The sequence below is a fragment of the Nicotiana tabacum genome, chromosome 4 (genome assembly GCF_000715075.1).
Source record: "Nicotiana tabacum cultivar K326 chromosome 4, ASM71507v2, whole genome shotgun sequence".
NCBI classification, from domain to species: Eukaryota; Viridiplantae; Streptophyta; class Magnoliopsida; order Solanales; family Solanaceae; genus Nicotiana; species Nicotiana tabacum.
The window spans coordinates 50,630,083-50,702,171 of record NC_134083.1 but is presented as its reverse complement, the minus strand read 5'-3'; the positions used below and the strand labels follow the sequence as shown (position 1 = coordinate 50,702,171).

Sequence of the window (72,089 nt, the reverse complement as noted above, 5' to 3'; positions counted from 1 at the left end):
ATAAGTTATAGTACTAGTATAGTACATATACTAATCATTGCGAGCAAATTTTGTGGTATTTAGAAGATAAATACTTCAAGATATGCACCACTTGATAAATAATAATTCACTGCTTCCAAAGTGAAATCTTCTTTGTTGTGCTAAAATAAAGGGAAATTTGACTTATTTGCTAAATAAGTAAGCATCCATATGATGACACAACGGTTAGCATTTTGACAATTTCTCTCCGTTTCAATTTCTTTTAAGAATTAAATCGAACGTGTCGTTCACCCAACCGCTTAAACTAAAAATAACTGATAAAGATATAATATATGCATAATTTATGTATTATATATGCATAATTTATGTATTATATGTGCATAATTATATTAATCAATGTATAATCTATGTATATGACTAGAAAAATTAAACAGTGAATAAGACCGGCTATTGTATAAAGATTTTTTATGATTCCTTTTTTAGCTACAACAACAACATACAAAGTATTATGTGATTTGTTTTTTTTTAGCTAATTTACTTTATTTCAACTTGCAGGGGATAAACAGGATGTCTGACTTTAAGAAACATAATTAAGCCGTTTACTGTGTTACTAACTAGTTGTAGAACCAGAAAATTATACTGATTGTAAAATTCGAGAGATATACATACTCGTGTTGTAAAATTTTGCTGGGCAAACAGTGAAATGGATCGGAAGGAAATCTTGTGCGTGATAGTATTTGGGAGGCATTTGCATTTCGCTCTCTCTTGTCTCCTTCTTTTCCACCAGAAGCCAAATGACAACACACAAAGCAGAAGCTTGTTTCTTGCAAGCAAAATCTAACCGAAACTGAACCCTGTATATGATCAATTGGCTCAAAATTAGTAATTAAGCAAAGACTAGATATATAAGATAAATTATGAAGAAGAAACAAATAGTGACATTTAAGATTGTGTACCTTGTTGCCAAGACAGCCGAAGATACCACAGCCTACAGAGGAGACACTTGTGTGTCTGATATAGGGAAGTAGGGGAATCCTTGCCCATATGGTAATAAAAATTCCTACCATTTGTTTGCTGATTATGCATTCAAAATCATGTGGTGAATTATTAGTTGCTGAAGTAGTGAAGGAACCCTCTCTTTTTAGTGGGTAAACCTTTTGATTTTCTCCCGCCTCTGCCTTCTGATGACTAATAGCAGTCTTGTTGAGAGCTGCTCTAATTAGAGAATTCCATTGCATGGATATGCTTGTATTCTCTGTCACCATAATATTTCCAGCGTTCAGAGGTACGATTTCTTGAAACCTGACAAAAGTTTATTAATATACATTTGTAAAGTACAACTTTTGGCGTTTAATTTCAGATGTAATAGAAAAAAGAGTTACAATATATATTTTTTGTCACCTTAAAGTAACTCTGAACTTTACTCGCTACAATAATAAAATCACTAAGCATTACCCGAGAACATAGATGTCAGCCAACTCGTTTCGAGTGTCGAGCAAGTCTTCAAAGTTTAAGTCGGAAGGTGGTGTAATGCCTCCAACATTCCATGAGCTAACAAATAATCTTTTCGAAAGGAAAACAAAAGGGACAGGAAGCTGTATAAGATAAAATGGAAGTGTATAGAAGAATTTGTAAATGTTATAGATAAAAATAAAAGAGAAATGTATACGTGAAATTTTGAATTTCAACTGAAGATTCAGCATCAGCTGGTGAATCTTGATCGTTGACTCTGTCCTCTAGGATCTTGTTAGCTGCTAAAGTAAGCCACATGACCTCGGAGGAGTGGGCAGAGACAGAAGAAACAAAGTGCAGAAATTATATCATAACTATGTGCAAGTGTGGGGGAGAGACAGAGAGAGATGGTGGGCAATAAGTAAAAGGAGAAATTAGTGTATATATATAGGGGGGGGGGGGGGAAAAAGGCAGAGTTGATTTGTGGGATTCTATAACTAGTAAATGATCTGTTCCTGAATGTAAAAAGGTGAAAACAAGTACTAGTAGAACAATAGGCTGGAAATATTGCTAATGGTAGGTGGTCTATTCTGGAAATGCTTATATAAAGGGAAAGAAGTAGTTAAACACAGCAATAAAAGAAACATATTCAATCTGTAAAATTGGAAGGACAGCCGCAAGGGGAGAGTGATGTGAGAGATGATGCAAGTTGGATTATTCAGTTTTTATAGTATAGTTTTGTCACTAATTAATCATTTTAATTACATACCGAAAGCAGAAGGGAAGGTTAATATAATAGTGGGTGGTGGGGGATGAGAAAGAGGCTACATTGATTGGAAAGGTTGTCACTTTTCCCTAATAAATATTGTTTTTTACCCAAAAAACAGATAGAGTTGAATTTGTATATAGTTCTAAGCATATGTGATATAACTTGACACAAATCGTAAAAATAAATAGAAATATAGAATATTGACCGTAAAAAGTAAAAAAATAAGCAAAGTTGAAAGGAGTATGATTTAGGGGTTGAGCAAGATAAGTCAATCTATGAAGCTAAAAGAGGATAATTCTTCAGAATGAGAGTATATGATATCTGAATTATAGTGTATACAAAACTTGATGCTTTACAGAAATAATAACCAATCCCTTTATAGTGGAGGGATCCTACTTTAGATACAATTAAAAATACATAATGGGAGACCCATGATAAATCACTACTAGAAATTCGGCAAAAACCGACCAAGGTCGACCGACCAACTTTGGCCGGTTTTCTTTGGCGCAAAAATGCGGGAAACTATTTTTGAGTCCCGCGAAATTTATGTTTCAAGAAACCGACCAACTTTCGTCGGATTTTCAATTAAAATAAATAAAAATTAATATTAAAAAAACCGACCAAACTTGGTCGGTTAATTCGGCGGGTCATTTAAAAAAAACCGACCAACTTTGGTCGGTAATTTTACTTTTTAATAAAACCGGCCAACTTTGGTCGGTTATTTTCGTGCGAAAATATAATTAAAAAGTATAAATCAAATAAAAGACAGTCTTAAAACAAAATGTACCAATGGTCTAGTGGTAGAATAGTATCCTGCCACAGTACATACCCCGGTTCGATTCCGAGATGGTGAATTTTTTTATTACATAATTAAAATACCGACCAACTTTGGTCGGTTTTTTTTTGCAATATTTTTTTTAATTGAATTTAATTGACCGACCAAAGTTGGTTGGTAATTTTCGACCAACTTTGGTCGGTAATTTTCGATCAACTTTGGTCGGTATTCCTTTCCGACCATAAAAATACCGTCCACACGTAAATGGTCGCATTTTGGTCGGTTTTTGGCCATTACCGACCAACGTTGGTCGGTTTTTTTGGTCAGTTTTTACCGGATTTCTAGTAGTGAATCAGTTTTTCCATAATTTATGCCAAGATTCTCTCTCCTAGTGCGGTTGCAACGACTCTTGTCTATGAGCTCGATATTGCCTCGAGCTCGATATCGACTCGAGCTCTCAATCTTAACTCGAGCTCGATTCTGATTCGGAGCCTTGTATTGATTCGGGGACAGTGTTGGTCGGTATCTGTCTCGTAAGTTCGGTAACTTCATCATAGTTCGATTTGGATTCAAGCTCGATAATGATATCGAGCTCGACATTGATCGGTCCCTAGGGCTCGAAGCTTGATGACCTGACTTCGGACCTCAACCTGATCTTTGATCCAATGCATTACCATTTCGACCAGTTCGTACGAAGGACTAACCGATTTTTACTGTATACAATTGTTCGGTGTAGTTTAAGATATTAATTTGCTATCTCAGCTCCGGATCCACAGTTGCTAAATCCATGCCTTTTAGCTCGAATCATATGGCTATAAAATGTAATTATAATAAATAGGGTTAAAATACATTTGATCTGCTAAGTACTGGCTGTCTCATGACCAAAGATATTCTTATTAAAGATGGTAACATTTAGAATGAGCGATTTTGGACCACTGCCAAGAGTGATCGATTTGGAGAAGAGTAAAGAAATGCTTGTTAAGCATTTTTATAGTATATATGTTTTTGTTGAAGAATACTAAGCGGTTAACTAACACACAATCACATCATAAGAAATAAGTATCACTTTACAAGGTTACACTATTAGAAATTCGGTAAAAACTGACCAAAAAAACCGACCAACGTTAGTCGGTAATGGCCAAAAATCGATCAAAACGCGACCATTTACGTATGGACAATATTTTTATGGTCGGAAAGGAATACCGACCAAAGTTGGTCGGAAATTACCGACCAACTTTGGTCGGTCAATTAAATTCAAAAAAAAATTACAAAAAAAACCGACCAAAGTTGGTCGGTATTTTAATTATATAATAAAAAAGATTCACCATCTGGGAATCGAACCGGGATCTGTACTGTGGCAGGATACTATTTTACCACTAGACCATTGATACATTTTGTTTTAAGACTGTCTTTTATTTGATTTATACTCTTTAATTGTATTTTCGCACGAAAATAACCGACCAAAGTTGGTCGGTTTTATTAAAAAGTAAAATTACCGACCAAAGTTGGTCGGTTTTTTTAAATGACCCGCCGAATTAACCGACCAATTTTGGTCGATTTTTTAATATTAATTTTTATTTATTTTAATTGAAAATCCGACCAAAGTTGGTCGGTTTCTTGAAACACAAATTTTGCGGGACTCAAAAATAGTTTTCCGCATTTTTGCGCCAAGAAAACCAATCAAAGTTGGTCGGTTTTGTAAAAAAATAAAATTAAAAAAAAATATTTTGAAAAACCGATCAATTTTGATCGGTTTCGATCGACCTTGGTCGGTTTTTGCTAAATTTCTAGTAGTGTTAACGCTAAATTTCTTTTCTAATTTTGGGTCGCACCGCGAATTTTATAAAGTGGGTCGCAATTCGAATTCACTTGAATTCAAGACACAAACCATGCACGTTACATGTTTAGGTGCCAACATTTTTGCATTAAAAAATGTTACTTTCCCTATTTAATTTGTCTGGGTTGGATCAGGCGTGTATATATAAATATAATAAACCAAATACTATATTCCATTGTTTATTAACAAGCTCCTTCCTTGCTTGGGTTATTTGTCGACTCCACATTGGTCCGTAACAAATCAATTCACCTTTGATTCCATCCTTTCCAAAAAAGGAATTGGAAGACAGCAAAAGCACACTGCATGCAAAAAAAATTGATGTCAAGAGTAAGATTTATGTTTCTAGTAAAAGTTTTATTAGTAGTATATTAAAAATCCGTACACCACGAACAATATTATATACAATTCCAGTGTCTATACTTCAAGTTGGGTCAGCCACTCATCCATGGCTTTTGTAATTGGATGGACGGAGAAAAATATTACTATGTGCCAAATCCAAAAGTGTATTAAAGAAATACTATATTTAAAGCATATTTTAGTCAACTAATTTTTATTAACACAGATCAACATGAGAGTTTTTTTTTTGCGTGGGTTAGGCTTTGGAGTACCAAACAACAACAACAACAATAACAACAAACCCAGTATGTTCCCAACGGGTGAGGTCTGGGGAGGATAGTATGTACGCAGATCTTACCTCTACCTAATACAGGTAGAGAGGATATTTTCAATAGACTCTCGGCTGAGGAAGGGTAAGAAGAAGAGGAAAGCAAGGAAGGAAGAAAGAAGGAAGAGAAAAGAAAAAGGGAGAGATAAAGGATAAGTAGTACCAAATAATAGCAACAGGAAATACAATACCTGAGGCGAACAAAACCACATAACGTAATAAAAACCTAAGAATATGAAGGGACATGCGTGTTATTAAGACTATCAGTGAACAACTAAAAATTACCCACTAACCTTCTACCTTAATTCACGACCTCCACACCCTCCTATCAAGGGCCATATCCTCAGTGAGCTGAAGCAGTGCCATGTCTTGTCTAATCATCTCTCCCCAGTACTTCTTAGGCTTACCTCGACCTCTTCTCAAACTCTCCATGACCAACCTCTCACACCTCCTAACAGGAGCATCAATGCTTCTTCTCTTAACATGTCCGAACCATCTCAGTCTCGACTCCCGCATCTTGTCCTCCACGGAGGCTACTCCCACTTTGTCCCGAATAGATTCATTCTTAATCTTATCTCTCCCGGTACACCCACACATCCATCTCAACATTCTAACTTTCATTTTCTGCAGATTGGAGTTCTTGACTGGCCAACACTCAGTCCCATACAGTATAGCCGATCGAACCACCACTCTATTGGAGTACCAATCAGCTTCTTCAAATTATCAACACCAATAATATTGACTTAGTGTCAAAAAGAACACTAGTACTAATAAATTTCTTTTCTCAGCGTAAGAATGCTCAATACTTATTGGTCAACAATATTAGTTGTTAATTGGCAATTTGGCATCACTAGCCAATCATGATTAGGAACTACACTTTTGGAGGATAATATTTTTTATATTATCTAGCTCCTTCTTTTTTTTTTCCCTGGGTCTCTCTTTATTTTATTATTTTCTAAATTGACAAAAATATTACTCCCTTGATTTTAAATCGATTTTCTTCTTCTCTTCATTTTGACATTTTCATTGACAGATCCTATTTTGAAATCTTATCCTCTTTTTATGTGCTTTTTCAATGTAATCTACAACAAATATGGAGAAATATAAATCTAATTTGGTCACTGATCATGGGATATAGAAATGCAGCACCAGAAGGAAAATATAGGATTAATTATTAGCATATATTTCTTAAATTTTGTGACCGAATGATAGTACTACCAATGATAAAATAGATTAGAACCCCAGAAAGGACCTACTCGATATAAATTTAAGTACGGAGTAATAAGATATAGTATGAGTTACACCAAAGGATACCTTTTGGACTAATCAACAAAAGACGCTTGGAAAACGTTTATTTACGTAGGCCGAAGCTACGTGTTCGAATAAAATTAGATCAGTACTGTCAAAATGTTTTATTTATTTATCACGTTGTTTTCAACTCAACTTTTGGAATTAATTAGCTTAATGAACCCATATCTCCTGGCATATTTTTGCTATCTCTTCGCAACTGGATGGACTAAATATTTGTCCCTCCTACTTTCTTGTTGTATAGCCAAATATTTGCTTCCTAAATTAAAACAAAACTATTAAGGGCAAATACTCTTTAAGGAATCAAATAACTCATATCTGCCCTAGAATATTTAAAATAAGATAAGACTAAAGAAGACACTTTGGTCGATCAAAAAACCGACCAAAAAACCGACCAAAGTTGGTCGGTTTTTTAAAATATTTTTTTTAAATTTTTTTTTACGAAACCGACCAACTTTGGTCGGTTTTCTTTGGCGCAAAAATGCGGGAAACTATTTTTGAGTCCCGCAAAATTTATGTTTCAAGAAACCCACCAAATTTGGTCGGTTTTTTAATTAAAATAAATAAAAATTAATATTAAAAAACCGACCAAAATTGGTCGGTTAATTCGGCGGGTCATTTAAAAAAACTGAGCAACTTTGGTCGGTAATTTTACTTTTTAATAAAACCGACCAACTTTGGTCGGTTATTTTTGTGTGAAAATACAATTAAAGAGTATAAATCAAATAAAAGACAATCTTAAAACAAAATGTACCAATGGTCTAGTGGTAGAATAGTATCCTGCCACAGTACAGACCCCGGTTCGATTCCCAGATGGTGAATTTTTTTATTACATAATCAAAATACCGACCAACTTTGGTCGGTTTTTTTTGCAATATTTATTTTTTGAATTTAATTGACCGACCAAAGTTGGTCGGTAATTTCCGACCAACTTTGGTCGGTATTCCTTTCCGACCACAAAAATACTGTCCACACGTAAATGGTCGCGTTTTGGTCGTTTTTTGGCCATTACCGACCAACGTTGGTCGGTATTATTGGTCGGTTTTTACCGGATTTCTAGTAGTGAGAATTTTCGAGCCGTCGTTAGTCGAGGTGGACTAGGAAGCAGCGAGACTCATAGTTGAAGAGTCGACGAGATGTCAATAATGGTCGAGGTCGAGCACCATTGATGAAGCTGTAACAGCTAGTTTTCGAAATAGAATATTAAAGAAAATATTCTAGTGGATATTCTCTGCACTTGTACTATTAGGGTTTACTAGGAATGTGTCTCATATAAATAGAAAAAGAGACAATGATATGAGGCAGGTAATATTCATTTCGTAAGAACACACTTTGACAAAAGATTCTCTCTCTCTCTTACTAAGATACAAATACCACCTTTTCACCAAGATTCTTGTCTATATTATTCCATACCTTTTCATCATATTCGAGAATAATTCGAACATTCAAGAATTTGTCTGTCACTCATCATTATCAGGAGATACAACCATCTAGCTCATCCTTTATTGGGTGAATCATTCCTTATATTTACTTAAGTGTCATTTATTGTTATTCATTGCTATTAAATGCTACATTATTACTCATGCTTTTTGGAATAGTTATTGCATACTGCTATCACTATACGACAAGATCTATTTGACATTTATCACACTCTCGGAAGTTACATCTAGAAATATTATTGTTAACTAAGTTTAACCCATAATCACATAAATTTAATTATTTTTACTAAGAGTCATATTTTTAGTCAAACAATTTGGGGTCGTCCGTGGGAATTTCTTAGTTAAAGCTTTTAGTTTCTTCTAGATCTACAACTAGCATGGGTCACTAACGTAAATAAAAAAAGCAAACAAAAATAAGATCTCCTTTCTTTATGTGCACAAATCCCAATATGCCAAGTAACCGAGAAGAAAGGACGAGAATAATAAGTGACCTCCCAACCAACCTCATGAACGTCATCAACGGAAGTTGTGAAATGGCAGACGAAGGCGCGACGCCCAGTGCCTCCCCTAGGCGAGATGGGTCACCGCCCCCTCACTGCAGCACCACAAAATCTCTTGGTAAGGGAGCCTCCACATCTATGGGGAAGAGATGCCCCCAGCTGTAAAAAAGCTTCGCAAAGTGTGGCTAACTGACACGCTAACCAGCGTCCTCAATAAGCCCGTTCGAGACACGACTGCAAAGAACGCAAGGACATGCACAATACGACAAGCAGACAATCAATGCAACCAGCCTTTTCTTCCAACGACAGGTATTACTCACAATGTCATTGATAGTACAGGTGACAACGCCCTTGCAGTCATTCCGAAATGGTTGGAAGAAATGGAGAATGAGAACAAGGCACTCCGAGATCAAATGAAAGAACACCAAGAAAGGGTCGATGAAATGCCGGGCACCCCAAGTTGTTGCCGAAGAGGGATGCCCGCCGATTCGTCGAACAATCATACAGTGATGATGCAGCCCCGCATGCTATACCAAAAACCTTTAAAATGCTGCCCTACCTCAGGATATATGACGAAACAACCGACCCTTAAGATCATGTGACTCATTATGTCAGCGCCATAAAAGGCAACGACCTCGCCAAAGAACATGTGTCTTCCATCTTGCTGAAGAAGTTTGGCGAAACCCCAAAAGGAGGAGCATTAACCTGGTATTCGCAGCTACTAGCACGCTCTATTGAAACCTTTGAAGCAATGGCTGACAAGTTCGTAACGGCCCATGCCGAAGCCAAAAAGGCCGAGGCGAGAGTGAATGACATATTTACTGTTAAACAATCTCTGGGAGAGGGACTGAGGGACTTCCTCGCCCAATTCAACCGAGTAAGGATGACCTTGCCAAACGTGTCCGAAGGGATGGCGGTCGCAGCTTTTCAGAATGGGCTGAGAAAGGATGGTTCAAGGGCAACGAGGAAACTGTTAAGTCGGTTGATAAAGTACCCCCAACCATATGGGATGAAATCCACAATGTTTATTATGCCGAAGTTCGTGTAGATGAGGACGACAACCCACCGACTAACCTCAATACAAGCGGAATCAAGAAAGGATCGAAGAGACAACACCAAAAGAGATCATCCAATTCCGAGACCTAACAGGGAATGACACCAACCATATATCAGAACGGCTGCCGCCCCCTCCCTCCGCTACGAAGAAGGTGCATCCAGACCAAGGATAGGAACCCATCGACACGACAGAGGTATGTCCCCTATTATCTGCTCACAATTTTTGTGTGTCACCTACAGAGATAGTCTACACCCTGGAGAAGCTCGGGCCAAAAGTGAAGTGGCCGCCAAAGATAAGATCGGACCCTAATGTCGTGCCCCTTTCTTTCTCGCGAAAGTCGGGCTTCGACGTCGTGACAACTCTTCCTAAAGGAAGGGTGTTAAAAGAGAGAGTCGCCACCTAACGGGTTTGAGGTGCGTTAGGGCACCTATTTGCAAGTAACTCTGGTTTAACCAGTCTGCGTCACCAAAGATTGGGTAAGGGCTCAAATTACCTTGAGGAGAAGGTGATAGGCACTTCTTGAGGTCCACAACTATGGGTCCCGGATGAACTCGAATTATATGAATTAGTCCAAATAAAGAGAAAAGACAAAATTAGGCAAATAAACAAAATAATTGATTTTAAGGCAAGGTGGGGGGGGGGGTCCTAAATTTTTTAGCCTAAAAGATTACCCCGTGTAATATAAATAATACTTCGTAACTCCCTCGAGGTGGGGTGTTACTCGTATTATTCAGCGGGCACAGACTATCATCTCCTGCTACCCGATTACTATTTTTAAGTTGTTTACCTAAAGCATACTAATTGATTCTAAATCGTACCTTATGCGTGCACTACCCGTCCCTTACCTATAGTCCAGGAGGCATTTGGACCTCTATCTTGGGTAGTTCTAGACTTAACTTAGGTTGCTCAAAAATGAGAAAACTAGGCGACATACAAAATAAATTGGACTTTCATGTATAAATAAATAAGTACTCAAGTTAGCCTCCACACTTAGGCAACAAATGTACGCAAACAAGTTAGGCATTTGACAGTTGCAAATTTTACACAAATTAAAGTTATTGAATCCTATAGACATGATATCTATGTGATTCTGGATTCAAGCGTGCATGCAGTTTCAGAGCAAGATGCCATTTTAGATACAATTTCTAAGCGACTACACAGTCTGCCTGCTGATTATAGGTTATAAATGATCGAACCTATAGATATGATATCTAGGTGATTTACGCAGTAGTTGGAAGTGATGACCATTGGAAATACTCAGAATTACTCAATTTGATCTTATAGGCATGCTTTCTAATAGTGGCAGAGCTAAACAATGAAACAGTGTTTGAAAAAAAGAGTTCAATACTAACACTTTAAGGCGAGTGGTATTACCCTATAGGCAGGACAATTAGCGATTGAAACTGATTTTTTATACTTGCTCCTATAGGCATGTTTTCTAGGTGAGCAGTACAATAACAATAATATATTAATCAATTGAAGTCCTATAAGCATGATTCCTAGATGAATATTGTTATCTAATGAATACGCTGCAATTATGCCAATTGGGAGATTTATCATTTTTTCCCTATAGGTATGATATCTAACAAAACATATAGGAGCAGAATATGTTAAAAGAATTAAGCACTCAGGTCCTATAGGCAGGATGTCTAACAACACATAGTAGCAGAACATATTTGAGCAATTAAATACCTATAGGCATGATTTCTACCCGTCTTATGCAAACATTATGATAGACCCATTTTCCCAATTTTACTAACACTGCAATTGTTATTACAAAATTATTACAGGCCCAATACAAAAACAAACGATACAAATAAATATATTGGGCCTAAGACAGGCCCAAAGTGTACCCAGCCCAACCAGGCCTTTAGGTTTGTATCCATACATGTTTCAACACAGCCCAGAAACCACAAGAGAACTTGGATGATACCCCAACAACCATAGTCGATCAAAAAATTCAGAAAAACAGTCATTTACACAAGCCAATTATTGAGTAGGCATAGAGAGGGACATAATTGAGCAGTCAAGAAGAAAGTAGCCAAGAACCTTAGGCCCTAGTGTGTCAGAGTTCACAAGGGTCTCAAAGTGGACTCCGAGCAGTGCTCATACTAGGGAGGTTAATAGAGAAATTTTAGGAGGCCTTGGCTTTCAGCCGGCCAAGAATTAAAGACTTAGAACAGGGAAACAACCAATGAAAAATAGTAATAAAGTAATGGGTTTGGAAAAGTATTTGCAGACACTTTAAGATAATCACATAATGAACATGAACTCGAGAAGCAAACTAATACATTGGAGCAGAGTTACATATGATAAGAAACAAGGAGCCTAGGACTACAAAGTTAACATGCAAGGAAATTAGACTAGTAAAACCAATTAATACAATCAGTTTAGAACTTAAAGGATCAGATTATACCCAAACTCAAGATTACATAGTATAATACTAACAGGATTAGATATTATAGAGGGTATCAGTCAAGTTTAAAGGATAACAAGTTGTTAGAGGTGTAGATTTGGACATGGCAAGAACACATAGAGTGGCAACCATAGTCATAGGAGCATAATACACTTAGAGTAACGGTCTTAAACGAGTTTGGGCAGGTTAACAACATTAATTAATCACTGGAAGTTCGTAATTAGGCCAACAAACATGGATTAAATCATATAATTAGAACAACACTACACTAAGCATACTTTATTCTATCTGAATTAACTAAGTTAAGTACAAAGACATTATCAAGCTAGCAATTATAGGCAGAATTAAACAGGAAAAGAGTCAGGAGAACATATTAGGTCATGCAATTTGAAGAACATGCTAATTAGAACATGATAAACATTGCGAAAGTTAGAAACTAACCAGTGATTTTTCAACAAATAAGAAAAGAACGGCAGTAGGGACCTAGAATATCGAATGTGTCAACTTCCAAGGGTTTCGAGAACCCAGGGCAGTGCTCACACCCAAGAGAGGTCGGGAAGAATAAAAATCTGGTGGCCTTGGCTTTCAGCTGGCCAAGAGCCAAACAGAACAGAGTAATAAGCAAATACAAAGTAGAAACCTTAGTTGTTTTAGTGGGAAAATGGTGATTGAAGTCTGTTTCAAAGGGGGAAGGGGAGGGGTTTATATAGTGTAGAAATCGAACACATAAATATGAAAAACCATCAATCAAACACTAGAAAGGAAAGAACACCACATGCAATCGAAATCAGTAAGGAAAAGAGAGAAATTTCAAAACCCTAATTTTAGGGAAAGTACAAAAAATCGGCAAAATCTAAAAATAAAAAATCAAACGTTGCACAGAATAAGATGAATATAGACGAAAACATCGCTTAAAATCAGAGATTTAAAATAATTTTGGTTCGATTCCGTAAACCTTAGTTTTAGCGTAAGGAAAAGTCAATGAAATATAAACAAAAATCGGACTCACACGGCATAGGATGAACATAGAGGAATAACATTCAAAAATCAGGGATTTGAACCGATTTTGGTTCAATTTGATGAGATCTGCTTGCCATGTTTAGGAAAACACTATAGAAGAGTAGCCAGTTCCAGAAGAAGGCCAAGTATGGTAAGTAATAGCCATGGAATCCCATATTAGGTGAGATTAGGAGAAGATTTAGGGCGGCGGGTTTAGGGTTCTTCAGAGAGGGAGAAGGGAGATGAGAGAATATTAGGGCGGCGGGCAAAGGGGAGTGATTAGGGTTAGGGGGTGAATGGGGTAATTAAAAGGAGGGAAATAATAAAGGTCGTTGATCTTGAGAGATCAACGGCCAGGATTAAAAAGTGAGTGGGGCGGGTCGTGTGAAACGGGTACCGACCGGGTTGGGATTAGTGGGTCATTTGTTTGGGCTGGGGTTATTTGGGCTAGTGTATTAGGTATTTTGGGCCATTATTTGGTCCGAAAACAGGTTAAAAGTGGGGCTAGTTTTTAAATACCCAATAGTTTAGCAAAATATAATTTATAAAAGTAATTAATGAATAAAAAAATATTATTTGTGTACTAAAATGATTAAAAATAATAACTTAACATTATAAAAATATAAAAAGTTATTTTTTGCATAAATAATGTAATTATACATGAATATGGTCTATTATTGCAAAATGTGCAATTAGCCCTAAAATGCAAATATAATTATAAAAATGCACTGAAAAAAATATTTAAAACATCATGCTGGTATAAATGATAAGTTTATATGATTAAATCATCATAAAATAATTTGGAGAATAATTATTGGATATTTATATAATAAAAATACAGAAATAAATTGGTTTAAAGTCCTTAAAAATCATGAAAAATTATGAAAATACTTGTGTATGCTTATAAATAAAATGATGATGCATATGCACTATTTTGAAAGTGTATATATATATATATATATATATGAGGAAATATGAGGAAAAAATTGGGTATCAACAGCTGCCCCTCTTTACCCGGGAATAATGAAAGAGTTGTCGGGTAAAGAAATGATGACCGATTTTGATCGAATGAGGTGATTTAAAAAATGGATGCCGAACTCCGATTTCTGAGTTGCCTACATATCCCTGGTTTTACGGGAATTAGGATGTGTGTAGTTCTGGATCCAGCGGCGATCTGAGCCGATGGATTTATTGTAGGAATGGACATGTTCTTCTAGATAGGACGACATTGAAGCTGTGAATGAATGTACTTTTGAACGGTTATGGGTATTTGAATGGTCATCAAGTGAAAATGGGTAACGGATGGTGGTTGGCTGTATTTGAGGTAGTTACAGGGTGTGAATATTGGGCGAAAACTGGAGCGAAGATTGCTCCCGTTGGGAGAATGATTACCTCCTAGATTACCTGCAAAACTTAAATACAATGCATGCAGGTGTATATTGCGATAATTTAAATATGATGCAAATTTTCTTTGGACCATGAAAGTTGTCTTTGGACGATGGGGATGATGTCCATAGACCATGACGTACTGGGCCATGAATCATGTGATAAGAGATTTGCAGGCCATGGAATGATGTTCTTGGGCCTTGAGGATGGTGCCTCTGAACCATGATACCTTTGAATAATGATGTGCAATATTGAGAGATCCTCATGCCATGGCATGATGTCTTCCGGCTATGAGGATGATGCCTTCAGACAAAATGGTAATATTCCAGCCCATGCGATGCAAAGACATGACGCTTGGTTATGCGAAGCGAAACAAGACAAAGCTTAGTCTTGTGTAAGATCGGGGGCAGAGCTTAGCCCCGGGAAAAATAGAAAATAATGCTAGATTTCAAGGAGCATAGCATTTGGTGTTATGCAAGGAAAGGCAGAGCTTAGCCTTATGCAATTAGGGAGGCAATACTTAGCCTCATGCGAAATGGGAGACAATGCTTAGGCTCATGCAAGAGGAGGCACGGCTTAGCCTCATGCAAGTGGGAGATAATGCTTAGTCTCGTGCAGGGGAAGGCAATTCTTAGCCTTATGCAATTGAGGAGGCAGGGCTTAGCCTCATGCGATTAGGAGACAATGCTTAGTCTCGTGCGGGGGAAGGCAATGCTTAGCCTTATACAATTGAGGAGGCATGGCTAAGCCTCATACGAAGGTGGATACAATGCTTAGTATCATGCAGTGGAAGGCAGTGCTTAGCCTTATGCAATTGAGGAGGCAGGGCTTAGCCTCATGTAAAGGTGGAGACAATGCTTAGTCTCATGCAGGGGAAGGCAATGCTTAGCCTTATGCAATTGAGAAGGCAGGGCTTATCCTCATGCGAAGGTGCAGACAATGCTTAGTCTCATGCAGGGGAAGGCAGTGCTTAGCCTTATAAAATTGAGGAGGCAGGGCTTAGCCTCATGCAAAGGTGGATACAATACTTAGTCTCATGCATGGGAAGGCAGTGCTTAGCCTTATGCAATTGAGGAGGCATGGCTTAGCCTCATGCAAAGGTGGATACAATGCTTAGTCTCATGGAGGGGAAGGTAGTGCTTAGCCTTATGCAATTGAGGAGGCAGGGCTTAGCCTCATGCCAGATGGAGACAATGCTTAGTCTCATGTAATGAACAAATAATAAGTAGTAGTAGAGTATTTCTTAGCTGGAAATGTGTTTGCGTTTGGCAGCTTTGTCGTTATGAAGATAATGATCCTGAGGTGTGCACGTATTTGCGAATATTCCTTGTTCCTGTATCCAAAGGGAAATCGTGAGTTCTACGGGGGGAAGGTTGGTTCATTCCTCTGCCTGCCTGCTTTGCTTTGCTTTGCTCTGTATCGAAGTCCTGCTTGAGTTACTACAGGTAGCATCTGGTTGTTTCATAAAAATAAAGTTTTCGAAAAATATGCGTGCATATGATGAATGTAGTTATTTAAAATACATTAGTATGCAATATCGGATAAATTAGATGAACCAATGACTGTGACACTTTAGAGACATTGCGACTTCCTTAGAATTTTGAGGGTCCTCCTCAAAATTCTGCCCCAGTTTACTTAGGCGATTCTCTGACCGCTCTGCATATGATGACATTGGCTGGACTTGCTCCGGAATTTTGAGGGTCCTCCTCAAAATTCTGCCCCTGCTTTTGGTTGTGGGAAAAAATGAAAATTTTATTGAATTGTGGCTGAACCCACAGGGCTGCCTACGTATCCCCTCTTAAACGGGAATAAGGTCGAGCGTAGTTCAATTACATCAGATGAAGAAATGCGAACATTCTAAACATAATATCTTTTGACTGTGTCTGAATTGATAGGCTTTGGCCAAACCTCTCCGTCCATTTCTGCGAGTATGAGTGCTCCTCATGTTAGTACTCGATGAACCATGTAGGGCCCTTGCCAATTGGGCAAAAATTTCCCTTTGGCTTCATCTTGATGCGGAAAGATCCGCTTCAGTACCAGCTGCCCCGGTGCGAACTATCTAGGTTTGACCCTTTTGTTGAAAGCTCTGGACATCCTATTCTGATAGAGTTGACTATGACACACTGCATTCATTCTTTTCCCGTCAATGAGAGCTAATTGTTCATAGCGGCTTCTTATCCATTCTGCATCACTGAGTTCAGCTTCTTGTATAATTCTTAAAGAAGGAATTTCAACCTCGACAGGAATGACAACTTCGGTACCGTAGACCAACAAATAGGGAGTTGCCCCGGTTGATGTGCGGACTATGGTACGGTACCCCAATAAGGCAAACGGTAACTTCTCGTGCCATTGTTTGTGGTTGTCTACCATCTTTCTTAGTATTTTCTTGATGTTCTTATTTTCGGCCTCCACGGCTCCATTCATTTGAGGCTTGTATGCTGTGGAATTCTTGTGCTTGATTTTGAAGGTCTCGAACATAGCTTTCATTAGGTCACTGTTGAGATTGGTAGCATTGTCGGTAATGATGGACTCTGGAACCCCGAATCAGCAAATAATATGATCTCTGACAAAATCTGCGACAACTTTCTTGGTTACAACTTTGTAGGATGCAGCTTCGACCCATTTTATGAAGTAGTCTATGGACACTAAAATGAACATGTGCCCGTTTGAAGTGGCGGGCTCGATTGGTCCAATGGCGTCCATTCCCCAAGCGGCAAAAGGCCAAGGTGCACTCCTTGCATTGAGTTCATTTGGCGGCACCCATATCATATCTGCGTGTATTTGGCACTGATGGCATTTCTGGACATACATGATGCAGTTGGTTTCCATAGTCATCAAAAAATAACCTACCCCTCAGTATCTTCTTGGCTAAAACGAAACCATTCATGTGTGGTCCGCAAGTTTCAGAGTGTATCTCTTCGAGTAGTTTGGAAGCTTCCTTGGCATCAACACACCATAATAACCCTAAGTCTGGAGTCCTTTTGTACAGAATTCCTCCACTTTGGAAGAAATGGTTGGACAATCTTCGGAGCGTGCGTTTTTTAGTATGATTTGCATGATCCGGGTACTCTCCTTTTTCCAAGTACTCCTTGATATCATGGAACCATGGATTCCCATCTGCTTCTTCTTCAACGTGAGCACAGTAAGTTGGCTGATTATGAATCCTTACTGGAATGGGGTGGATGAAATTCTTGTCCGGATGTTGTATCATGGAGGACAAAGTAGCCAATGCATCTGCGAACTCATTCTGGATTCTCGGGACATGTCTAAACTCTATCTTCGTGAACCTCTTCATCATCTCTTGCACACAATATAGATATGGTAATATCCTGGTATTCTTTGTAGCCCATTCTCCCTGCACCTGATGTACCAGAATATCTGAATCACCAATTACCAGTAATTCCTGGATATTCATGTCAACGGCCAAATTGAGCCCCAATATGCAAGCCTCATATTCTGCCATATTATTAGTGCACGAAAATCTGAGTTTCGCGGATACCAGATAATGTTGACCTGTTTCTGACACCAAAACGGCTCCAATACCCACTCCTTTGAAGTTTGCGGCTCCATCGAAAAACATTCTCCATTCGTCATAGGCTTTGGCGATATCTTCTCCTACGAATGATACTTCTTCATCAGGAAAATACGTTTTTAGTGGTTCGTATTCTCCTCCTACAAGATTTTCCGCAAGATGATCCGATAATGCTTGCCCCTTAACCGCCTTCTGAGTCACATAGACGATGTCGAATTCACTCTACAATATCTACCATTTTGCCAGCTTCCCTGTAGGCATGGGTTTCTGGAAGATGTACTTCAGAGGATCCATCCTTGATATGAGATATGTGGTATAGGCATAGAAGTAGTGCCTCAGTTTCTGGGCTATCCAGGTCAAAGCATAACAGGTGCGTTCCAGCAAAGAATACCGTGCTTCGTAGGATGTGAACTTTTTACTCAGATAGTATATGGCATGTTCTTTCCTTCCCATCTCATCGTGTTGTCCCAAGACATAACCGAAAGCCCCATCTAATACTGAGAGATAGAGTAGTGGTGGTCTACCAGGTTCTGGCGGGACCAGGACTGGCAGTGTGGACAAATATTCTTTGATTCTGTCAAAAGCTTTCTGGCAATCTTTAGTCCAACTGGTTACGGCATCCTTCCTTAACATTTTGAAAATCGGCTCACATATCACGGTTGATTGTGCTATGAAACGGCTAATGTAATTAAGACGTCCCAAGAAGCTCATCACGTCTTTCTTGTTCTTTGGAGGTGGAAAATCCTGGATAGCCTTGATCTTTGATGGGTCTAGCTCAATTCCTTGGTGGCTGATGATGAATCCTAATAACTTTCCTGCGGGGACCCCGAAGGCACATTTTGCGGGATTCAATTTCAATATGTACCTCCGAAGCCGTTCAAAGAATTTTCTCAAGTCTGCTTTGTGATCTGTACTCTTCTTGGATTTGATGATGACGTCATCCACATATACCTCTATCTCCTTGTGTATCATGTCATGGAAAATAGTTATCATGCCCTCATATAAGTGGCCCCAGCATTCTTCAGACCAAACGACATCATTTTATAGCAGTACACCCCCCACGGTGTAATAAAAGCTGTCTTTTTGGCATCATCTTCATCCATCCAGATCTGATGATATCCCACGAAGCAATCCACAAAGGATTGGAGTTCATGCTTGGCGCAATTGTCGATCAGTATGTGTATGTTGGGTAGCGGGAAATCATCTTTGGGACTTGCTTTGTTTAGGTCCTGATAATCGACGCATACTCTGACTTTCCCATCCTTCTTTGGAACTGGCACGATGTTAGCCAACCAAGTTGGATATTCAACCACTCTGAGAACCTTAGCTTTGATCTGCTTGGTGACTTCTTCTTTGATTTTCAAACTCATATCTGGCTTGAACTTTCTTAGTTTCTGCTTTCCCGACGGACACAATGGGTTGGTAGGTAGTTTATGAGCCACTATGGATGTGCTCAAACCAGTCATATCATCATAGGACCATGCAAAGATATCCTCAAACGAGTGTATTCTTCTTTCTCTGATGGTGACAGGTGAATGCTTACACGTGTTTCCTTGACTGTTTCAGTCTCATCCAAATTGGGCTTAGGCTTATTTTCAAAGTTTTCCACTTCTCTGACAATTTCTTTGGTTATTATACCCTCTTCTTCTATTTCTTCTGAGTCACTATTCTTATGTTGTGTTGTCTCATTACATGCCACAGTCGTAAGTTCATCAGGATAGGTAATGATAATGCTGTAGAGAAAAAAACATAAAGAATAATAATAAATACTAAAAAAAACAATGCATTAGGTAAATCTTGAAAACGTCAAATAGGTGTGGCTCGATGACCCAAGCAATTATTTCAAAACAAAACATGCTTAAAACAAAATACTGAAAATATCTTAAATGCTCATAAAATTGCTTTTAAAATAAATAATGCTAATTGCCAGGCTACCCACGAACTCGACGGGCCCTTGATGGTGCAGCAGTCCAGTTCTTGAGAATATCTCCCTTCTCCACGGTCTGAATAATAAGGCCTTCCTCCTCCTCCTCCTCAACTTCCGCACTGCAATCCATGTCTTCATCATCTAGAAATAGATTCCTTATACCAGCTAGAATGTCATCTTCTTCGGACTCCCACATCATGTCAACTTGATGAAATGACTGGCTCAAATGTGGCAATGGTTTCTTTAGAGGGTAATAAGGACCACGCCATGGTGGCGACCAATTCTGATACTCGTTCCTAGTGTATTCATACCCAATCCCAAAAGTTGTGCCATGACGCTTTAGTTGTATTGGTTTGGTGATTCCCTGGAGATTTTTACCGAGACCTTTGCTAGGCTCATATCCTATCCATGCCAATATGCATTCTATATTATTGCTCCACCATTTGTCCTTTTCAATTGCGTTGACGTGCTTGATGCGATGGTATGTTTCTCCACCCAACTTCCTTCTATTCTCGATGACCGGAACAGTTTGACGGGTGTAAATGGGATTATTTCTGTCCCCATGGATAATCATTTCCTGATGGTTCCACTCAAACTTCACGACCTGATGTAGAGTAGAAGCTACGGCCCCAGCGGCATGTATCCAAGGTCGTCCCAACAATAGGTTGTAGGTAGCAGATATGTCCAACACTTGAAACTCAACATCAAACCAGGTTGGGCCCATTTGTAGGCTGAGGTTGGTTTCCCCAATTGTGGCCTTTTGAGACCCATCAAATGCTTTCACATTTATACTTCCTGCTCGTATCTCGTGTAGGCCTTTACCCAATTTTTTCAGAGTAGTTAGTGGACATATGTTAAGACTCGAACCCCCATCTATCAGGACTCTGGCAATGAACTTATCCTCAAACTGCACTGTGATATGCAGTGCCCTGTTGTGACTTAGTCCTTCTGGTGGTAGCTCGTCTTTATGAAAAGTGATCTTGTGGCTTTCTAACACTTGTCTTAGCATATTGGCCATCTCCCCACTAGTAATGTTATTGGGTACATAGGCTTCGTTCAACACCTTCATCAGGGTATTCCTATATGCCTTAGAATTTTGCAGTAGTGATAAAATGGATATCTGAGTAGGGGTTTTGTTCAAATGATCAACCACAGAATACTCCCTTACTTGCACCTTTCTCCAAAGATCATCCAGGCCGGTTTCAATATGGGATGCCTGGAAGCGGCTTCTTTACTTGTTCCCCCCAAATGCTCGGGCGTGTAAACCCTACCAGTTCTGGTCATACCTTGTGCTGCACCAGTTTCTTCCATTTTCCCATTTCCTTTCCTTCTTGCTTCCGCAATATAATCCCATGGTATAACATTAGTCTTATAAGACGGTGTAGGTGCTACCATCACAGTGAGTGGTGTTGTTACTTCAACCTCAAACGGAGTTGGTGCAGCTACCTCAACTTCAATCGGTGCCTGAGTTTGTACCATTATAGGTATGAGAGTGACTGGAGATGTTTCAGGATTATCCCCTTCTCGAATGAGTCCAATTGACCCCTCTGAGTCCCATTCTTCATCGGTCTCTATCATGTTTACCTCTCCACCCCTGTGATCCAGGAGAGGATTGTTACGGACAATGGGTGTAGCCTTTTTTGCCTGTATGACTTTGGTGTCAATTAATGTCTGAATCTTATCCTTCAAAGTACGGCACTCATAAATATTATAACCTTTCATGCCTGAGTGATAGGCACATGTCTTATTTGGATTAATCCACTAGGAAGAGTTTTCCATAGCAACAACGGGAATGGGAATGATATAACTGGCAACCTTCAGTCTCTCGTACAGTTGGTCTATAGGTTCGAAAATTGGGGTATATTGTCTGGGTGGTCTGCGGTCTAAATTTGGTCTAGGTTTTTGGTAGTTTTGGCGGGCTGGTGGTGAGTGGTAGTATGCAGGTTGGGTGTTATAGGTATGGTAAGTGGTGGCAGGTTGTTGGTATCTGGGAGGTGAAGGCTGATATGTGGGTGGAGGTATTTGGTATGTGAGAGGAGACTTCGGACCTTGGGCTACCATTACTGCACCTACTTATTTCTTCTTGGAGATACCTCCTGACCGCACGACCATATTTGTGGCTTGGAGTGCTTCAAAATTTGTCACCATTCCGCTTATGATCCCTTCTTCTATTCTCTCTCCCAACTTGATGATATCGAAAAATTTATGGTTTTCAATAACCATCAATCTTTAGTAGTATTGTGGATCCTGAGCTCTGACGAGGAATTTATTCATATGTTCTTCTTCCAGTGCTGGCCTTACTTTTGCAGCTTCAGACCTCCACCGAGTAGCATAATCGCGAAAAGTTTCCGTTGGCTTCTTCTTGAGATTTTGAATGTAGAAAATGTCTGGTGCATTTTCTGTGTTAAACCTGAACCGATCCATGAAATTTGATGTCATGCTTACCTAATTAACCCATTTATTTGGGTTCTGACTGATGTACCAAGACATGGCGTCTCTAGTAAGGCTTCTCATGAACAGCTTCATGCGAATTCTTTTATCCCTGCAAACTCCTACAAGCTTATCACAATATGTTCTCAAGTGTACCTTCGAATCACCAGTTCCGTCGAACATTTCAAACTTAGGAGGTTTGTAACCCTCTGGCAGTTCTACATCTGGCTGAATACACAAATCTTTATAATTCAAACCCTTAATGCATTTGCCCCCTTCGACACTTTGAACCCTGCCGGTAAGTTTCTTGAGTTCCTCTGCCATGTTCTTGATGAGTAGGTCCTTCTCGGCGGATTCGGGTATATATAGGGTCTGTTGTGGGGTGTAGGGTAAGGTTCCCACATATATGGGATTGCTTTGGTGGACTCCGAGAATCTGGGCATAATGGTGGTCATTGGTTGAGTTTTGCGGTTCAGGAGTAGGCTGCGGTGCATTCTGAGGAGTGTGGTATGTGGTAGTTTGTGGGTACTGGGTCGGATGATGATGATGCTGTGAAGGAGTTGGTACTGGTGGAGGATTAGGATTTTGGGGAGGCGTGGTGTATTGATGAGGTGCGGGAGGATTTTGCGGGTGCTGGTTTTGTGTATTTTGAGGAGGTGTTGGGTTTTGGGCATTTTATTGGTTGATGTCGGGAACATTCAAGGTAAGGGAAAGGTTCGCCAAGTTACGGACCTGCTCAAGTTCCCATTGTAACTCCAGTATCTTTTACTATAATTGCAAAACCAAGTCGCTCTGTGCCGGAGTACTCCGATCATCCGAAGTCTTAACATTCTCTGTATGTGTAGCGTTGTCTTTCTTGATACCGCTCAGATTATCCATCTTAGCCTTTCCTTTGTTCTTAGGATCACTTGGAGGAGGAGGAGGTGGAGGACCTCTAGATCTGGTATGATATGCTGATGATGCCAGTATGCACAAACCAACCTTAGGGGATGGGAATAAACAAAGAAAAGAAGAAAAACAAAAGGTAAAGAAGTCGGTAAGGAGTATTAAAAGGATATTTACGATATTTAAACACGTATTGCGGAATTATAAATTCACGTCCTAATTTGGGGACCTCATCGTGCCCGAGGTAGGCCTAGTGATATATAGCTTTGGAGAAAACTCATTGCCGATAACTGCATCATTTCATTAATATGATAAATAGACCAAATCTCTACTAAAACGACAATAATTATAAAGAGTCACTAGTGGCATTTGCCTTATTACAATCAAATTCTAAAATGAATCTAGAAAACATCATCCCTAATCTACTTGGTCCCAGAGGGACCTTCTCCAAGCTTGGTCCTCTTAGCCCCGTCAATCAGGTTCCCCAGGTCATGCATGTCCAACAACAGATACGCCCTTGCTAGATATCCTCCTTCATTGCCCTCTGCGTTCTGACTATTTGAGACCCTTTTCCTCATCTTTCCCTCAAGTTCCATCAAACCCTGCTCCAAATACTCTAACATTTCTGTTGATTTAGTAGCGATTCCCCTCCATTCATTGATTGCTTCCATGCCCACTTTATGTTGTTCCAAATACCTGGCCTCAAATTCAAAGACCCTTTTGCGCAACCTCCTGTATTTGACTTGTGCTTCAGCAGCGTCGTCTATGACCCTATTCCTCAAATCAACCCCTGGCTTGACCTCTTCTGCTATGTCATCGACCAACCATGATGGGTAGAAGTACACATGGTCGGCATGATACCTGTCTGGCTCAATGGTATCTTTCTTCACAATAACCTTTTGATGCCACATGTGTTGTGCCTCGAACTTGAATGGAATGACATTCCCTTGGAAGTCTGCTTTGTAATGAACCATTTTGGAAACTCGTGGTATAACTTGTTTTCTCTCAGCTTGCCTCATGACTCTGATAGGAGCATAATGATAGATTCCCCTTAATCCGATTAGCACTAGATGAGGAGCATCTCTCGACCTGATGATGAATTCACTGCTAGGGAACCACTCGAACATCAAATGTACCCTGTCATCAGTCAAATTGCTAAAGAAATGTACCCAGCTCATAGTGTTTCCTGGTTGTGCAAACATGTCTGGGTAAAAGTCATTCTCTTCGGATGGTGATAAGCTATGTGGTCATTCCATAGTCGTCGCAAAAATTCTTGATGGTATTGTCCTATCTGAAGGTGTTCCAACAACCATATTTGTAGCAACAGATTGCAACCCTCAAAATGCCTACATCCTTTTTTGCAACGGTCTAAGGCTCGGTACATCTCAGCCACGATCATTGGGACAATAGTGTAAGTTTGCCCCTCAATTCCTTCCATTAGGGTTTTAGTGACCATAGCTAGGAGAGTGTGGATCCTTTCCCCTTGTATCGGGAATATCAGCATCCCCAGAAAACAGATAATGAATACGAAAACCCGGCGGTGAGTCCAACCCAAAGAAGAGATGGCAAATTCATCATGGTAAAGACGATATGATGTGCTGTGACCATAACGCTCGTAAATGAAGTCGAATGGTATGTAAGATTTCTTCAGACGGACTAACTCATCATTTTTCTTGAAACCCATCATTTTTAGGAAACCTCGAGAAGTATAATTTTCCGGTACCAACAAGCCAGGGCTATCCCATGGGAGCCCAGCGAAGCCTCCTATTTCCTCTAGAAGGGGAGTCATTTCTATATAACCAAAACGTAAGACGACCCTCTTCTCATCCCAGAACATGGTGGCAGCCTCAATTAACACATTGTTCGGCTGGATATCTAACAAAGAAGGTAAATTCCCGAGAACTCTCTTCACATGGTTTTTGTAACTTGGCGAGAGATTTTCCCACCAATCTAGCAACAAATGTGGGATACTTCGGACCATGCCGAACCTGGGGACTTCGTGCCTCATTTCTGCAAAAAAAATAAAGTTAGCCCTTTCTCCCTCCGGAATTGACTATTTACACATTAATGATTAGCACATCGACATGTTTTCTCCAAATAATGCACATATCATGATTCTACCTATTGGGATTTAAGGAAATCCCGGCGGGCTTTGGACAAGGCTTGCCTTAGAGAGTTATTACGCGGACAGCGTTCTAACCCATACTAGGTTTAGATATGATGCATGCACAGTTAATATTAGAGTGGGGGGTTTCTAGAAGAGTCTAGACCGGTACCTTCAAGTGGACAGATTGAGAGGGAAAGGCACGGAACCGTCGATTGCACCGCTGATCGACTAGTTTTACCGCAAATAAGCCTTTTCAAATTTAAAAGGGTTATTTAGGAAGAGCGCGGACACTCATCAAGCGTCGCTATGGTATTAATTATGCACGAGTAGGATATGATGTGGATCATGCTTTATGTAAAGATAAAACAACATGTTGTCAAGTATTTTGCATGATGAAGACAACAAACGCAGTATTAAATGGAGCGTAAAGACATAAAAAGAAAGGAAAACAAGGAAGAAGTTAGTTCGCGTAATATGAGAGAATTGTAATAAAGCAAGCAAAGGGGGTAGGGTAGGGAAAGACATGATGTAGCAAATTTAAAAATGATTCAGAGCAAGTGAACATGACTTAAGGAAAACACATATTGTAACCAAATTAAGCAGAGATTTGCATATTAATACGAATTCAAATAAAGGAAAAATAGGGGAACGAGTGTGCATATAGTCATAAAAAGGGAAAATGGAAGTGGGATGTTCATGTAACGATAAAGAACAAGGAAACACATTCATCAATGAAGACTAATTCATATAGACCAAGTTTGCTATGGTAAGAGCCTAAAAGTATCCCCAGCAGAGTCGCCATGTTGTCGCGCCCCCTTTCTTTCTCACGAAAGTCAGGCTTCGACGTCGTGACAACTCTTCCTAAAGGAAGGGTGTTAAAAGAGAGAGTTGCCACCTAACGGGTTTGAGGTGCGTTAGGGCACCTATTTGCAAGTAACTCTGGTTTAACCAATCTGCATCACCAAAGATCGGGTAAGGGCTCAAATTACCTCGAGGAGAAGGTGTTAGGCACTCCTTGAGGTACACAACTGTGGGTCCCAGCCGAACTCGAATTATATGAATTAGTCCAAATAAAGAGAAAAGACAAAATTGGGCAAACAAACAAAATAATTGATTTTAAGGCAAGGTGAGGGGGTCCTAAATTTTTAAGCCTAAAGGATCACCCCGTGCAATATAAATAATACTTCATAACTCCCTCGAGGTGGGGTGTTACTCGTATTATTCAGCGGGCACAAACTATCATCTCCTGCTACCCGATTACTATCTTTAAGTTGTTTACCTAAAGCGTACTAATTGATTCTAAATCGTACCTTATGAGTGCACTACCCGTCCCATACCTATAGTCCGGGAGGCGTTTAGACCTCTATCTTGGGTGGTTCTAGGCTTAACTTAGGTTGCTCAAAAATGAGAAACTAGGCGACATATGAAACAAATTGGACTGTCATGTATAAACAAATAAGGGCTCAAGTTAGCCTCCACACTTAGGCAACAAATGCATGCAAACAAGTTAGGCATTTGACAGTTGCAGATTTTAGACAAATTAAAGTTATTGAATCCTATAGACATGATCTCTATGTGATTCTGGATTCAAGCATGCAGGCAATTTCAGAGCAAGATGCCATTTTAGATACAATTTCTAAGCGACTACACAGTCTGCCTGCTGATTATAGGTTATAAATGATCGAACCTATAGACATGATATCTAGGTGATTTACTCAGTAGTTGGCAGTGATGACCATTGGAAATACTCAAAATTACTCAATTTGATCCTATAGGCATGCTTTCTAATAGTGGCAGAGCTAAACAATGAAACAATGTTTGAAAAAAAAAAGTTCAATACTAACACTTTAAGGCGAGTGGTATTACCCTATAGGCAGGACAATTAGCGATTGAAACTGATTTTTTATACTTGCTCCTATAGGCATGTTTTCTAGGTGAGCAGTATAATAACAATAGCATATTAATCAATTAAAGTCCTATAGGCATGATTCCTAGATGAATATTGGTATCTAATGAATACGCTGCAATTATACCAATTGGGAGATTTATCATTTTTATTTCCTATAGGTATGATATCTAACAAAACATATAGGAGAGAAATATGTTAAACGAATTAAGCACTCATGTCCTATAGGCAAGATATCTAACAACACATAGTAGCAGAACATATTTGAGCAATTAAACACCTATAGACAGGATTTCTACCCGTCTCATGCAAACATTATGATAGACCCATTTTTCCAATTTTACTAACACTCCAATTGTTATTACAGAATTATTACATGCCCAATACAAAAAAAATGATACAAATAACTATAGCAGGCCTAAGACAGGCCCAAAGTGAACCCATCCCAGCCAGGCCTTCAGTTTTGTATCCATACAGGTTTCAACACAGCCCAGAAACCACAAGAGAACTTGGATGATACCCAACAACCATAGTCGATCAAAAAATTCAGAAAAACAGTCATTTACACAAGTCAATTATCCAGTAGGCATAAAGAGGGATAGAATTTAGCAGTCAAGAAGAAAGTGGCCAAGAACCTTAGGCCCTAGTGTGTCAGAGTTCACAAGGGTATCAAAGTGGACCCCGAGCAGTGCTCACACTAGGGAGGTTAATAGAGAAGTTTTAGGAGGCCTTGGCTTTCAGCCGGCCAAGAATTAGAGACTCAGAACAGGGAAACAACCAATGAAAAATAGTTATAAAGTAATGGGTTTGGAAAATCTTTTGCAGACACTTTAAGATAATTACATAATGACCATGAACTCGAGAAGCAAACTAATACATTGGGGCAGAGTTACATATGATAAGAAATAAGGAGCCTGGGATTGCAAAGTTAACAGGCAAGGACACTAGACTAGTAAAACCAATTAATACAACCAGTTTAGAACTTAAAGGATCAAATTATACCCAAACTCATGATTAGACAGTATAATAAAAATAGGATTAGATATCATAGAGGGTATCAGTCAAGTTTAAGGGATAACAAGTTGTTAGAGGTGCAGATTTGGACATGGCAAGAACACATATAGTGGAAACCATAATCATAGGAGCATACTACACTTAGAGCAAAGATCTTAAACGAGTTGGGGCAGGTTAACAACATCAATTAATCACTGGAAGTTCGTAATTAGGCCAGGAAACATGGATTAAACCATGTAATTAGAACAACACTACACTAAGCATGCTTTATTCTGTCTGAATTAACTAAGTTAAGTACAAAGACATTATTAAGCTAGAAATTATAGGCAGAATTAAACAGGAAAAGAGTCAGAAGAACATATTAGGTCATGCAATTCGAAGAACATGCTAATTAGAACATGATAAACATTGCGAAAGTTAGAAACTAACCAGTGATTGTTCAACAAACAAGAAAAGAACGGCAGTAGAGACCTAGAATATCGAATGTGTCAAGTTCCAAGGGTTTCGAGAACCCAGGGCAGTGCTCACACCCAAGAGAGGTCGGGAAGAATAGAAATCCGGTGGCCTTGGTTTTTAGCCGGCCAAGAGCCAAACAGAACATAGTAATAAGCAAATACAGAGTAGAAACCTCAATTGTTTTAGTGGAAAAATGGTGATTGAAGTCTGTTTCAAACAATTTTGGTTCGATTCTGTAAACCTTAGTTTTAGGGTAAGTAAGAGTCAACAGAATTTAAACAACATCGGGCTCATACGGCATATGATGAACATGGACGGAATAACATTCAAAAATCAGGGATTTGAACTGATTTTGGTTCAATTTGATGAGATCTTCTTGCCATGTTTAGGAAAGCACTATAGGAGAGTAGCCAGTACCAGAAGGAGGCAGAGTATGGTAAGTAATAGCCTTGGAATCCCATATTAGGTGAGATTATGAGAAGATTTAGGGCGGCGGGTTTAGGGTTCTTCAGAGAGGGAGAAGAGAGATGAGAGAATATTAGGGCGGTGGGAAAAGAGGAGTGATTAGGGTTAGGGGGTGAAGGGGGTAATTAAAAGGAGGGAAATAATAAGGGTAGTTGATCTTGAGAGATCAACGACCAGGATTAAAAAGTGAGTGGTGCGGGTCGTGTGAAACGGGTACCGACCGAGTTGGGATTAGTAGGTCATTTGTTTGGGCTGGGTTATTTGGGCTAGTGTATTAGGTTTTTTGGGCCATTATTTGGTCCGAAAATAGGTTAAAAGTGAGGTTAGTTTTTAAATACCCAACATTTTAGCAAAACATAATTTATAAAAGTAATTAATGAATAACAAAAATATTATTTATGTACTAAAATGATTAAAAATAATAACTTAATATTATAAAAATATAAAAAGTTATTTGTTTGCATAAATAATGTAATTATACATAAATATGGACTATTATTGTAAAATGTGCAATTAGCCCTAAAATGCAAATGTAATTATAAAAATGCACTGAAAAAAATATTTAAAACCCCATGCTGGTATAAATGATAAGTTTAGATGATTAAATCATCATAAATAATTTGGAGGATAATTATTGGATATTTATAAAATAAAAATACAGAAATAAATTGGTTTAAAGTCTTTAAAAATCATGGAAAATTATGAAAATACTTGTGTATTCTTATAAATAAAATGATGATGCATATGCACTATTTTGAAAGTGTATATATATATATATATATATATATATTTGAAAAAAATTGGGTATCAACACCTAACACCAGAAAATCCTACGGCCTCTATGAGTTCCACCAAGAACGAGGGCACAAGACGGAAGACTGCATCACCCTAAGGCAGGAAGTCGTGAATATGCTATGACAAGGACACCTTAAAGAGCTGCTAAGCGATAAGGCAAGAACCAACTTCGCTAGAGGACGCGAACATCAAGGACGGCCAAAACCACCCTCACCAGCTCGTACCATCAACATGATCATCTGCGACAACGACTCTATCAATAACGTGAAGTTCACCACTACCCACAAACTCAAGTGTTCTATCACTCGCGAACGGTACGACAATGGAAAGGTTGGTGACAAAGATGTTCAAGGATCAACTCGATAAGACAATGGAAGTATATATAGATGACATGCTGGTCAATTCCAAAAGGGGAGAAGATCACATCGACCATCTGAAAGAAACTTTTGACATACTCAAATAGTATGGGATGAAACTAAACCCGGAGAAGTGTGCGTTCGGCGTAGCCTCAGGAAAGTTCCTAGGTTTCCTCATATCACAGTGAGGGATCTAGGTCAACCCTGACCAAATCAAAGCCATTGAAGGGATACCCGAACTCCTGACCACCAAAAAATAGGTCCAGTGGTTGATTGGCCATTTTGCCGCCCTATCAAGGTTCATCTCGCGGTCGTCGGATAGGTGCCATAAATTCTTTGGCATACTTAAAAAGGGTAACGTCCTCCAATGGACTTCGAAGTGCGTCCAGGCTCTGAGAGAATTAAAGGCCTACCTGTCGTCGCCGCCCTTACTTTCAAAACCAGAGCTGGGGGAGCGTCTCTTCGTCTATTTATCTGTATCTGAGGTAGCTGTAAGCACAATCCTAATTCGAGAAAACAGTCATGCAATCTCTCATCTATTATATTAGCAAAACACTAGTCGATGCCAAGACGAGGTACCCGCACCTCGAGAAGTTAGCTTTGGCCTTAGTCGTAGCTTCACGAAAGCTTAGACCATATTTCCAATCTCACCCTATCTCAGTCGTCATGACTTCCCCCTGAGAAGCATTTCACAAAAATCAGAGCTATCAGGAAGGTTGCCCAAATGGGCCATCGAGCTAAGCGAGCACGACATCACGTACCAGCCGCAAACGGCGATAAATTCATAAGTGCTCGCCGACTTCAGCGCAAAAATAATGTCTGAAGTTGAAAGGGAAGTAGTCCAAACTTCCCCCCAAACACAAGACCTCTGGGTCCTATACACCGACGGCGCATCCAACGCGTCAGGGTCCGGACTGGGACTCATACCCGAAGTCCCAACAGGCAAAGTAATTTGCCAGTCGTAGACTTCGTAAAAATATGCGAGCAATGCCAAAAGTACGCCCCAATGATTCACCAAGGAGGCGAACACCACCACTTGGTCACCTCACCTTGTCCATTCATCAAATGGGGAATGGACATCGTAGGCCCCCTCCTGGTAGGACAAGGTAATGTACGATTCCTTTTGGTTTTAACTGACTATTCTCTAAGTGGGTGGAAGCAAGAGCCTTCGCCTAAATATGTGAACAGTAAGTAATCACCTTTATATGGAGAAATATCATATACCAGTTCAGCCTTCCAAAAAACCTCAGTTGCGACAACGGACCCCAGCTCACGGGAAAGAAAATTGACAAAATTTTCAAGAAATAGCATATCAAAAGAATACTCTCGACCCCGTACCACCCCGCGGGCAACGGGCAAGCGAATTCCTCCAACAAATCGATACTAAGCATCATGAAGAAGAAGCTTGAAGATGCCAAGGGACTGTGGCCGGAAGTACTACCAGAAGTGTTGTGGGCCTATCGAACAACTCTGAAAATGAGCACAAGAGAAACACCATATTCTTTGGTCTACGGGACCGAGGCGGTAATACTAGTCGAGGTCGGAGAGCCCAGTCTAAGGTACTCCCATAAGAGCGGCACAAGTAACCACAAGGGAAGAAGGCAAGAACTCAACGAAGCCGACGAACGAAGAGATATGGCCAATATAAGAATGATCACCCCAAAACAGCAAGCAGAACGCTATTATAAAAAGAAAGCAAAGGTCAGGCCACTCAAAGTCGGGGACTACGTACTGAAAGCTAAAACTCAGGCGAGTAAAGATCCCAGGGAAGGCAAGCTGGGAATAAATTGGGATGGCCCGTACAAAATCACAGCAAAAGGAGATAAAAGATAATTTCAACTAGAAACAATGGAAGGAAAGCTACTACCAAATAACTGGAATATCAGTCACCTCAAATACTTCAACTTCTAAAAGAAAAAGTGTCCCCCAAGTCGTACTCTTTTTTCCCTAACTTGAGTTTTGTCCCAGCTGGGTTTTCTCAAGGAGGTTTTTAACGAGAAAACAAAGGGAACACTCAAAGTCGAAGTACGCAAAGGCAAGGCCCTGGTTACTATTTCATTGCTCGACCTCTCACTACTCTCCAGATCGACCAATAAAGGGACTAGATAGACCGGGACTAGGATTGGAACACCAACCAACACCCAAAAATTTGTAACTTTCTCCAAGTATATAACAAATGCAACAATATCAAGGAAATAAACTTTCCACTTACCAGCATATTTCTATTAAATTCAGGTTATGTTCGACCTCGCTCGAACTAACACCTACCGGCCCTCGACCATAATTAAATTCAGGTTATGTTCGACCTCGCTCGAACTAACACTTACCGGCCCTAGGCCATAATTAAATTCAGGTTATGTTCGACCTCGCTCGAACTAAAACCTACCGGTCATCGGCCATAACTAAGTTCAGGTTATGTTCAACCTCGCTCGAACTAACACCTATCGGCCCTCGGCCACAACTAAGTTCATGTTATGTTCGACCTCGCTCGAACTAACACCTACCGACCCTCGGGCACAACTAAGTTCAGATATGTTCAACCTCGCTCGAAAAAGCAATAGAAGTAAAAACACGCAAGTACAAAAAATAAACCACAAGAAACGAAACAAATACAGAAAACAAGCTTGGCATTCCATTTCATACTTAAACATTTTTACAAAGGCTCATGAAGACGCCGGCAAAAATACACAAGCTTACAAACAAAAAGGGAGAAAAACTACTGGTTGTCGCCATCAGGATCTTCTGCACCTCTACCACCCTGACCACCGACGCCTGGGCCATCTCGATCCCTTTCTTCATCATCACCTTCACCCCCAGGATATGCAGCATCATATCAGACATTCTCTTCAAGCTGGTCCACGCCCTCGTCCCCCTCATCATCACCGGCCTCAAGCGTGGCGGGATCATATCTACAAGCGACCCGAGCCTCATGGTCCTTAACGCGAACATCATCAAGGGAGACCATAGAAACGGACCCCACCTTATATAAATCTCAAAAGAAAGACGGTTGCGCAAGCAGTTGAGCCTTTTCAGCCTCTAAAACGGCCACCCGATCATGGAGGAGGGAGTTATCTTTCTCTAGATCTCCTATACTCTTCTCCAGTCTATCATCTTTTACCTTCGCCATAGATTGATCAATCTCCCGCTCGGCCTAGAGAGTCCTATTCGCCAACTCTAACATCTCCGATTTTCTCCGAGCCTCTAAACGGGAAGACTCCACCTTCTCAAGCTCGCTCTACTTCTCGGTGACCTCGCCATGAAGGACCTCTATCTGTAGTCAGCATTCTTCTAATTGCCTACGTAGCTCAACCACTTGTGCCTGAAGGTCACCGCATTGGGCCTCTACGGCCTTGCAGACCTAAAGCTCCTCCTCCCTACTCCTCAACGCCCCCTCGAGGATGCTGCACTTATCGATGACTCTCACCAACTTGTCATCTTTCTCCCTTAGCTCATCACGAAGGGCCTGCAGATTGTCGTCCTCACTAAATCGCCTGCGGAACTCCCGGTACTTGCCACGATACTCGAAATATTTGTTTTTCAGCCTTGCACTTATTTCCCTAAGCTTTTCCTCTCTTCGAGATCTTTTAGTCTCCAAAAGCATAGTCTGCAAACGCAAAAAAAAATATTAAGGAAAACATGAAAATGCCCCTGCCAACAAATGAAAAAAAGAAAAGGACAAAACACTAAGCACTCACTCGGAGTGCAAGACCATCTATGCTCCTCGACAATGTGACGTCGTCTAGTTCTTTGAGGGTCTTACCCTCAATTTCGGAGCAAAGAGGACCGAAGGCAGGGACCATGTTCTCTGTGTTCTTCAGCAAGTCGCGGTCCATAGGGATCGCAATGATCATCGTAGACCCCTCTAACCTCATCTCAAGCTCGGTAAAACCCTCCCCTATCATTTTCAGGACGACCGCATCAACGTCAGATCCCGACTCATCGCCTTCATCGACAACATCTTTACCCCTCTCGTCGGTCGGCAAAGAAGTATCAGCAGTCGGCTGGGATATCGATGCCTCCTCTCGCCTCGTAGTATCGAAGGAATCATCAGCCGATCTCTCCATCTCGGCAACCACCGAAGGCATACCCACTTTGGCTGTCTCAAACCTCAAGGATCCGGACTCTGGCTTGATGTCGTCCCCGATAACTATGGTCGCCATCTCGCGCAAGGAAAAATCACCCGCCATTAAATCAATGTCCCGGGTAAACCCGCCGCCAACATCTACAGACCTTCTCTTGCGGGGCATTAAGTCCCCCTCGCTCGGAACATGCTCGTCGTCTTCATCTATAAGACGACGTATGGGAGAGGCTGAGGTCTCCACGGTCGAAGAAAGAATGGTACCAGACGCTGTAACAGGAGGGATCAACGTGCGAATAGAACTAGTCGCCGTCGTAGGTGGGGCAGAAGTCGAAGACACTGCCGCTTTTCTTTTCCGGAACGAAGGGGCTGGAGCTCTCGACCTCCTTCAAGGCCCCCTAGTTGATCCTAGGAAAAACATAGGAAAATGGGAAAGTCAGCAAAGTAAACGAAAAGGAATGGAGCCAAGGCTCCAATAAAACAAGTAACTTACCAGTCGAGGGGGGAGCAGGACCAAGCCTCTTAAAGAAGCTCGGCCATTCACAAATCCCTGCAATGTGAGGGAAGAGTCGACCGACCCAACTAAAAATGTCCTCGACCAAAGGAGGAGGCGAGGTCTTGACTGCATAAGAAAAGAACAAGAGGTCAGAATCCACGACTAAGCAAAATAAACCAAGTACCTACATGCAAGGGAGTTAGGCGCTTACGAGTGCAATTCCAAGCTTCAGGGAAGCCATCGACATTGGCCACCACGTCCTCAGTTCTAACAAAGAAAACGTTGAGCCAAAACTGGCATTTATCCTTGTAGTCCATCTTCACCACCGGGCACTTGCCTCCTCGGTGGCGAAGGTTCAACATCGTCCCCCTCTAAAAGTTAGGGGCGAACAGGTGCATCAAGTGTCGAAGTGTGATCTCGACCCCGGCTAACTCCGTAAACTTGATAAGCATCCTTATGAGCTTGTAGACATACATCGCGAGTTGAGCCGGGAAAATTCCATATGAGCGACAAAATTCCCCAACCAACGGAAGGAGAGGAAGAGTGTAGCCGAAGTGCAAGGGGTAGGCGTAGAATGTGCAATATCCAGGACGGTGGTCCTGCACCGCATCCCACCCGGCAGGGATCAACTCGACGTGATCGGGAAGGCCGTATTTAGCCTTAAGCTCTAACAAATCAGCCTCATTCATTGCTGACTTAAAGGTTCCGGGTTCAGATTCAGGCAATTTCGAGAAATTAGACCTGACATTGGGGTTATGAGGAACTATCTCTTCCACCGTCGGGAAGCTTCCGTCCTTAACAACAGTGGAAACACTCTCCGCATGAGGAGGAGAAACTAATGCTAGAGGGACCGTGTCACTTCCCTCGCTGAACTCAGAAGGTACATTAGACATGTTTTCAACGAAAGAGAGGAAGGTATCAAACAACGGAGGATTAAAACGATAAGGATCGCTAAATCAAAGGGAAAAGATGCACAACAATGGAAAAGGAAGAAGAAGATATATGGTTTTGATGTAGGAAGTCTGTAAAGTTTGGGATTACACCCTCACATCCCTATTTATAAGAATTCAGGCGTTAGAACTAAGAAATTGGCTCATCATTAGCTGGCATCGGAATCGAAGTGGCAGGACCAATCAGGAGTCCCACATAAAACGAAGCAACACATCGGGAATACGCATCATGATGACGCATGAGGTCATGACGTCACCTTGATTCGTGGACAAACAACTCCAAAATTTGCGGCTCACGAAGAGCCACGTTGCTAGCTCGCCTCAATCATCACGACCCGATCAGCTCGTCCAATCATTTCAACCGCAATGAACAGAATCTGCTCATCAAGCCCGCCTGAGGCCGACCTCAATAAATGAAGGGGCAAACTGTATGAGTCAAAATCTGCCCTAGAATATTTAAGATAAGATAACACTAAAGAAAGAATTCTCGAGCCGTCGTTAGTCGAGGTGGACTAGGAAGCAGCGAGACTTTAAGTCGAAGAGTCGACGAGAGCCGTGGTCGAGATGTCAATTTTGGTCGAGGTCGAGCACCATTGATGAAGCTGTAACAGCTAGTTTTCGAAGTATGATATGAAAGAGAATATTCTAGTGGATATTCTCTACACTTGTACTATTAGGGTTTACTAGGAATATGTCTCATATAAATAGGAAAAGAGACAATGATATGAGGCAGGTAATATTTATTTTGTAAGAACAAACTTTGACAAAAGATTCTCTCTCTCTTACTAAGATATAAATACCACATTTTCAACAAGATTCTTGTCTATATTATTCCATACTTTTTCATCATATCCGAGAATAATTCGATAATTCAAGGATTTGTCTGTCATTCATCATTGTTAGAAGGAACAACCATCTAGCTAATCCTTTATTGGGTGAATCATTTCTCATATTTACTTAAATGCCATTTATTATTATTCATTGCTATTAAATGCTACATTATTACTGTCATGGGTTGCTTTCTATCATTGACCCATGACCCCTTGGACGCGCACCGTGGCGTCTCGACAAGCCTCCCAATGCCTAGCGCCACGGTCGGCCCCGTGGTCTCGGCAGTGCCAAGTGACAAGCGCGCATGCGCCTCTGTCGCCCCACCGATAATCAGTGCCAGCGCCCAGCGGCTGGCAAATGCCATCAGTGTCGCGCGCACCGACAATGCCGTGCGCACAAACCATCATGTTGCCAATAGCGCCGCACGTATAGACAGTGCTCCGCACGTAGATTCAATGCCAAGCATCAGCGCCCAGCCGCTGGCAGATCCAAATAGTGCCGCACATGCCAACAGCAATGCGCGCGCAGACCCTGATGCTCAAGACAAAGTTGCTTCCATCGGACTTGCTTCCACCTTGTAGAAGACTAAGTCCTTTTTATTGTAATTATAGAGTAGTTTTACTTCATTCATTTTCAGTGTGCTTCTACAACTTTCTTAGGTCAACTCATGTAACTTTGGTTTATTGTTTTTAAGCATTATTAAGGGGGACCAAAGCATTCAAACATTCAAACAATTCTCTGTACTGGTGTCTCTCCCCCCGACACCGTATTACATCTTGTAATAGCTTTCATTATCATCATCAATACAATCATCAGCTTTCATCATCAATTGCTCATTTTCCGCTGCTCAATTGCTCACGACATTGGTTTTCCCGTACGACACTGACAATCTAGTCTAGCGTACGGCGAGGACCTCAGATGGCACATAGCAACCGCACTGACATCAGTTGCTTAGCCTTACGTCGCCCTTCCAAGGAACTTCAGGAAGGCGCCACATAACAGTTGGTATCAGAGCCTAGGCTCGACATCGGACGAGGGAACTCATTGCCATCATCATCACCATTTCTGACCATGGTGAATTATGGGGATCGCATCGTGACCGTTCAAGAGACGGTTGACGCATTACGGCCCATCGTGGATACATTGCCTGATCTAAAAACTAGCCTAGTGCAAAGGTTGGATGACCTGGACCGTAGAATGTGGAAGGCCGAAGTTGACATAGCAAACATCAGTCGCGACTCTGAGGAAGACCGACAAATGGTAGCCGTCGAGGCAACCGAAATTCATGGCAAATTTGAGGACCTCCAACAGGAGCATGCCGAGGATTTAGCCCATCGGGAACTAGAGGCAGATAGACTGACAGTCATGCAGCAAACCATATACAACTTGACAGGCCAGCTCAATGTTGTCAATACTGCCCTTCAAAGCCAACTCAATGTTGTCAATGCTCCCATGCCACAAAAGCTGAAAATTCCGGAGCCCAAGCCATACAACGGAGCCCGGGATGCTAAGGAAGTGGAAAACTTCATCTTCGACATCGAACAATACTTCGATGCCATTGGACAGTTGGAGGAATCCAAAAAGGTAGCGACTGCTACCATGTATCTTCAAGGCCATGCAAAACTCTGGTGGCGAGTCAAATACGAAGCCATCATGGCCGGTGAAGATACTCTCAACACATGGGCAGAACTGAAGACAGCCATACGCCTGCAGTTCTTCCCCGAAAACGTGGAATACAATGCACGGAGAAAGTTACGTGAACTCCGCCACACCAGGTCGGTGCGGGACTACGTGCATGAATTCTCTGCACTCATGCTAAACATACGGGATATGGGAGACAAAGACAAACTGTTCGCATTCATAGAAGGTTTGAAACCTTATTCCCGTATGGAGATGCAAAGACAAAGGGTGGATACCCTGCCCAAGGCCATTCAAGCTACAGAATGCCTTGGGGATTATCAGTTGGAAACTCAGAAGGATAGTCCCCAGCCGCCTGTCCGAGGGGGATACAACGGGAGCCAACCTAGCAACGGTGGCCCCAACAGAAACGGAGGAGATCGAGGTGCATCCAAATCTAAGACTCATTCCTCAAGCAGCAACAATGCTGCATCAGTCAACAACCATCAGGGGAGAAAGCCCCCATCAGAATGCCGTCATTGCGGCTGGGAACATTGGAACAATCAATGCTCCAATACACAAATCAATGCTCAACAAACTATTGACAATGATGAGTCAGATCAGGACGGCTCAGTCGGCGCAGAACAAGTAGGTGCCTTCAATGCATTTGTTGGCTCCATTCATGATACCTTGGCGGGAACCAGTGCTGGCAACCCTAAGAAGAACGCATGCCCAATCGACAAGAAAGGGAAAGGAAAGGCGGATGAGAGGCCTCCCACAACACAAAAGAGGACCTTAATATTCGTCGACGTGAAAGTAAATGGCAGACCTATTCATGCATTGATAGACATGGGTACTAGCCACAACTACGTGGCCTTAACTTAGGTGCAACGCCTCGGTCTAGCAGTGCAAAAATACAAGGTTTGTGTTAAGGCTATCAACTCTCTATCTCAGCCAGTGAGTGGAATAGCCAAAGAAGTGCCAATGAAGCTTGGCCCATACAAGGGAATATTCGACCTACGCATAACTATCATCAATGACTTCGAACTGATAGTGGGATTGGAATTCCTCAGGCAGATAAACACCATCCCTGTACCATATGCCAACATGCTCCTAATGATGGGAGATAACGGGGCCAAACCCCGCACCATACCATGCATACCCATAAAGATGGCCGCTGGAAACATCTCGGCCATGCAGTCAAAGAAGGGAACCAATAGACCTGAACCTACGGTTCCGGCTGCCCTCAACATCATCAAACAAACATCAGATCATCGGCGTCCAACAGCTCATGGCTCCCATCATCGTGTGAAGACTTGTCAAGCATTCCAAAAGGACAAGTCAGATCACAAGCGGGACTCTTAGAGCCGCTACCTGCCCCACAGAGACCTTGGGAAAGCATTTCCCTGAATTTCATCACAGGATTACCTAAGGTCGGAAATCATGCAACCATCATGGTGGTAGTTGATCAATTTTCCAAGTATGCTACCTTCATCGCAGCCCCACAGAACATATCGGCAGAAGATACAGCTCGTCTCTTCTTTTCTCATGTTGTCAAACATTGGGGCATGCCCAACAACATCATTAGTGACTGCGACCCACGCTTCACTAGCAAATTTTGGACCCAACTCTTCAGTTTTCTTGGATCCAAATTGAGTCACAACTCAAGCCATCATCTTCAGCAAGCATATGATAAAACAGACCGGTTCAATGATATGCTGGAGGAATATCTCGGCCAATTTGCAACCGGGTCACAAACACAATGGGTGAAGCTTCTGGATGCTGCTCAGCTGTGTTTCAATTCACAAAAGTATGCCCATACAAACAAAAACGCTTTTGAAATTGTTACCGGACAGCAACTGCTACTCCCACAGAATGTGAATGCACCAAACATGCCAACATCTCCTCGAGCTGCCAGTTTCTCGACAGAATGGGAGCAAACTTTGAAGATAGTGCAGAGCTATCTTGTCAAAGCCCAAGAGAGGGCAACGAGGTATGCCGAACAAAACCTTCACTTTGCCCAACATCAAGCAGGGTACAAAGTGATGGCGAGAACCCCGAAGCGGAACTTGTTTGCAGAGAGGACCCAAGATCCTCACCTATTGCAAAAATACATCGGACCCTTTTCCATTGAAAGGCACATCGAAAAATCCACATACCAGCTGAACACACCAGCCTGGTGGAAAATCCATCCAGTCTTCCATGTCAGCCACCTTCGAGCATTTCAAAAATACATGGAAGATCATTCAGAAAGCCATCTCACAACACCGAGGGGAACAGACCTCCCAGCCAACAAGAGCCTGACCAATCATCATCATCCGGCATGTAAGGCTCCGAGGACGTCGCTAACTCAGGTGGGGGGGAATGTCATGGGCTACTTTCCATCATCGACCCATGATCCCTTGGACGCGCCCCGTGGCATCCCGGCAAGCCTCCCAACACCTAGCGCCAAAGTCGGCCCCGTGGTCTCGGCAGCGCCAAGTGACAAGCGCGCATGCGCCTCTGTTGCCCCACCGATAATCAGTGCCAGCACCCAGCGGCTGGCGAATGTCATCAGTGTCGCGCGCACCGACAATGTCGCGCGCACAAACCATCATGTTGCCAATAGCGCCTCATGCATAGACAGTGCCCCGCGCGCAGATCCAATGCCAAGCACCAGCGCCCAGCCGCTGGCAGATCCAAATAGTGCCATGCACGCCAATAGGAATGCGCACGCAGACCCTGATGCTCAAGACAAAGTTGCTTCCATCGGACTTGCTTCCACCTTGTAGAAGACTAAGTCCTTTTTATTGTAATTATAGAGTAGTTTTACTTCATTCATTTTCAGTGTGCTTCTACAACATTCTTAGGTCAACTCATGTAACTTTGGTTTATTGTTTTTAAGCATTATTAAGGGGGACCAAAGCATTCAAACATTCAAACAATTCTCTGTACTGGTGTCTCTCCCCCCGACACCGTATTACATCTTGTAATAGCTTTCATTATCATCATCAATACAATCATCAGCTTTCATCATCAATTGCTCATTTTCCGCTGCTCAATTGCTCACGACATTGGTTTTCCCGTACGGCACTGACAATCTAGTCTAGAGTACGGCGAGGACCTCAGGTGGCGAATAGCAACCGCACTGACATCAGTTGCTTAGCCTTACGTCGCCCTTCCAAGGAACTTCAGGAAGGCGCCGCGTAACATTACTCATGCTTTTTGGAATAGGTATTGCATACTGTTATCACTATTCGACAAGATCTATTTGACGTTTATCACACTCTCGGAAGCTACATCTAGAAATATTATTGTTATCTAAGTTTAACCCATAATCACATAAATTTAATTATTTGAACCAAGAGTCATATTTTTTGTCAAAAACCCATAATTTAGAATGGGGGAAAAGAAATTGGTGAAAAAGAATAGAGGGTACATAGTACATATTAAACAGTCGTAACCTAGTAGGCAAATGAAATTTGTGTCTCCATCTCCTTAATCCGGTGCAAAATCTTGTCATGGACTACTGAACGCGGTCACAATTTGTTGTGTTAACGTGAAATATAAACTTGAGTTATATCTATTGAAAAGAATTTTTGTTTCTTTCAACTTTTTAACTGTGGGGCTATGCGCTACAATGGAGTATATAGCTAGAGTGCAGACATGAAAAGATGGAAACCTAATATTGAATAACTCAATAGTTTAAGACGTGTAGATTTTTCAAGACTATAAATATACCGCAACTTGTATCTTCAACCAATGTACTTTTTGAAGTAGTTGCTTCTACTTGAGTACATATACCTACCATACTTTGAAATGTGAAAATAACTAATTTTGATGTTCTTTACACCCACGTAACACCCTTTCGATTCTACATCTCATGAAATCTTTTACTTCTAGAGTACTTGAACGTAGGGCTGGGCATATATCGTAAAATTGATAGTTCGAATCGAAAAAAGCATTGGATTATCGGTGTCGGGTTATTGGGTTAACGGTTCGGTAACGATTTAATGTTATTTTATTAGTGGGCTATCGGTTCAGGTCTCGATTTGCACAATTTTATTAACGGTTTAACCGATAACCCAATAAGCTTTATAAAAATACGATTATACCTTCAGGTCTATAGATACATGTAGGGTTTCATTTTTCCAATTCTACCAATTCTCTCAGGTCTCAGCTGCACTCTTAAGACTCAAGTTCAAGTCAGAGACCGATAACCCAATTCTCCTAGCGTAAGTTTATTTTCGAAAAGTTGAAATCTAATTGTTCTTTTCTTAAGAACAAAATTCAGCCCATTCTCTTAAGTATTATAGTAGATTTCTATAATAAAAACATGAGTCACAAGTGTACGACTTTAGATCCTGAAAAAGCAAAAGGCTTTTACATTCCGTTTTACGCTTGGCTTGATATTGAGAAATTCTTGTTCAATTATTCAGCCAAAGATTGAGTCTGAATGAGAGAGATGCTTCTTGATCGAGGCCATTTAATTATGCTTAGTCGAGTAACTTGGGATTTTATTTTGTGGGACAATGCTGAAAGTATATCCAACCAGCATATCAGGGAAAAGTGGTCGAATGTCGATACAGAAAGAAAGAGAGACAAGGTTTATCATATTTGTTATACAGTGTACACACTATGCTTCATTGCTTCTTTCCTCGAGAATCTGGATTGAATTATCTGATCGGGTAAACCGATAATTACCCGATAACCGAACCGATAATGATCGATAATTAATTAATCGATAATCGTTATCTTATCCGTTTAGCATATTTATAAACCGATAATTGATATGCCAAGCCGATAACATTCACAATCGAATCGAACGGACTAATACTGACCCTACTTGAATGTTGTTGGGGCTTACGATTGCTTTTCAGCCTCATGAAGATCCCTCCATTTCCTTTCCTTATACAGACCTAAAAGAAAGAAAAACTACTATTTGTATTGGCGGGAGATAACAAACATTCCATGCAAAATTTAATAGGGGTGTCCAAATCGAATCGGAAAATCGCATCAAAACGAAAAATCGAACCAAAATATTTTAAAAACCCAATTATGTTTGATTGATTTGGTTTGTCATTGAGTAAAAACTCCGAACCAAACCGACATATAAAAATATAATTTATATATATATTTTTAAAATTTTATATAAAATCTTCTTTAGAAAACGTCTAGAAATATTTGTGATCCTCTCATAGGATGTTATATATAATAAAACTATAAAGTGCATCCATTTTTATTTACTTTAAATAATGGCTGATTCTAATTTGTATCATCACTTTTTTATCAAGTTTTATTGAAATGCGTCAATCTCTTTGTTCTTCCATAGTCATATGTCAAGATCTTTCAAACTCTTATATTTTTTTGAATTTGAAATGGTAATTTATTGGTTATTTTTAAAGTTAAATAAAACATATCATTAGTTAAGTTCCATATTAATTTTTGTGTTTAGTTATTAGAATTCGGTTAAGCTTGAAAATTTATCTCAACGAAAAATTATTCTTAGATTAAGAAAATAACTATCATGTGTTACTAAAAAAAATTCTCATACGAATATTTTAATATAACATATGTTTATCAATTTGTTAAATTTTTACTAAACATATATTCATCAAAACTTTATCCATAACTCTAACAAATTAAGACTGAAATAGGAGTAATATTTATGTACAAAAAAGAAAAAGAAAAATCCGAAAAATACGACAACACCGAACCAACTCAAACCGATATAATTAATTTAGTTTGGTTTTGATAAAATCCGAACCAACTCATCTCATGTACACCCCTAAATTTTGAGGTGCACATAAACCGGCACAACAACTATTTAAAAAAAAAAAACAAAAAAAAACGACACATCTAAGCAAAGCAGTCCCGTATGAGAGATCCGATCTCCGTGGAATGTCCTGGAAGGCACTATTCATTATATCAAGCCGACCATATTAATTTCATCTCAATGTTGACATCCCCTTAGTGCAAGTAGTCCAATTCTTGTTTTTTTAGCGTAGATGTTCCTTTCATATTTCCTAAAATTATAAACCATTTAGTGGGACTCTCTCTCTCATTTCAAATCAGAAAAGAGAAAAAACAAAATAGGAGAATATAAAAGTGCAATTATTAAGCACTGGATTTATTTGCAATAGTGTATCTTGGATACGCTTGTTAAGTTTAATGAGTACTACTTACGACTTTAGCCAGAACATTATATTGAACACTTTAAAGTTACTCTTGACTAACCGGAAGTAAACTACGGACACGAGCCAGACGTTGAATCAAATTAAATATATGTACCAGAAGCTTCTTTTCCTTCAATTCCATGAAGGGACAAAAGTTAATAGCCTTGAAAGAGATAGCAGCAGTAGTTTATGTCGTTTGCAGCCACCACTTAGAGTCCACTACTCTAAGGCCAGTTTACTTGCTCCAGGGCCTTTTTCTCCCTCTTTTTGTTTCAGAAGTAGTAATAAAAAATACTCTCTATGCATTAGTCACTATTACACAGCCTGGAGTCTTCTTAATATATTTCCCAAACAGAATAAGGAACACTATCACATATTTTTATTTCTCTTTACACAGCTGTCTTGGTGTTAAGATAACATAAAATAGTACGTTGAAATTACTAAAGACAGGTCAAGAAACAAAAGAAAACCTTTTGGATGATTGTTTTACTTTGACAGTCGGTTGTTCATCAATTGTGTATTTCTGAGGTAAATTAATAAACCACTTTATACCTTTCAAAAAAACGGTTACCCCAAACAAAACGGAGCAAAATGATTTCCTAATCACAAAAGTCCATCCTAGAAACAGAAATGATCAGTAGATAGCAAAACGCATTCCCTTCGAGTATTCCTTTCCAAGAAAATTGAGTATAGATTAGTTTACATAACATCTAAGAATGCAGGCTTCAACCAAGTTTTAATGTGCTTAAAACTAATTGAGCAAAGTTCCATTCTCTTCCTGCTATTCTCTTCGGATTCTGCAATTTCCCCTCTCTCTCTTCCGATCGAACCTTTATATAGTCCTTAACAATTCAGCAATCTTTGGTTCAACCAGTCAATTACGTCCTTCATAACTTCTTCTCTTTCCGGTTCAAAAAGCAGGTCATGCAGCAACCCTTTATACAGTTTGATACTTTTATCAGTTGAAGAAGCCTCTTCGTAGAGTTTCTTAGAGCCTTCCGGGTCAGTGACCGCATCATCAGAACCATGAAGAACTAGGAATGGTACTGTCAACTTGCTCAGATTCTGTTGCAAGTAGGCAGTTATTCGAAGGATCTCATAACCTGTTCGTACCCTAATGGATCCAATGAATACTAGTGGATCCGAATACTTGGCCAGTAATGCAGCAGGATCCCTAGACACGACCGCACCCCTTTTGTTTGCTGCACTGAACTGGTATCTTGGCATTAGGAATGAGACAATTGGAGCAAGTACCTATAAATTAAGAATCACAACTCTATAAACGTTAAGGCTCCGCAAAAAATAATCACATCTATGTTATTTCATGTTCGATGAAAGATAAAAACAGGAATTTGATTTTCAAACGAACACTTACTGTGAAAATTGGATGAGCTGGTTGAACTCCTACAGCAGGTGAAGTCAATACAACACCAGCAATCCTAGATTCTACCTTTGGATCAAGTGCTGCCTACAATTATCAATGAAGGACAGAGTCAGCAACGGTCTTCATTACCAATTCAAGAGATAATTGAGCAGAAAACCATCAGTCTCATTTACCTTAAGGACTATGGCTGCACCAGTCGAATGTCCAAAACAAAAGCATGGAAGTCCAGGATTTTCAGCTAAAACCTTCGAGAGAAAGTGTTTCTGCACCAAGTGGAAGAAAGGTTATAAATAAGACAAACTCAAAATGTTTCACATTTTAGCTTTGTTACGCTATGCATGAAAAAATAAAATAATCATACCATGTCATTGACAGCATCATCAAGAGAAGGGACATATGCGTGCAGTCCATCACTTCCACCATGTCCTGCAGGAGGAAGAAGCTTGAAAATTTAGAAAGAAGATTTTCAAAGGAGTCAGAGACACCCTTAATTGGTACAGAACTATTTATACACTACCAAATGCATTCAAGTGAAAAAGTTAAACATAAACAGTTAATAAGCAATAAATAGCAGAAAAGGCCAAGGCCTACAAGGAAAGAAAGGGGTGATTCAGACAAATTCAAGGTTTCAAGACATAGTCAGATTGAATATTACTTTCTGAGACATGGCCCTTGTTAATGCGTGATAGTATATTAGGATTTTCTTTCCAGTAAAATGTCTTTAAAATGGAGTTGTAAGCACCTTCTCCTCCCTCCATTAATTACCCCTTCATGCACAGAGGCAGATACAAAGATTCAATTTAATAGCTTACTTATGAGATGGAGCTTCACATGTTACTTTTTCGCACCAAAGGCACCCTGATTGGAGGAAATCCAACCCCTGCAACATGCGACATAGATGCATAGTTGAAGACCGACTTCTCAACCATAATAACAGCAACTAAACAATAAATTGTCTTCCTCCTCTATAGATCATCAACAGATGAATATCAGATTTTTAAAGATTGAGAAAGGGAAGAAAATGACATTCAGGTTTAAAATCGATAGATGAACCACCTAAAATTTAGGTCTTATATCATCGAGAAGAGACAAGAAAACTGTGCATTGAGTAGTGTGGTATTTTATGATTTACTCTCACACACCCAGATAACCATGTATTTTTCTCATCTCTGTTATGTGAAGAACCAATGAATTCGTAATTATCGCATAAGTATCAGTGTGCAGTCGAACAGTTCATAGCCAGCCAGCTGATGAATGACTTCCAAAGATAATTCTTGGGTAACCTGCTGGTGCTGAAGCTTTTATTAGATAAAAAGTGGAGCATCATCGGATTATTTTCCTTTAACCTTTCACCTTCCCCCCAACCCACACTCCAAAGCGGGGAAATAGCACATTTTCATTTCCCGTTTTCTGCTTTACTTGCTCCTTTAATACTACGATAAAAGAAGCTACAGCTAGAAGCTTAATGGAGCAAGAAGATACTTCTTTAGGTTACTAGCAATTGGTTCGTCACACTATAACTAGGTTCTATCCTAACGAAAGACATGAAAGTATAAGATGTCTTGATTTTTTTTACATTAGAGACAACTGATCAGATCGAAGAGCCCGCAAGTAGAGAACATTAATGTAGTTTTTAGAGCATTCGATTATTAGAGGAAAAGTAAGGCTGGAATAATCAATACACTGCAAAGCTAACAAGGTAATCATTTACTATAAAATTTGGTGATTGAAGGTTGGCAGAGTCACACGTAACTAAAGAGAGGACAAAATCTTAAGGGATTGAACAGCAATAAAGACTAGGATTCGGATAAATTGAGATGAAAACATAAAAAAAGACAGAGAAAAAAGAGAGCCAGATTTCAGGCAGGGATCTAAACTAGATTAAGAAAAAAACCACTATTCCTAAATAGAGGAAAGATGAGGAATTTAAAGATAAGCCTCGGGTGTCTTAACGAACAGAACTGACATAGTCCAGTCAACATGCATAATGAAAGAAACAGCAGAAAAAAAAAAATCTCTTTGAGATGGAGGGCGTCAATCAACTATACTTTGAGAGTCAATTTTCTCAAAGTCACCAAAGAAGTAAAATAAATAAACAGAACTAAGATGCCAGAATGTATGAACAACAGGGAATATACAAAAATTATTTAAGCAAGCGCTGTATAATAGTAATTTGTTTCGCAAGCACAGAACTTACCAATCCAGTCCATTCCATAAACTTTATAGCCATTTGCATTTAGCTTCTTGGCGAAATCATTATACCGGCCGCTGTTGCAAAGTGAAGAATGCAGAGTACTTAAGAAATAATGAACAATTGAATCGAAATTAAAAATCACGAGAGCCTTGCAAGACAAATGTAAACCTGTGTTCATTGAGGCCATGCAACAAGAAAACCAAACCCCTGCACCAAGACAAATAACATCATAAAACTTTATTTCAACAGAAAACATGAGTGGAGCAAAACGTGCAATATAGATAATCAAATGCTTTTATGTGGCCCTCTATCTACTAAGAAAAGGAAAACTCTTAGAACAACTTGTTAATGCAGAAGGGAATTGGAGTGGGTCATTAAAGCTAATTTTGCACCAAATACTAAGAGGATGTCAAATATGTATGTATTTACACAAGTACCCATATTAAGATTGGTCTCACATGTGTGACATATAAGTCTACAAGTTCTAAAATTTTCTTATTTCTTAAATTTCGTGTTCAATAAAATGAGGCGGAGGTTTACTATTGGGAACACAAAATAGTTTAATGCACTCAGTTTCTTACTATCACCCTTAATTACCTTTTAATCAGAACAGGATTTTGTGTTCATGTTTGTGTCCAATACACCAATAGTTAAAAACCACGAGCATAAATACTAGTCACGGGAAGTCTCTTTTCTTAACAAGTCATCTAGTTACATTGTGAGCCAATTGGACTTGTGTGATATTTTGAAAAGAGCTGCCACGTTATGGCAACTCATGCGAAGAAAAAGCTGGACGTCCCATTATGCCCATGGCTACCACACAGAGAATAATCAGAAAATACCATCATTTGTGACTTGGGTGTTGGGATTCTTGGGAAGCGGTCCACTCTAGGGACCAACTATCAATTATTTACAAGAAGCTGCAATATTCCTTTTAAGCACTTATAACAGACCCATCACATATCACTTTCATCCAAATTTTCAAAGACTGTCTAGCAAAAATGTAGTCATAGAAGAATTTCAAATGGAACAAAGTCATTCAACTACTAGGAATATTATTTTTAAAACGTGAAGAACCTGTTAAAGTTAAAAACAGGAGCCTTTTTAGCTCAAATATATATATTTTTTTAAAATGTGGAGTACCAAAATTTTCTGAAAGCAAAAAGAAAATACACCATATATTAAGGCGATAAAAGTAAACCATTCAATTTTGCATTCAGAATAATTGCAGGCACCGCACAAACGGAATAATGGTTAATATCAACTTAGCGAATCAAGACAAAAGAAATACCCTTGCCATTATTACACGTTACTGTGCAGTCACACTAAGAACACGATAAAAACAAGAAGAATAATTCTCTGAAAAATACTCTAAGCTCTGCTGTATGGTGGAAATTTAAGCAGAACAAAATCTAGTAATTAAATATCACAATACAAATATTTGCGTTCCCTAAGCAACAGCAGGAATCGCCATGCAACTCATTTTTCAAAGTTCTCTGTACACTAGTTTGTAATCCTATCCAACAGTAACGTGGAAAGCAAGAAGCTCACAACAAGAAGACATTGCATGGCAAAAATAAAAACACAAAAAGAAATTAATTTAAGCAATAATTGCACTTTAGGTCCCTCGGTTATTAATAAATTCTAATTCTGATCCTTCCAATATATGACAAAGGGCATATTTGACCTTCAATTTATTAAAATTGTGTATTTTTATCCCTTTATCTAGTCTAGGAAATATGTTATATTCCGACAATTTTTAGTATTATATTACTCTCAACTATGAATAAAATACAAACTTAACATAATCACATGGGTAACACATGATGTAATGGTATATAATTCATTAAATTTGTTAAGATTCAGAAAAAGGGGATTAAAAATAGACATTTCAATGAGTTGAAGATTAAATATACTTAACAGTGATATCACAAGGAGTAAAGTTAGCATTTATAGATATTTGAAGGACTGAAAGTGAAAACTACCCTTTATTCAAACATCCTAGGACCTTCCAGAAACACCAAGAAAGGGGTCCTTGTGAATTTGGAATAATATACTCACCACATTAATTAAACAAAAAAAGACGCTGAGAATAATAATGATTACAGGTAATCAATCCCAAAAAGATAATGGCCTTGCATTACGACTATTAATTGAGTAAGTTTTAGTTAGAATTTTTAAAACACACACGCTACTAATATAATAAATCACATTTTCTCATTTTAATAGGAGTAATATTTAAAAGTTAAAATAAGGGCTTTCGTTTTGGAATAGGAGTAATCAATTAATTACCTGGGTTTGAAGGAAACAGGTGTCCATGATTGCGTGAACATGGTGTCTCCTCTGGACGTAACAAAGAGCGAAAATTCCCTCAGCGTCTCTTTATCATCTTCCTGAAGCACTCTCCTTATCGCCAACAATCGTCTCGCCGCCACCTCCTGCTCCACCGCGCTCTTCCGCGGCATCATTTTCGACGGCACTCGAACCACCGGACCCTTCCTTTCCAACGCCGCCGCCTTTTCCTCCTTCCCGGCCTTCTCCTGCGACCCCGAGGCCGCCGGCGACGTCATCCTCCTCCGTCCACGAAATGGCAACAACAATAGAAGCACGAAAGCATTTATCAAAAGGAACAAACTTCTCAATACGCGAAACGAAAATAGCGCGCTGATTCTTCCGCTTGCACCTGACGTCAATATTAACGTCGCTTCGTTTGCTTTCGCTATTTCGACCGCCATTGTTGTTGATGTCCTTCTTCTTATCCCAAACGTCGTCAACGATTTCAACTCGGATAAATATTTGTGAAAATTCCCAGGATTAATTAATCTCAAATTTCGTTTTGTGTTAATATATCGTCCGAAGTGTGATTCAATTCGTGGAGGTATGCACAACTTATGACTTGTCAAGCAAATCATAAAATGGAAAAATTGGATGAACAAAATTTCGAATTCGCTGCTAGCAAAAATTTAGATAAGATTCTGGTTATTCTGGAAAGCAAAGTTGAATACGGAAATTTTGATAAGATTTAAAAAAAAAAGTTAAATAAGGAAATGTGGCAGAGAAGAAGTTGGAAGGCTGAAGGGGGATGCGTAAAGGTTTTTTCCTTCGGTCTCGGCAAAGGTTAGCAGCCACCACCCTCCTCTTAAGCTTCCGAGAAGTCATGAATAAATAAAGGCTCAGAGAATTACGCTACAGACTGGCGGTCAATGATGCTACCACGTGTCACCTAAGCACATGTTTTCTTATGCGGCGATATGATTTCTTTTTCGTTTGTTTGTTTCCCTTATTAATATTAAGGTAAAAGTTTTGACAGAGTCGGAGCAGTAAAATTGATTCATGACACGTGCCATTTATTGACCACGATGTTTGAAGTGACTGGACCACCGGTCAGTTGGTTTTTATAGTTTCGTCAATTTTCACTTGGAGCACCGATTCATTGGAATATGATCAATGTTATTTGGTCACGGCCTCACGGGAAAACTTTGAATAGTCAGTATTAGTTTCAGTTCAATTAATCTTTTTGACTCATCAATTTGACACCTTAAACTGTCACTTTTGAAATAACTCGCTCCTAAACTTGAAACAAAAAAGTGTATTGAGTTTGGTAACTTCTTAAACTATAGTAATTGTTTTATAGACTCATATTATAATGATACACTTGCATTAGGTTGTATTGGGTTCAATTAATTGGTTTCTTTCCATAAAGATTCTGTATTTTCTTGCAAACAAAGTAATCATATCTACTGTTTTTAGGTGTCCATGTAGTAGTGGATTTATTTCAACATAAGTAGATTTTCTTTTCTTGCAAGTTAATTTGCTGACATTTTATTTTAATAATAACCCTAACGGACCAACAGTTCCCGTTTCGATTTCAGTAGCTCCACATCCAAAAGTAATCATTAGGCTTGAGGAACACCAAGTGGAAAAAAAGGCCCAGGGTCGCCAGTACCCTCGACTCTAAAGCCCAAAGGAGTGGACACAACATAGTGGAAATGACACCAGACACCCACTTTTAAGCCTGCTATTTGAAATTCAGAATAGTTTGTTTTAGCTTATTTTTAAATATATAGTAAATTAAGAATATATTTTAAATAACGGACTTAAAAGATTATTTCTATACTTCGCCCCACAACATATAATCCAAAACAACTTGCTGAGTCCAAAGACCAAAGGATTTGATGAAAGTTTGGAGATTAACATGCAACAAATACTAGTTCAACAATATCTATCTTCCTTTATAAAAGTCAAAACAATGGCATGTACATTTTAATTTTGGAAAACTAAATTAAAATATTTTTCAAAACCTAAAACAACCTATTGTAGTTTTTTAAGAACTAGCACAAATATAACCAATTTTTTTTTAATTCTTCAAAATAAAAAAGATTTTTACACAAATAGCCGGCCATATTAATTATTTGCTTTTTCTAGCTATTTATATAGATTATGCATTGATTATACACAATTATACATATATAATACATAAATTATTGTACATATTATACATTCACCATCTGTATATGCATAATTTATGTATTATATGCGTATAATCAATGTATAATCTATATAAATGGCTAAAAAAAGTAAACAATTAATATGGCCGGCTATTTGTGTAAAAATTCCAAATTATTTCTATAAGTTAATCTTAAAACACATAAATTTCGAAAATTTCTGCCAGAAGTAAATCAAAACCAAATCCACAAACATGCAACGTATGCTTTTACTTTTCATTCTTCTCATCTCATTTTTGTTAGGTTAAATAAATTACTACTCATCTCTCCATGAGATGATGTACGATGAAAGATCTTAATTTATCGCGTAACTATTACTTTTGGATAAAGGATCAAAATTTTGTTCAAACACATTTCTTTCCTGGTTGTTTCATTGTAAATTAAGAATAGTAACAACTTACCACCACTTTTGAGCTGCAATAAACCCTTACATCAAATAGACTATCTTTATTGTAGGAGAAAATAGGGCGAAAAAATCAAATGGCTCTGCTGCATTGCCAATTTCTTCCACATCTATCTTCTAACTATTTACAGCTACTAAATTCTCATAGTTTTCCGTGGATACAAACGTGCTATTTTTATTGTTCATTCCCAATCAAGTATGAACGAATCCTCACTTCATCCACATGTGTAAAACCTGAATACTCTATCGTAAACTATTCTATGTGTCTCTGAATAAGCAGAAAATGCAAAATCTAAATAGCCGTGTGAAGCAGTTGCTTAGACCTACTCCATTTATGTAAAACGTTGCCAAAAACATCATAGAACTCGATCTCTACATGAGTTGGTGTCACTTGGACAGACATGAAACCTTGTCCATCATAGAAGAAATTCATTCCTTCTCTGTTCAAGGATTTCACATCTCCCCTCCATGCCTTTGATCCTGCTCCACTCGTTAAAAATTGTATGGGGCTGCAATTAAACCAAAAATGGGTTGAAATAAAAGAAAAATAGAACATATATTTCAACATTTTCCACGAGGTTCGTTCTAATATCAAATGTCAAAATTTTGCTCATTACGCCAAACGTAGAAAATCATTATTGACAATTATTTGAACTCTTAACTTTACCTTTCGCTATCACTGATGTGCTCAAGGCAATGATCGTGCCCATTCATGTATAGATCTACTTCATATGCCTGAAATTTCATAACCCAACAAAAAACAGTTAAATTCTAGTGAAGATTTCCTAAATTAATGAATTAATTATGGGATACAAATTGTCAAATATTGGACAAAGAAAAAACAATTACCCTAAGGATAGGCAGAAAACGGTCCACAAGTTCATTAGTATCACCATGATGTCCTACACTTCTAATGGCATGATGTCCCACTACTATTTTCCATTTTGCTGTTGATTCACTTAACGCATTCTCAAGATCCTGCAATACATAACAATTCTTTAAATATCATAAAATTATCCCCCTAAAATCTGATTTTTTTAAAATCATTTCAACTTACTTTTAATACGTTTTCTGTATATGTTTTTTGAGGCATCACATTGCGCCAATCATATGTATGTTCTGTTTCCACAAAGTACTCTTTCACAAATGGAGTTGTATCAACCAAGAATATTTCAGCAATTTCTGTAAAAAAGTTAAAAGAAGATTTAAAATATTAAAATCATGAGAATTAAAGTTTTAATTTTTAAACAATAACAAAATTTCAGATTCAGGAAAAAGTAAAATGAGGGCCTTTTTTTCTTACCTGCATTGATTATGAAAGATCGCAAACAAATCCATCTACTGTCAATTTTCCTAAGGTAAGGACTAAGTTGCGCTACTGCATCTCCCCTGTAATCATGGTTACCTAATACTGCAAATCAACACAATAATATTTCAGAATTAAAATCATGAAACACATCATTTTTCCCTTAGTTTTGTGTTTTGCGAAAGTCACCTGAATACCATTGCTTTTGCAAGCTCTTTGCTGTATAAACATTGGTAAAAGACTCTAGAAAATTTGGATCATCTTCCTCTGTTAGCCCATTATCATAAAAATTGTCACCTGTTGAAACTACAAAATCTATGTCTAGTTCCTCTCCTATTCTTCCCATCTGCATCCAAATTATACACATTATAATCAATCCAAAATTCCAAAAACAAAAACATAGATATAAATCAAATACAAGGAAAAAGTTACAAATATTTTCTAAAGAAATTTACCTGGAGAGCAACAGCAGATTGATTATAATCACCTTTACGTCCCCAGTCACCAATAACCAAGAATCTAAGATTGCCATTACCTTTAGTGGGATGATCAAATTTCTTAAGCCCAGTTGCATTAGAACAAGAAATCAAAAAACTAATAGCTGCCAAAAGGAACAGAACCATAGATTTCTTACAAAAACTAGCCATATGGCTCTTATTTCAATTACAACACAAGATTAATTATTGTTATATAGGCCAAGCTGAAACGTTCATGAAAAAAGCATGAGAGGGCTAACGGAATAGGATTTTGTGGGGTATTTAAAGATTAAACGTAGACAGTAAAAATATGAGGCAATGATGATACAATGTAGGTCACGAGTTTTGGATTAAAGGAGATGGTCAATTATGTTTGTGTTGTTGGATATGCGAATATGCTGGTGGATATTTCTTATATTCTATAGATAGGGATCGTAATAAGAGAATATTCTAAGGAACTGATTCAAAAGTTCCTATCCTATTGGATTAATGAATAGGCGAAATTGTTGTTTTTCATGGAATTTGGCCAATGGGTTTAAGAAAAGAACGGAATATGTGGACCCCTCAAACGATTTAGGAGCTAGTACTATGTCAATTTTTTTTTTTTTTTTTTTTTGTATTTTATTATCGGAAAAGGGCCAAAATTGCCCCTAAACTATTGAAAATAGAGCAATTATTCCCTCCGTTTGCTATTGAGCACAAAAATACCCTTACCGTTAGTCAAGTGGAGCATATATACCCCCTCCACTAATAGACTCCACATCAACTATAACTTCACTTTAAAAAGATTTTTTTTGCTGAGTTGGAGTTCCACATCAGATTTGACTGTTTTTTTTCATCAAAGAAAATTAATGAAATTTAAATTACCCATGTATTTTTCCATTTTCAACAATCAACGGATAAAAATACCTTAATCAACAAATCCTATCAAAAAATCAATTATACTCCTCATTGTTCTCATATTTGCTTATTCATCATTAACCCATCAAACTTTCATAAACACTGCCATTCCAGAGTTCAACTTCATTGTATTACAACATGTACTACCAGGAGAGACTATCATAGAAAAAGAGAGATTTATTGGTGTTAGAAACTTAATTTGATTCTTTTTTTATATTTATTTTGTTTAATCCTTCTACAATTTTCTCCAATTTTTAATTTTCAAGCCTGTATCTCATCTCTCTTCCCGTTTTGAAATAGTTTGCAGAGGATCAGATCTGGACTTGGGTTTTTCTATACAAGTTTTTTCGGGTTTTTCTATATAGATTTTTGAAAGAAAAAAAAAACATACAAGGAAAAAATGGATTACTGGAGGAGTTTTCGTTGAAGTCCGATGGGGCTCGCTGGTTGGATTTTTCGGGATAAAAGTCTGCTACGTAAGGGGTGGTGATGATTGATGAAGAAGTGAGAAAAGTGGCGAGGGAGGTGTCGGCCAGATGTTCTTGTTATTGGAGAATTAAGAAATTATATGAAGGGTATTGTTTTCCAAGTGGGAGCTCCAAATCAACAAAGAAAGTACTTTTGAAAGTGAATCTATAGCTAATGTGGAGTCTGTTAGTAGAGAGGGGTATATGTGTTCCACTTGACTAACTGTGTGGGTATTTTTGTGCCCACTAGCATAATTGCTCTATTTTCAATAGTTTAGGGACAATTTTAACCCTTTCTCCTTTTATTATTTTTAGGAGTAGTAGTTTTATTAAGAGTTTCAGTACAATTTAAACATGATAAAACAGCAAGTCACTTGGTCGGAAAGAAAGGAATATAGCAAAATAATCTTGTGTTGACTGTTTAGGATTTAGAGATTCTTTTTGACAATATAACTTCTTTTTGACAATATAACTTTTTTTTTAATTATTAGTACTCCATTCTTTTTTAATTTATATGACATTCTTTTTAAGTTTAGAATGTTAAAGAATATCTGACACCAGAAGAGTATACAACTTTCATCTATTTTCAATTCAAATCCATATAATTGTGTAAATTTAAAACTTAATTGTGATATTTTTTGTCAAACTATCTTTAAAACTACTGTATTAATATCTTCTCACATATTCACTACTTTCTATATATACGAATATTTGAGACTCCAATCCAATCAAACATGCACCGCTGTAAAATGAAGTAGATGAAGCATTTAGCATGCATCTGTTTCGCGAAAATAAAATTGCACGACTAGCAATTTAGTTGCACGTTGCCTTACTACACTCAAGATCGCTAAGAGAATGGTAGAAAAAACACAAGAGAATTGTTAAAGGAAGCTTTGTATTAGAGAGAATTTGAATTGTTTGCTTGGTGAATTACAAATGAATGGTCCCCTTTATATACTAGTCTCCTAGGGGTTAGTGTGTAAATATTAATTGTTACACAAGTCCTTAATATTTACAAGATAAGGGCTTTCTCTAGAATTCTCTATAAGCCTAGAAGATTCCAAGGACTTTTCTAGCAAATCCATATGGATCTAGGGTCTTCCAAAGGTAATGTCCATACTTTTCTACAATCTTCTCACAAATGCTAGCCTTCCTCCTATGTAAGCTTTCACATGGCTTTAATATATGTCAAATGGTGCCTATGTAGCATGGTGACGTGGCGGGTCATCACACTCTCCCCCACCTAATATTGCGACGACCGCGGCGCAATGTTGCTGTATAAACTCTTGGATCTTATCTTTGAATTGCCATAAGTCTTCATATTGTTCTCACGTGGCCTCCTCCGGAGATTGCCCCTTCCAATGGACGAGGAATATTGCGGTGGCTTTCTGCCCTTGTTTTCGCCTGGCCTGGTAATCAATAATAGCCTCAATCTCCCTATCATGCGAGGAGGTGATAGTCATAGGGGCTCGACTTTATTGGCCCCTACTCGGATCATCCTTATCTTCATGATATGGCTTAAGCATGCTGGCATGGAAGATATGGTAGATCTTAAGATACGATGGCATGTCAAGCTTGTATGAGATCTTGCCTACCTTGGTGACGATCTTAAATGGTCCCTCACACTTGCGAATCAGATTCTGGTGCATGCCCCGTAGTGCCTTGAATTGTCTTGGGTTAAACTTCATTATGACCATGTCTCCAACTCTATAGTCCGTGGGACGCCACTTACGGTCCGCAAACTTTTTCATCGTCTTAGCTGCCTTATCCAAGTAGGACTTGGCAGTGTCAAGCTACTCCTCCCATCCTTTGGCCATATGATAAGCCCTCAAACTCTTTCCCTTGAACGCGGCTGGTAATGAATGTGGAGTTTGTGGTTGTTGGCCATTGGCTAGCTCAAATGGTGTCAGCTCCGTGGACTCGCTCCGCTGCAAGTTATAAAAGAATTGGGCGATGTCTAGGAGCCTTGCCCAATCTTTCTGATGCGCGCTTACATAATGCCTCAAGTAGCATTCTATTAAGGCATTGACCCGTTCCGTTTGTCCATCCGTCAGTGGGTGGAAACTAGTGGAAAAGTGCAGTTCCATGCCAAGTATGTCGAATAACTCTCTCCAAAGGTTTCTAGTAAAACGAGGGTCTCGATCACTGATAATATGCCTTGGTAAGCCCCAATACGTCACCACATTCTTAAAGAATAGTTTGGCGGCTTCCTTGGCAGTGCAACCTGGTGAGGCGGGCATGGAGGTGGCATATTTGGAAAATCTATCCACCACCACCATAATAGTACCATAACCATCGAACTTCGGTAGGCAAGTGATAAAGTCCATAGTCACGCTCTCCCATGGACATTCTGCAACTGGTAGTGGCTCCAAAAGTCCTTCGGGTTTTTGTTGCTCAACCTTGTCCTGTTGACAGACAAGACAAGTCTGCACATAACACTCTATATCATCTCGCATGTGTGGCCAATAGTAGACTGACTCAACCAAGGCCCTAGTGCGACGTTGTCCTGGATGACCAACCCACATTGTGTCATGACTCCCCCTTATGATCCGCCGTCTAATGTCTCCAAACTTAGGCACATAGACTCGCCGACCTGTGGTAAGTAGTAGGCCGTCTTTGACCCAAAAACGTCTTGTATTACCCTGGTTGGCTAACTCGATAAGTTGTTTGGCTGCTGTATCATGTTGCATGCCTTCTTTTATAGCCTCACGAATGTCCCATATTGTTGAAGTGATTGCAGCAAGCTCGGCTTTCCGGCTCAAGGCATCGACTACAATGTTACCTTTGCCTGGCTTATACTCTAGCACATAATCAAATTCGGCCAAGAAATCCTGCCACCGAGCCTATTTTGGTGTGAGCTTCTTCTGCATCCGAAAGTAGCTAGTAGCTACATTGTCGATCTTGACCACAAACCTCGATCCAAGAAAATAATGTCGCCATGTACGAAGGCAATGCACAATAGCAGTCATCTCCGTCTCTTGCACTTTGTAACGCCGCTCTGTCTCATTTAACTTGCGGCTCTCAAATGCTATGGGATGCTTATCCTGCATAAAGACACCCCTAATGGAAAAATATGAGGCTTGAGGTATCTGTATGCACCTCAAATGTCTTGGCAAAGTCAGGTAATGCCAAGACTGGCTCATCTGTTACAGATCCCTTGAGATCTTCAAACGCCTTTTGACAATGCTCCGTCCAAACCCATGCCTTGTTCTTCTTTAGAAACTCAGTCAATTGTGCGGCCTTTGCTGAGTAGCCACTGATGAATCGACGATAGTAGTTAACAAAGCCAAGGAAGGATCTCAACTCAGTTACCTTTATAGGTGACTCCCACTCCTGGATAGCACATACCTTAGCCTTGTTCATGCGTAGCTCGCCATTGCTAATAACATGGCCTAAGAAGTGCACCTTTGATTATGCAAACTCGCATTTCTCCCTCTTGATGTGTAGCTCGTTCTCCCGCAAGACTTGGAAAACCTTCCTTAAGTGCTCCATATGCTCCTCCAAGGTGTTGTTGTAGATGACTATGTCGTCTAGGTAGACTACCAGGAATTGATCAAGGTAGGGATGAAATATCTTGTTCATAAGGGTGCAAAATATGGCCGGTGCATTGGTTAAGACGAAGGGCATCACCAACCACTCAAAGGCTCCATATCTCGTCACACATGTTGTCTTCGGCTCATCCCCTTCTGCAATGCGAACCTGGTAGTAGCCCTTGTGAAGATCCACCTTGGTAAAGTACTTGGCTTGCCCAAGTCTATCGAATAAGTCAGCAATGAGCGGGATCGGGTACTTATTCTTCATTGTGACCTTATTAAGTGCTCGGTAGTCTATGCACAAGTGCAGCGATCCATCCTTCTTCTTCTGGAACAATCCCAGTGCGCCAAAAGGTGCCTTTGATGAGCGAATGTGACCAGCATCTAGCAGCTCTTTCAATTGTTTCCTGAGCTCCTCTAGCTCGGGCGGTGCCATATGATATGGGGCAAATGTGGGTAGCTTAGCCCCTGGCTCTAACTTAATCTTGTGATCCACCTATCGCATAGGTGGCAAGTGCTTAGGCAACTCCCCGGGCATGACATCTTTGTTTCCCTCAAGCAACTTCTCTATGGAAGGCGGCAGTGTCTCTTGAAAACACTTGTCTTCCTCTAGACTTGTGATGGTTGCCACGAATTTCGGCTCCCCCTTCTTGATCCCCTTGACAACCTGCATAGCTGAGAGTTGTGCTTGGATCTGTCCGTGTGGCATAGTCACTGTAGGTACCATGTAAGCTCCTTCTCGCTCCATAACCAAGAGATGTTGGAGGTAGGGGTCGATCAAAGTATGACAATGTCTAAAAAACTCTTGCCCCAATATAATGTCAAAGATATCCATAGAGGTTACGGTAAAGTTTGTCATACCTGAGAAAAACCAAAGGATGACTACGACGCGGATAGGCGAACTTCGAGTGGTCGGTTTTTACCCTACGAGCGTACCGAAGGCCGCTAAAGAAATTCTGAGCAGCAAACAAGTTCACCGTTGATGGAGGGACTGATCGTGGTTGAAGAAATAGATCACTTCAAGATAAACAAATGTCGGGGTCTCGAGATCTTTCTTACCCCAGGTTATGAAAATATAACTTCAACATAAGTGTAGTGGAACTGGTGTCAACCATGAAGAACATTTAAAAAGAACGATTCTCGAGACCTATGAGGTCCAATTCCAGCTAGAGGGATCCTAATTTATGGTGCAAATATCACGGGGCGAACGGTCACCGGACAGGGGACTGCCGACATCTTCGGGAGGAGGTGGCAACGCTATTGAAGAATGGTCATCTTCGAGAATTCTTGAGTGATCGAGCTAAGAACAATTATGATCACAACAGAGACAACACGTAATCCTCGAAAGCAAGAGAAGAAACCACACGCCAAACGATCAACACGATCTTTGGGGGGAACGAAATTAATGGGGTCACCTTTTCGGCGGCAAAGAAGACTAAAGTATCAATAACTCACAACAAAAGACTCCGGGAGGACGATATCACTTTCACAGAGAAAGACGCAGACAAATTGTTGTTACCACACAACGACGCAATGGTAATCTCTTTAAATGTGTTAGATTTTAAAATTAAGCGTGTTCTAGTGGATCCAGGAAGTTCGGATAATATCATATAACAAAGAGTATTGGAATAAGCTACACTCACCAGAAGCATTATTCCAGCAACAAAACTCCTCGCTGGATTCAACCGAGCAAGCTTCAATTCTAGTCTCTTTGAGGCAGCCTCAGTCACGAAATTATGAGTTTCTCCAGTATCTACTATTGCACGAGCAGGCTTGTTGTTGATGGCGAGATCCACGTACTGATTGCCATTCTCGGTAGGTTGGATAGATTGCTTCGTGACAGCACCGCATAATACGATCATACCCAACTGTGCGATTCCCGAACTCTCTCCTTGCGGCTGCTCCTTCTGTTCACGGACCATGGCGCTGAGCCTCTTTAGGTCGGGACAATTCCTGAAGCTGTGCGGCCCTCCGCATATGTAACATCCCTTCTTCTCGACCTGCATCTTCTTCGCGGCATAGCCCTGACGGCCACTCGACTTTTTGGAATATTGAGTCTTATAGTTATTGTTGTATCTCCTTGCCTTTTACACGGTCTCCCCCACCTTTGACATTGTTAAACTTTATTTATTTGCCTTTGCCTTTGTCGTGCTTGTCATGCCTGAAATCCATCAATGATTCGGCCTCCACTATGGCTTGGTCTATATCTGCGACTTGTCGGCGTTGTAACTCCTGCTTAGCCCAATTTTGTAACCCGTCCATGAAGTGGAACAACAAGTCATCATTGGTCAGATTGGGTATTTGAAGCATAAGGGTAGTGAACTCCTTGACATAGACACATATGCTCCTTGTTTGCTTCAACTCCCTAAGCTTGCGCCTTGCCTCGTACAAGACATTGTTTGGAAAGAACTGTCGCTTGAACTCAGCTTTGAACTGATCCCACGTGCTAATAGTACATAGACCTTTATCCACGTCAGCCATCTTCCTTCTCCACCATAGCATGGTAGTCTCTGAGAGGTATAACATTGCAGTGTTTATCATGGCCTCGTCGCCCCTCACTTTGTCGTGCCTGAAGTAGTTCTCCAAGTGACAAAGGAAGTTTTCCACTTCTTGTGCATCACGAACACCTTTGAACACCGGGGGTTTGGTAGCCTCGATCTTGGCCTCCCTCATCACCACAACATTGTTGGCTTCCTCGGTCACGCCAACACTAACATGCTCCTCGAGTGACTCTATCTTTGCCTTCATAGCATCGATAGTACTCAAAGCCTCCATGAGTCTGCACTCTAAGGCAGTGATAGTTTGCCTTAGTTCCATCTCGGTCTGTGTACGTCCCTCCAAGTCATTTCGGATACTCTCAATCTCTTCAAGAGAATTCCCCTCAAGAACGCTAAGTGTGCCTTCCACCTTCCCCAAGCATTGGCCAAATATCTCTACGGCGTCCATCCCCATTGTTGATTAGAAGTTGGAAACTGATATTCGAAAGAAACGCTTGCTTAATTACAGTATTGATTTTGGAATCAATACCGATTAGATCCGAGCTCTTGGAATCAGAATAAATTCGGCAGCGGATCACGAAATCTTGGTGATCTTCTCTATCTAATGAATGTGGAGTCTTCTTTAAAATCGTCCGCCCTGCACCCACCCCCGAGTATATGCTTCAACAGGAATCACACAAGGGTAGATTAGAAACCTTCATCTTCATCACCCACTCTTTACCGAGCGAGACGTCCTCGGGCAGGACCTCCACTTCGTCCGAGCGAGACGTCCTCGGGCAGGACCTCCACTTCATCCTTGCTCGCCTCAGTGGAAGATGGTTCTTGGGATGTAAGCCCTTCATTTGACACAACCTCGGGTGGAACCTCCTGACTCTTGTTGGTGGCATTCCCCTTTTTGTTATGGTCACTCTTGCCAGCAACATCTTGGATGACGTTGGCTTGGGTGTTGGCAGTGTTAATTTCTCCGCCGTTCGCCATTCCCTTAGTTGCAACCTTTGCTCAGATAACACGTTGTCACGTCCTTAGTCATTAACTAAGTACACGTGCGGCACTTGACAACTTTCTCACATTATTGCTATGCCAAGTTAGCCTTACTACACTCAAGATCGCTAAGAGAATGGTAGAAAGAACACAAAAGAATTGTTAAATGAAGCTTTGTATTAGAGAGAACTTGAATTGTTTGCTTGGTGAATTACAAATGAATGGTCCCCTTTATATACTAGTCTCCTAGGGGTTAGTGTGTAAATATTAATTGTTACACAAATTCTTAATATTTACAAGATAAGGGCTTTCTCTAGAATTCTCTACAAGCCTAGAAGATTCAAAGGACTTTCCTAGCAAATCCATAGGGATCTAGGGTCTTCCAAAGGAAAAGTTCATACTTTTCTAGAAGCTTCTTACAAATGCTAGCCTTCCTCCTATGTAAGATTCCACACGGCTTTAATATATGACAAATGGTGCCTATGTGGCATGGTGTCGTGGCGGGTCATCACAATAAGCTCTTTCTATGTTCTGTTTTTTTTTTCAGTTCCATTCTTTCATCTAATAGTGTCACAACCCCAATTTTCCTCCGTAGGATATCGTGATGGTACCTAGTCTCTAAGACTAGGTAAGCCTACTAATTTATGGAATAACTGAATAATAAACTGAACTCCAATCTCAACACATGATAAATATATAAAAACTGCGATTTAATAATTACAACTCCCAAAACCCGGTAGAAATAAGTTACAAGCTTCCAAGAGAAATACTAAGTGTCTCTAAATATCAGAGTCTAATGAAGATAAGGAAAACAATATAATAAAGATAGAGGGGGACTCCGAGGTCTGCGGACAGTGGCAGATGTATTTTGAAGTCTCCGCGTACAGACTAGCTCACTAATACTTGGTCTGGTAGGAAGTACCTAGATCTGCACAAAATGATATGCAGAAGCATAGTATGAGTACACCACAGTGGTACCCAATAAGTGCCAAGCGTAACCTCGGTAGATTAGTGATCAGGTCAGGGCCCTACTGGAAATAATAAAAGACAGGGCGAACAGTTTAACAATATAATAATAATAATAATAATAATAATAATAATAATAATAATAATAATAATAATAATAATAATAATAATAATAATAATAATAATAATAATAATAATAATAATAATAATAATAATAATAATGAGAATAATGAGAAATCAAGTAAGGAGTATGTCACAATTTAACTGCACAGAGTAAGGGCAAGTAATACATCACGGAAGAAAAACAGGAATTTATATATTTAGGGAAAAACAAAACAATCAAGACAAGTACACCAATACGAAAACATCAACAAGGGCACTCCCGAGGTACCGTCTCGTAGTCCCAAATCATAAATAAATTCACAATATTTCTTTTCCTTATATCACCGCGGGAGCCTTCACATTTAGTTTTAAAGAAATTATTTTTTCCGAAATAGCATCCCGCGTTTTAGCCACCCTTACCATACCGCATGGCTTCTAGTAGTTCCCCTACTAGCCACGCGTATCAAGCCCACCTTATCTCACCGCATGCGTTTCAACACCCAGACCTTATACCACCGCATGCGTATCAATATCACAATATATCACAATTCGCACCTCAAGTGCCCAATTATTTCAACTTGCCAAATAAATCAACAACAACATTATTTTCCGCAATAATGAGCTCACAGCTCAATCACAATGTATACAAAAATCCCAACAAAATATTCGGAGTGAATAAGTTAACAAAAATAATATTTCACAAATTTAACACTTTGCCTCAATACCAAATTTTACATGTCAAATACTTCATATTTATAATAATTTAATTAAGAAATTCAAATTTCAAATAATGAGCACAAAATAAAAGAAACAGAGCTTCAACTAAATAGGTAAAGTAATTAGTAGGAAAAGGTAAGGCAAATTTAAAATATAAAAACAGACCAATGATGATGAGTATAACAGGATAAAATAGTTTAATTAATATGTGACAGAGATCTACATAATTTAAAACCAGATTTTTCACATTTAGCCCGTGTACACACTCGTCACCTTGCGTACACGGCTTTCAACACATCACAATTTTCATAACAATACCAATCCTAAGAGGAATTTCCCTCACGCATGGTTAGACAAGTCACTTACCTCGACTTGCGTTAATTCAATCCACTAGTAAGCCTTTTCCTCGATTATCCAATTCCGAATGATTCGAATCTAGCCAAAATAATTAATTCGATGCAGTCAATACGAGTTATAAGCATTAATTCCATATGAAAATATTATTTTTTCTAATAAAAAGCCGAAATTCCACTCAAATATTGCCATCGGGGCCCACATTTCGGAACCCGACAAAAATTACAAAATATGAACGCCCATTCAACCGCGAGTCCAACCATACCAAAATTACTAAATTTCGATAACAATTCGGTCCTCAAATCCTCAAATTTAATTTAGAGGGTTTTCTAAGTTTTCACCCTTAAATCACCGATTAAATGTCAAAAACAACCATAGATTCAGGTACTTTAACCAAAATTGAGTTAGGAACACTTACCCCGTTGTTTCTCTTGAAAATCTTCCGAAAATCGCCTCTCCCCGAGCTCCAAATCGTTAAAAATGGAAAATGGGACAAAGTCCCATTTTTAGAACTTAAACTCTCTGCCCAGTCATTTCTTCTATGCGATCACGGACCAAGTCCCGTGATCGCGAAGCATAAATTTTCACTACCCAAAATAACCTTACGCGAACGCGGAGACCTCCACGCGAACGCGAACCTCTATTTCCTCCAACCTACGCGATCGCATCTCACCCCACGTGATCGTGAAGCACAAACGCGTGACGCCCAGTTGCCTCCTCACCTCTTCGCGAATGCGGCATTGCCCACGCATTCGATATGCACAGTCTAGCCACGCCTACGCGAACGCGTATCATCGCTCGCGAACACATAGGGAAAAATTACCACTACCCCAAACATACCTACGCGATCGCGGACCTTCTCACGCTATCGCATAGAAGGAAACCAGACAGTGCATCCAAAAAATTCCAGCAGAGTTCAAAGTCCAAAAATTCAATCTGTTAACCATCCGAAACTCACCCGATGACCCCGGGACCTCAACCAAATAACCAACAAGTCCTAAAACATCATACGTGTTACGCCTCACATTATTACATCGATGTTATACTCCGCAGTAATTTATTACGACGATGTTACGCTCCGCAGTAATTTATTACGACGATGTTACGCTCCGCAGTAATTTGTTACGACGATGTTACACAATGTAGTATTGTACGTTGAATTTGTCGTATGATAATTGACATCAGTTCAAGGACAAGATTATTTGGAGATTAAAGTATTAGGCAATTTCAATAAATGATGAGTAAATTCGTGAAGGTGAAAGGGTAAACGAATCAAAGAAAATGAGTTTTGTCAAAATTTGATATTTTGGGGTAAAATACGGTCTAAGCTATAATACCCCGTATTTATGGACTAGTGCCATACAAGGTACCACATGACCATGATAGTAAGGTATATAAGGGGTGTTAAAAGTAAGTAGTATTTTAAGTAATTATATGGATAATTGGTTAATTATTGGGTAATAGGACATTACCTAGTTAATTAAGAAGTTGAGGGATAATTAATTGAATTTTTTTAGATAAGCCTTGAATCCCAACGTGGCAGCATGACATAGTCAAGAAAGTGACTCTTTATTCACAAAGCAAGTGGCAAAGTTAGATTAATTTTTGTGGAAAAGTCTTGCTAAGTGGGGCCCACACTCAATTATTAAAAAGAAACCTCTCTAATTCATTAGTAAATCTCTACAAATCTCAGAGAAACATTCAGCAAACTCACTCACAAAAGATGAGATGTTAGCAACGTGACTTCTTACCTATTTTATGCAAATTCCCACAAAAAAATGTGAATTCTTGCAATCAAAAGGAATCCAACGAGAATTATTAGTAACGTAAAATTTTGCGGTTCTAAAGGAGTACTGTGCAACCTTTTCCAAGAACATCATACTGATTTTTCCCTACTCTCGGTATGTTAAGGCTATCCCCTATTTCTTTTTGGCATGATCCAAATGATACAAATGAAACGAGCAAAATACGCAACTTTCATAAATGACTATATTCATAGAAATACTAGGGGTGTCTATATTCTTGATTCCCTATGTGAATTATTATTATATCCTCTATTCTTGGGTCTCAGAAAAATACGTATTTGATAAAGTTTGTCCTAAAGGCATATTGATTTTATGATATTCGAGAAATCTTATTAACGTATTTCTTATGCATTTCATGCATTTATACATGTACATTGACCCATGACTAGAAGACGTTATATACGCGTATATTATATGTATATGGGATATGGAAAAAGGTTACGGCGTTATATACACACCACCACCTGATCAGCTGGTATACGTTGATAATTTGCCCATAGTGGCCGAAATGATATGATGGGATGCCCTCAGAGGCTTGATGATTTTATGAACGCATATACCTATGCATGGTATGACATTTATACGCATATACATGACATTATAAAAAAATAAAATGATTCACAGAGCTATGCAGACGTACATGTCGAGTCTTTTACTCTATATTTCTCTCATGTCTATTATTTACTGGTTTTCATTCTTTACATACTCGATACATTATTTGTACTGACGTCCCTTTTGCCTGGGAACACTGCGTTCATGCCCGCAGGTTTCGATAGACAGGTCGAGAGTCCTCCAAGTAGGCGATCAGCTTAGCAGAAGATATTGGTGCACTCCATTCGCTCCGGAGTTACTTGATTGGTCAGTATTATTTAGATGTGTATGGTTTGGTATGGCGGGGCTCTGTCCCGACCTTTATGACAGTTATATATTCTTAGAGGCTTGTAGACAGATATCATGTATATGAAGGATTGTACGGCCTTGTCGGCCTATGTTTTGAGTTTATTAATGATTATGTTGGCCTATTAGGTCCGTATGTCACGTGTATATGATGATGTAATAAGAAAGATACGTTACGTTGATACTCGGTTGAGTAAGGCATCGGGTGCCCGTCGCGGCCCATCGGTTTGGGTCATGACAATACGAACTTAATCGAAGCCTCAAATCATATCAAACAATGCTAAAAACATGAATCATACCCCAATTCAAACGTAATGAAACTAAGAAATTCCAACTTCTACATTCGATGCCGAAACCTATCAAATCAAGTTCGATTGACCTCAAATTTTGCACACAAGTCTTAAATGACATAACCGGCCTATTTCAAATTTCCAGAATCAGATTTCGACCCCGTTATCAAAAAGTCAACTCCCTGTTTAAACTTTCAACTTAAATTTCTTATTTTCGCCATTTCAAGCCTAATTTAACTACGGACTTCCAAATAATTTGTTCGGATACACTCCTAAGTCCAAAATTACTATACAGAGCTATTGGAATCATCAAAACACTATTTTGGGGTCATTTACACATAAGTCAACATCCGGTCAACTTTTTCAACTTAAGTTTCCAATCTTAAGACTAAGTGTCTCAATTCATTCCGAAATCTCTCCGGACCGGAACCGACTTCCCCGGCAGTCACACAATAACTATAAAATAAAAATTGCGTAGTAAATGGGGGAATGGGGATACAACTGATAAAATGACCGGTCGGATCATTATATCCTCCCCCTCTTAAATAAATGTTCGTCCTCGAACGAGTATAGAGACATACCTGAAATGGTGAAAAGATGAGGATAATAGCTACGCATATCATGCTCGGTCTCCCAAGTTTCCTCCTCGACCGGATGACCCCTCCACTGAACTTTTACTGAAGCAATGCTCTTCGATCTCAAGTTTCTAACTTGTCTATCCAAAATGGCCACTGGCTCTTCAACATAAGATAGATCCTTGTCCAACAGGACTGAGCTGAAGTCTATCACATGAGATGGATCATCGTGATACTTTCGGCGCATGGAAACATGGAATACTGGATGAACTGCAGTGACTAGGTGGTAGTGCAAGTCTGTAAGCCACCTCTCCAACTCTAACAAGAATCTCAAAAGTCCTGATATACCTAGGGCTCAACTTGCCATTCTTCCCAAATCTCATAACACCATTCATGGGTAAAACTCAGAGCAAGACCCGCTCACCAACCATGAATGCAACATCACGAACCTTCCGACCCGCATAACTCTTCTGTCTAGATTAGGCTGTACGAAGTTGATCCTGAATCAATTGAACTTTTTCCAAAGCATCCTGAACCAAGTTTGTGCCCAATAGCCTAGCCTAGCCCGGCTCGAACCAACCCACTGGAAACCGGCACCGCCTACCATACAAAGCCTCATACGGTGCCATCTGAATGCTCGACTAATAACTGTTATTGTAAGGAAACTCCGCAAGTGTCAAGAACTGATCCCAAGTACTCCCAAAATCCATCACACACGCACAAAGCATATCCTCCAATATCTAAATAGTGCGCTCGGACTGTCCGTCGGTCTGAAGATGAAATGCTGTACTCAACTCCACCGAGTACCTAATTCACGCTGTACGGCTCTCCAGAACCATGATGTAAACTGCGTATCCCGGTCAGAGGTAATAGATACCGGTACGCCATGAAGCCTGACAATCTCGCGAATGTAAATCTGAGCCAGCTTCTCCGAGGAGTAAGTAGTAACCACAAGAATGAAATGAGCTTACTTGGTCAATCTATCCACAATCACCCAAACTGCATCGAACTTCCTCTGAGTCTGTGGGAGCCCAACAACAAAATCCATAGTGATCCGCTCCCATTTCCATTCTGGAATTTCTAGCTTCTGAAGCAATCTACCCGGTCGCTGATCTCATATTCACCTGCTGACAATTTAGGCAACGGGCTACACATTCCACTATGTCCTTCTTTATGCGCCTCCACCAATGGTGCTGCCTCAAGTCCTGATACATCTTCGCGGCACCTGGGTGAATGGAGTACCGCAAACTGTGAGCCTCCTGAAGAATCAACTCACGCAAACCATCTATATTGGGCAACATAGCCTGCCCTGCATCCGTAATACACCGTAATCTCCAATAGTGACTTCATTGGCATCACCGTACTGAACCGTGTCCTTAAGGACAAGTAGATGAGGGTCATCATACTGACGCTCTCTGAGATCATAAAGTTCTGACTGAGAAATCACACAAGCTAAAACTCGGCTCGGCTCGAAAATATCCAATATAACAAACTGGTTGGCCAAGGCATGGACATCCAAGGCTAAAGGCCTCTCTGCTACTGGTAGATATGCTAAGCTACCCAAACTCTCCGCCTTATAACTCAATACATCGGCCACTACATTGGCCTTCCCGGGATGATAGAAAATGGTGATATCATAATCCTTAAGCAACTCCAACCACCTCCACTGGCGCAAGTTAACATCCTTCTATTTAAATAGATGTTGTAGACTCCGGTGATCAGTGTAGACCTCACAAGGGACACGATACAAATAGTGCCACCAGATCTTCAAGGCATGAACAATAGCTGCTAACTCAATATCGTGGACAGGATAATTCTTCTCATGTACCTTTAACTGTCTGGACGCATAGGAAATCACCCTACCGTATTGCATCAATACTGTGCCGAGACCAATACGCGATGCATCATAATACACAGTATACGACCCTGAACGTGTAGGCAACTCCAATGCTGGAGTTGTAGTCAAAGCTGTCTTGAGCCTTTGAAAGCTCTCCTCACATTCCTTGGTCCATCTGAATGGAGCACCCTTCTGGGTCAATCTGGTCATAGGTGTAGCAATAGAAGAGAAATCCTCTACAAATCGACGATAATACCCTGCCAAGCCAGGGAAACTCCGGATCTCAGTAGCTGATGACGGTCTGGGCCAACTTTGCACTGCTTCAATTTTCTTCGGATCTACCTGGATCCCTTTGTTCGATACTACATGACCCAAAAATGCCACTGAATCTAACCAAAATTCACACTTTAAAAATTTTGTATATAACTTACTTTTCTCTCAAAGTCTGAAGCATAATCCTCAGGTGTTGCTCATGATCCTCTCGGCTTCGGGAGTATACAAGAATGTCGTCAATACACACAATGATGAATGAGTCAAGATAAGGCTGAAATACACTGTTCATCAAATGCGTAAATGTTGCTAGGGGCGTTGGTCAGCCCAAATGACATCACAAGGAACTCATAATGACCATTTCGAGTCCTGAAAGCGGTCTTTAAGATATCTGGCTCCCGAATCTTCAGCTGGTGATAGCCTGAATGCAAGTCAATCTTAGAGAACACCCTGGCACCCTGAAGTTGATCAAATAGGTCATCAATGCGAGGCAATGGGTACCTGTTCTTCATTGTAACCTTGTTCAACTATCGATAATCAATACATATGCGCATGGGATCATCTTTCTTCTTTACAAACAAGACTGGAGCACCCCAAGGCGATACATTAGGCTGAACAAAACCCTTATCAAGCAACTCCTGTAACTGCTCTTTTAATTCCTTCAATTCTGCTGGGGCCATACGATATGGTGGAATAAAAATGGGCTGAGTGCCCAGTAACAAATTAATGCCAAAGTTAATATCCCTATCGGGTGGAATACCCGGAAGATCCACTGGAAATACATCTGGAAAATTCTTCACTACCGGAACAGACTCCACGATAGGAGTATCAACACTGACATCTCTCACAAAGGCTAGATACACATCATACCCCTTCTCAACTATTCGTTGAGACTTAAGAAATGAAACAACCCTGCTAGGAACATAATCTAAGGTACCTCTCCACTCTAGCCGTGGTAGACCTGGCATAGCCAAAGTCACCGTCTTGGCGTAACAATCAAGGATAGCGTGATAGGGTGACAACCAGTATATGCCCAAAATAATATCGA

The 72,089-nt window shown here is 39.9% G+C and overlaps 3 protein-coding genes across 5 annotated transcripts in view; all 3 read right to left on the bottom strand.

The window, feature by feature from the left end:
* The window catches only part of LOC107798566 (type IV inositol polyphosphate 5-phosphatase 9-like), a 3,154-nt gene extending 1,271 nt beyond the window's left edge, over positions 1 to 1,883 (bottom strand). Inside the window, exons 1-4 of one of the 3 annotated variants that reach the window (XM_016621580.2) lie at positions 1,649 to 1,877; positions 1,435 to 1,542; positions 936 to 1,281; positions 649 to 833 (exon numbers count right to left, since the gene is read on the bottom strand). In XM_016621580.2, the coding sequence (XP_016477066.1) occupies positions 649 to 833; positions 936 to 1,281; positions 1,435 to 1,542; positions 1,649 to 1,749 (740 nt within the window). In that variant the 5' untranslated portion in view covers positions 1,750 to 1,877. Of the gene's footprint in view, positions 1 to 648; positions 834 to 935; positions 1,282 to 1,434 lie in introns of all 3 variants that reach the window. The other 2 variants (XM_016621579.2, XM_016621578.2) reach the window with 2 other exon arrangements.
* Positions 1,884 to 45,202: 43,319 nt separating this feature from the next.
* On the bottom strand, positions 45,203 to 51,301 carry LOC107799277 (uncharacterized). The gene is made up of 7 exons (XM_016622371.2): positions 50,452 to 51,301; positions 48,328 to 48,366; positions 48,163 to 48,233; positions 46,327 to 46,391; positions 46,139 to 46,228; positions 45,957 to 46,049; positions 45,203 to 45,835 (listed from the first exon to the last, which is right to left on the bottom strand). The coding sequence occupies exons 1-7, from the start codon at positions 51,069 to 51,071 to the stop codon at positions 45,425 to 45,427; spliced, it is 1,389 nt and encodes a 462-aa protein (XP_016477857.1). The 5' UTR covers positions 51,072 to 51,301; the 3' UTR covers positions 45,203 to 45,424.
* A 1,790-nt stretch (positions 51,302 to 53,091) lies between these two features.
* On the bottom strand, positions 53,092 to 55,190 carry LOC107799288 (purple acid phosphatase 17). Its single transcript, XM_016622381.2, has 7 exons — positions 54,829 to 55,190; positions 54,563 to 54,719; positions 54,371 to 54,478; positions 54,125 to 54,249; positions 53,917 to 54,045; positions 53,735 to 53,802; positions 53,092 to 53,576 (listed from the first exon to the last, which is right to left on the bottom strand). The coding sequence occupies exons 1-7, from the start codon at positions 55,018 to 55,020 to the stop codon at positions 53,360 to 53,362; spliced, it is 996 nt and encodes a 331-aa protein (XP_016477867.1). The 5' UTR covers positions 55,021 to 55,190; the 3' UTR covers positions 53,092 to 53,359.
* Positions 55,191 to 72,089: the final 16,899 nt, after the last annotated feature.

Bases quoted from the DNA above. Each gene is read 5' to 3' on its own strand.
- LOC107799277 (XM_016622371.2), bottom strand. From the start codon at position 51,071: ATGATTTGCTTGACAAGTCATAAGTTGTGCATACCTCCACGAATTGAA. The intron at 46,392-48,162 runs GTAAGTTCTGTG...TTCCTCCTGCAG, and splicing joins TTATGGAATGGACTGGATTG to GACATGGTGGAAGTGATGGA. The intron at 46,229-46,326 runs GTATGATTATTT...CACTTGGTGCAG, and splicing joins ATGATGCTGTCAATGACATG to AAACACTTTCTCTCGAAGGT.
- LOC107799288 (XM_016622381.2), bottom strand. From the start codon at position 55,020: ATGGCTAGTTTTTGTAAGAAATCTATGGTTCTGTTCCTTTTGGCAGCT. The intron at 54,250-54,370 runs GTAAGAAAAAAA...ACTTTTTTACAG, and splicing joins ATCTTTCATAATCAATGCAG to AAATTGCTGAAATATTCTTG. The intron at 53,803-53,916 runs GTAATTGTTTTT...ATGAAATTTCAG, and splicing joins GTTTTCTGCCTATCCTTAGG to GCATATGAAGTAGATCTATA.